Consider the following 71,453-nt stretch of genomic DNA (forward strand, 5'->3'; position numbering starts at 1 on the left):
GGCAGGAAGGAAAGAAAGAAGAAGAAAGAGAGGGAAGGAAGGGAGGCAGGGAGGGAGGAGTGACGGATGGGAAAAATAGGAGTGGGCAGTACCCTGAGAATTCCCTCTCTGCGAGTTTGAAAGTTTTTAAGTTAAAAACTTAATAATTTGGTAGACTCTGGAGATGTCTCGGTGAGTAAGAGCTCTTGCTGTGGAATCCTAAGGAGCTGAGTTCAAACCCAGCACCAAGCAAAAAAGCCAGCCGGGTTGTGCGCAGTTCCATAACCTCCGTGCGATGAAGAAGAGTGGAGACAGGAGAGTAGCTAGCTACCTGTTCTCTACCTGGGGTTCCAAACAGCTATTCAAAGACATCTGTCACCCAACTGTTGCTTCAGCTGATCTGAATGTCCCCAGATGTCCCCAGGATTATTTCCGCTGATCTGGCTGGTTCGGCCTCCCTCCCTCCCTCACTGCTCCATGTGTCCCTCCTAAAGCTGTGTGCTCCCTTCCCCAAACAGAGGAGGACCAACCGTCTGTCAAGGGCGAGCCAGTAAGTGCAGGGCCCTGCTAGGCTCTCCTGTGCGTTGTTACCAATCAGCATAGCTGACACGGTCACAGGAAAGATGTGAGAAGATGCACAACGTAAACAACCGCCATGGGAGAGCAGGCCAAGTGCTCACAACACGCACAAGTGCACACATGGACACGCACACCAAGAATCCCAAATACGGAAGACCTATGACCCCAGCACTCTGCAGTCTGCTAGGACCTCTCACCAGCCACCTCTCCTGAACCCTCCCACATTCGTTTGTTTATTTATTTATTTATTATCTGGTCAGTATCAGACTGCTCTCTCTTTCCAAGGACCCAAGTATGGTTCCTAGCACCAACTTCAGTTGGCTCACAGGAGTTTCTAAGTCCATCTCCAGGGATCTGACACTTCTGACCTCCCGAGAGCACCTATACATTCACACACACACACACACACACACACACACACACACACACACACACACACACACGGAATTAAAAGTAAAATAAATCGTTTAAAAAAAAATTCTGAAGAAAAGCTATTTTACCAGTCAAGTGCAGGAGTAAACCCTGGCCTTCAGGGCATCGCCATAACCCTTGATAGGCCAACACAAATGGCACTCCCTAAATACAACCATTTCCGCTGTAAATGACTTAATTAGGCTGTCAAACAGCCCCAGCCCCGTCTCATTCTACTAACTTCACTTCCGGGCAATACCAGGGCGATTTCCAGGATCTTGAGGTCAAAGCCAGCCCAGGTCAGACCTACGTGACTTGTGCACTTGGGACCTGCCAGCATCCTAAGTGCAAACTCAATCTCGTATTTCCCAAGCGCACTCCCTTCACTGCTCCCGCTGATCTACCAAGGCCTGTGGACGGTCTCTACGTCCTCTGGTTCCCTCTGATTTCCAAACTTTTGTTTTTCTTCCTCCTCTGAAGTTTCGTTGTTGTTTTTGTTTTTCTGTTTTGTTTTGTTTTGTTTTTTTAAACCATGCTTATAGGCGGCTAGGCTTTTACTTGTGCAGGGACATTTTTTCCTGCCCTTGATGAGACAGCTTGTCTTTCCCCTCAACCGTCTTTGTCGCAATCCCTGATAAACTGTTTATTTTTCCTAACAGCTTTCCTTTTTAGCCTGAAAAACAAACGCTAGCCAAAACCGGTCTCACGGCTCGGAATTGTAACCTGCGGTGAAATCTCTGGTGCTGGAGCGCCGCCTGCTGGGCAACTGAGAATTAGCAGGTAACGCGGCCTTTCTCCTTGGTACAGGAGGGAGGGTCTCCTGATGTAGCTCTCAGGGCTTGAGCTCTTGCCTCGGCCTCCACTGTGAAAAATTTGTTATTTAGACATTTTACAAATCCTCATCTTTGCTCCGCTGGATCCTTCACTGTTCGTGGTATGGACAAAGAAGACATCTGGGTTCCAAACAGCAGTCAGATTGATGGAGCTCTGAGCCTGTGCGTTCCGGAGCCCCCTTTTTCACTTGTCCTCACTGTAATAACGTTTGGAGGCTCTCAGCAAGTAATCAGAGGTATGCCTCACGCCATCCGCATGTGACTGTGATGGTAAAGTTGAGGGATTCGTGGTAACATCTGACTATTTAACCAATGGAATAACATTAAGACCTTCAAAAGCAGCTTCAATGTAACCGCTGAACTCACTCCTGACCTTTCCGATGAGGGAGGAAGGAAATGGTCCCTCTTCGTTCGCAGGTGTAGCTCTTCCCCGTCAGTGGGCTCCCACGAGGGCAGTATAACCCCATCCAAAGCCACTGAAAAAGTCTTTTTCAGAAAAGATAAAGGTGGTCGGAAACCGTAAGATTGCACTGATGGGAAAGGGCTGCATCTTATCAAGACTGAGAGAGCTTTGCTGTGGTACACCGTTGTCTTAGAAATCTGTGTGTGCACATGAAGAATTCCCAAGAGCTAGACAGGTCTGCCACCCTCATAGAGCTGACTTTAAAGACTAGCTTACTCGCCGTTAAGTTGCCTGGATTAGGGAATAATTTGAAAAAAAAATTTTTTTTAAAAATCAGTGTGTACATAAATGCCTGGTCAGCGACAGTGGAAAGCATCTGGAGTTGAGGTCTCTGTTTTCTCATTGGAGAAAAAGTCAAACAGTAGGAACACTCATTTCCGCTCACCTTAGAGAGAAATGTGATCCTGGAAGGCTAGTGTGGCAGTGTCCACCTTCGCAACCGTCATTTTTACTCTATTTTTACACTGACGTTCAGTGCTGGAACGTGAGTATATTTAATTTTCCCCTGGTTTTGGTGTGCACAAAGCTCTTGTTTGTAAGTACAACCATGCACTGCACACCTCAGAGTTCTTTCTCCTGCGAGCTCAAGGGAATGCATATGCACAGGGAAGTCTTGAGGGCACTTGCAAAGACTTGCCCTGCCATTGCACCTGTGCTGCTGATGGTTCTGCCGTGACCCCTGGGGTAGAGAGACTGTCTTGTGTGCTATATGGATGCATCACCTGTCAATTAAAAAAAGAAAACCTATGGCCTGTAGAGAAGGGTAGAATAGAAGGTGGGACATCTGGGAGGCACAAAGAATTCTGGGATAGAGCCAAGTGTGGGATTCACCTGACGTAATCTGACAAGATGGATGCCTGGCACCTGAGCACAGGTAAGCAGCCACAGGGCAGAATGTGAAATAGAGTAAATGGATTACAGTAAGTTAAGATTTAGTCAGAGAAGAGCCTAGCTATATGGCCACAGTATTTGTAAATCTATTTTGAGTCTGAGTCTTCTTTTCTGGGAGCATAGGGCTGAGAGGAGGAAGAACTAGGTTCAAACTTGTACACTGTAGCCATGTTGCTCTCCTCGAGCACTGTCTGCCCAGCCAGCTGGTCGCCCCATTCCTAGTGAGCTCTGTGAGGACTAGCACTGTATCATTCCCACACTTGGCCTTTTCAATTTCACAGCAACAGTGTAGTTAGCTACACCGTGCATCATACTCAACTTGTAATTAACCAGCCCCCTGCCATGTTTCACAACTTTCACTGAATTGCATTTGTAACATATGTCTTGAAAGCCTTTATTCTTTTTTTTAATATAGAATATTCTCAACTTGAAAGGCTCTTGGATGAAGTGTGAGAAAATGTAAACAGCAGAAAACGGCTTTGCTACTTTCAGAACTAAAGAGGTTAGTCCAGCAGGTATCTAGCATGGCCATGCAGGGGCTCAAGAGGCTCCTCTCTGAAGGGCTTCCAGCCTTGGAAAGTGAGGATAACTGGATGATTCTGACTGGGAAAGCACGAACATCCAGCCAGGAGGAGCACTTAACTATAACCTCGGTGATTCACACTGTGAGGCCACAAAATAAAACCTTCTTTCAAAGGCCTTCCTTCTTCATTTATTTCCTGCATGCTCATTTAAAGAAGTTGGTAGAAAGGGGAACAAGAATACCCCTGGGAGGGGATAGGGAGGCAAAGTTTAGATCAGAGACTGAAGGAACACCCATTCAGAGCCTGCCCCACATGTGGCCCATACATATACAGCTACCAAACTAGATAAGCAAAGAAGTGCAGGCCGACAGGAACCGGATGTAGATCTCTCCTGAGAGACACAGCCAGAATATGGCAAATACATAGGCGGATTCCAGCAGCAGAACCACGGAACTGAGAACGGACCCGTTGAAGGAATCAGAGAAAAGGGTGAAAAGAGCTTGAAGGTGCTGAGACCCCATATGAACAACAACCAAGTAACCAGAGCTTCCAGGGACTAAGCCACTACCCAAAGACTATACATGGACTGACCCTGGGCTCCAACCTCATAGGTAGCAATGAATAGCCTAGTAAGAGCACCAGGGGAAGGGGAAGCCCTTGGTCCTGCCAAGACTGAACCCCCAGTGAACGGGATTGTTGGGGGGAGGGCGGTAATGGGGGGAGGATGGGGAGGGGAACACCCATATAAAAGGGGACAGAGAGGGGTTAGGGGGATGTTGGCCTAGAAACTAGGAAAGGGAATAACAATTGAAATGTAAAGAAGAAATACCCAATTTAATAAAGATGGGGGAAAAAAGAAAATCCCATTTAACACTAAAAAAAGAAAAAAATAAAGAGGTTGGTAGGGCTGTTCCTAGAGTCCTGTCTCTTGAAAATGTGTTTTCATACGCGTAGTGAGGAATCTCTAACACGGGAAAGGAAAAAGGCCTGGCTTTCAAGACCCTGCTGCTCTGGACCCCTTCCAGGGGAAAGGATTAATTCAACACTTGCCAGCCTTTCTTTCCATAGGTTTCCAACACATCGATGAGCTCCCTAAAGCTTCCCAGAGTGTCTGTCCCTTTTGGCCTTGGCATAGTTCACCTTTGACCCACTCACTTCAGAACCAGACGAGGCTTTGGGGGTCAGGGCGTCACTGTATAACCCTTGGACTTGTGACACTCCTGCTAAGATTGCAGCCATGGCCTACCATGCCCTCTTCACGTCTGCATTTAATACCCTGCCCTCGTGGGCTGAGCCACTAACCTCAATCCCTGTGCCTGCAGCTGATCGTTCTGGGCAAAGTCCAGGGCTTGCAGCCAACAGGAGCTGCAAGTGTGGGCCGTGAGTGGGGAGTTGCCGATCACGAAAACGCCTTCAACTCCACCCAGTAGTGTTTCTGTGAAGGAGGACAGACGATGCTGTCTCTGTAGCGTAGCTCCAGCTGAACGTGGCTTTTCTTTCCATCAAGAGAAAGTGCAGTTTCCTCCTAGTCGCTTGGGATTCGTTTGTTCGGTTGGTTTTAATTATTTCTCTTATTTCTCGAGATTGTAATTTATATAGCCCTCCTTGCTCTCTTCCAAATTCATTAGCCTTTTTTTCCCCACACATACAACCTGATCAGTCTGTATAATGCTACGTGTATGTTCAGGGCCGATCATATGGTACTGGATAGCCAGTTGGTGATGTTTCCCTGGGGCAAACTATTTCTCCTGCTCCCAGCATTCCTCGGTTGCCTGTAGCTACTTGTGTAGGGTTGAAGCTCCTGGGCCTTCCCCATCCATTTCGACTTGTCTATTGTTGTCTTTGGTTTCTCGTTTTTTGGCCAATCATATTGGTAAGAGGTTATATGCTTAGCTTCTAACCTTCCTGGGAGACACTCTCACAGCAAACCCCCTGATCTCCTGCCTCTTAACAATCGTTCTGCCCCCCTTTTCCATAATGTCCTGTGAATCTCAGGTGGGGAGAATGGCTTTGTAGAACTGGGAATGGGCCGCACAACAGTACATTACATTTTGATTTCTGTAATCATCTTTATCTATGGCAAATATGAGTTTCCTTGAGAAGTGAGCACTACACCTACCTGTGGGTACGAGGGCAAATATTTAGATTGTACTTAGCAATTATACTGGTTTAATAAAAGTGGCAGTTGTAGGTTCTCCTCCAAGACCCATAACTTCACTAGGCTTGGGCAATGGCGAGTTTCAGCACTAGTCGTTATTCTTTTGTGTGTGTGTGTGTGTGTGTGTGTGTGTGTGTGTGTGTGTGTGTGTGTGTGTGTGTTTTTTTTAGGGTTCTTTTTTTTTTTTTAACTTGGAGTATTTCTTATATACATTTGAGTGTTATTCCTTTCCGGTGTCCAGCAAACATCCCCCTCCCCCCCCTTCTTTATGGGTGTTCCCTCACCCTCCCCCCATTGCGCCCTCCCCACAACAGTCTAGTTCACTGGGGGTTCAGTCTTAGCAGGACCCAGGGCTTCCCCTTCCACTGGTGCTCTTACTAGGATATTCATTGCTACCTATGAGGTTGGAGTCCAGGGTCAGTCCATGTATAGTCTTTAAGTAGTGGCTTAGTCCCTGGAAGCTCTGGTTGCTTGGCTTTGTTGTACATATGGGGTCTCGAGCCCCAAGGGTTCTTTTTTAATGTATAAAATTATTTATTGTCAATAAATTTTTATTTAAGTGGTTGGTTTGATTTCTTTGCTGTCCATCCAGGCACTCTGAAAATAGCCTTAAAAGAGACAAAATGAAATTAATGATAAATTGTGATTCAGGGAAATGCATGTTATCTTCTCAGAAAAACAGCACTATCACAAAGTGCATGATCTGCTCTGTGAAGAACATCAATCTTTGGTCACAGCGTTAAGAGCTTTTGGTTTTACAGCCATCAAGCCCTCTTTGAAATGACCTTTACTACCTGCTTCCCATATGCATACCTTTCTCAAGGGCATCCAGTTGTGCTTTTTAGCCTTGCATAATAAGAAAATGGGAGTAATGGGATGAGTAGTCAGTATTCTAGAACCATCTACATATAAAGTAACAACTGGATAAAGATTTGCTCAAAAACTCTTCCCACGTTATTCTCTTGTTAAACAGGTCCTAAGTCCAATTACAGAGTGCGTGGTTACCTCTAAAGTGTGCGTCCCGCTATTATGCCTTTAGGGTTATCCTGCCATTGTGCTTCACGGGCATCGCGAATGGCCACAGGTATCACGGATGGCCACAGGCATCGCAGACGGCCCCAGGCACCGCAGATGGTCCCAGGCATGGATAGTCACTGTTAGTTACTTCCCTCTGAACGTATGCATGGGACTTTCTGGGACCATGTAAGCTAGTCGACAAGGAGAAGGCTTTCAGGCCAGTTTTCCGAGCCTTGAGTCTGGCTTGAGTGGTGTCTTCAACAATAAGGACTTTTCTTTCAGGTCTGGAGAGCAGCCAAGGGCAAAGGCATTAGTCTCTAATGTTTTCAGAGTCTCTCGGACAGCCCTGACCACCTGACAGCCGGAAAGAGGACTTCTCATGCCTGGTGTCCGTTTTTGTTAAATAAACTTTGGCTCTTGTAGGGGACATTGTCAGGCCAGATGGGAAGTTTTTGTTTAAACATATATATGTATATGTATACTTACATGAATTGTAGGTATTTTAGGCTGATAGCCAATGAATGCTATGATTCCTTACGACCATTTCACACATTATTACTGTCTTTTCTTTCCTCCTTCTTCCTCCTTCCTTCCCCCCTTTCTAATTAGAGCCCTCTACCATCCCCCACACCCCCTAGCAGATGGCTTGTATCCTACTATTCCTCTCTCTCCCTTTTTACCTTCCTGGTCTCTGCAGTTGCTCCAGGATATATACTCACATGTGAAGATTTAAAGCTAGGAGCTCTCATGAGAGAGAACATGTGATGTTTGTCCTTCTGGGTCTGGGTTACCTCCTTCAATAGGATCTTTTCTAGTTCTATCCGCTCACATACAGATCTCAGAATTTCATTTTTCCCTTACAGCTGAATAATTTTCCATGGTGTTTATGTACTTCCAAATATAAGAAAGTCAAGGCAGGGGTTGGGGATTTAGCTCAGTGGTAGAGCGCTTACCTAGGAAAGCAAGGCCCTGGGTTCTCCCCAGCTCGAAAAAAGAACCAAAAAAAAAAAAAAAAAAAAAAAGTCAAGGCCAGATGACATCACTGAACAGACTGGCTGCACCAAGTAATACCGTAACCAATACGAAACACCAAGCCTTAAGGGTATCAGAAAGAAGCATAATATACAAAATTCTGAATATACCAAATGTATATAAATGACGAGACTAGATTTTTTTTTAGTGTGTATTATAAGATGAGAACTGTATCAAAAAACCTTCTAACTAGAAAAAAAATCTTCATTTCTTTGGAGAGAAACTTTAGAAGCTAAAATTAATAGATTGAATTAATCTATAATTTGGAAGAAATTTCCTTGAATACAGGACAGAGCAATTTAATTGACTTTTGTTCGAAAAAGTATAATTTTGTGCTTTGATATTTGTTCTTTCAATAAATTGTTTTCTGGGGGGGGAGAAAATGTCTCAATAAAACAACAAATGTACAATAATTTTAAAAGGCAAAAGATAAATGGTCCTTCTAAATAATTTAGAGCCCTCTAATTCTGGCCACGGAAATGTCAGAGTTTACCATTCCTCAGATCTCGGGCATAGGCAGGCCCAGTAAGCTGTATAGATGTCCCCCACCCAAAAGCCTTCTTAATGTTCAGAATAGGAGAGCAAGAATGGTGACAGAGCAGTACAGGAGACAGCCAGCGATGTGGTTGTTTTCCTCCATCACACGTGGACATCCTACCACTGAGGCCTGAGCATGGTGGTGCACGCCTTTAATCCCAACACACAGGAGGCAGAGGCAGGCAGGTCTCTGTGTTCAAGATCAGCCTGGTCTACAGAACCAGTTCCGGGGATCTGGGGCTACACAGAGAAACCTTGATTTGAAAAACCAAAAGAAGAAAAGTAAAAGGAAAGGAAAAGGAAAAAGCAAGGAAGGAAGGAAGGAAGGAAGGAAGGAAGGAAGGAAGGAAGGAAGGAAGGAAGGAAGGAAGGAAGGGAAGGAAGGAAGGAAGAAAGGAAAAGAAAGAAAGAAAGAAAGAAAGAAAGAAAGAAAAGAAAGAAAGAAAGATCCTATCACATAACCTCAGAGGATGACCTTCTTGGGAGATAGATCTTTAAGTGATTAAAGTGGGTCCTCGTTTAGTAGTTTAGTAGTGTCCCCATAGGAAGAGAAAGTTGGATCTAGATTTATGTAAATAGCGTGAAGACAGGAGAAGAAGAAGCCATGGAGAGAGACCTAGAATAAAGCTCCATTCAGCCTTGCATACACCTTGACACCAACAGCCAGCCTCCCAGATATAAGAACATTAACTTTGGTTGTTTTAAGCCTCCTAGTCTAGGGTCCTATTATAGATGCCTAGCTTCCCTTGGGAATGTGACAGTTGGCCCTAGAATCTGCACTTCTGACAAACTGAGTAAAACTGGGTAGCAGCTGGAAGACCACCTTTGAGAAGCAGTGCTCTGGGATGCCCAAATCAAGGCTGGAAGGGCACCTAGCGCTAACAGACTCTTGCCAGGAGCCCTCACACTCTCCAGGCCTGAGCCTCCAATGGTAAAGATCCCAACTCAGACTCCTATAATGTGTGCCCACGAACAGCGAGTGATCAATGCTAGAAAGCTATTCTGTCCACTCCTGAAATGTGACCTACGGATGAGTGGTCTAGATTCTGCCAAGTTAGGCCAGCAGCTCTTAACTGAAGCAAGGCAGAGGAGTGGGGGGAAAATGTTCTCTGCTATCCAGTCAAACCGTCCCAACAGTAAGTGGTAGTAAACAGAGCTCACAATAAGTCCAAATAACCAGTCGTACATGAAAAATATCAATCATCTTTCATCTTACCCCACTCAGAAGTGACAATCACCGACCCCCCAAAAATGACAAGTTCTACCATAGATGCAAGAAGGAAAAGGATTAAAGGTAGAACTACCCTAAAATGCAGTCTAAGGAACGACAGAACGCATCCAAAGGACACCTGCACAGCCATGGCAACTATCACAATGGCCAACTGAGTGAACTAGCCTAGGCGTTCAACCAGACACCACACACACACACACACACACACACACACACACACTGCTGGGACAGGCCTGGAACACACTGTGTTGAAAAGATGCACTTGAGCTCTCAGAGATCCGCCTATCTTTGCTTCCTGAGTGCTAGATTTAAAGGCAGGCACTGCCATACTAGGCCCACAGTGAAGTCTTCATGTAGTTATTATAAAGAATTAAATCGTGTCTGACGACCAATGAATACATGACAAAATAGTCAACATCTTTAGTTGTGAGTGAAACGCAAACTCAAACTGAGATGTCACCTCACCCCGATCAAATGGCCCTTAAGAAAACACACACACACACACACACACACACACACACACACACACACACACACACACACACACACACACACACTTTAAAAGCAAGAATCTTATGTTTTTTCTCATGGGAAAGATTGGGGGAGGAAAACCGAAGTAGGAGGCGGACTATCAGAGAAAGGAGGGGGACGGATGTGGCCAGAAGGTTAGCAGTGGAATTAACCTGACCAAAGCACATCAGATATATGCGTGATAATGTCCTAACGAAACCTGTCCTTTGTGCTATCAATATACACGCATAAAACCATGGAGAACGGGAAAAAGATGATGAAGGGATTGACAGCAGGTGCTTTCCACCTTGGAAGCTAGCCAACTTGCCTTTAACTGTAGAATCTAAACAGGAAATGGAATGGCAACTGGGGGTGAAAGGTACAGGCAAACAATGGGGGCAGGGACTGTGGAGTTTAAAGATGAGCGCTCGAAGAAAGAAAGGGGTACATCTTTTAGTTTGCTCTTGTCCCTGCGATAAAACACTGGCCAAACAAAGCTTGGGCAGTGGGGAGGGGGTTCACCTTACACTTCCAGGTCAGTCCATCACTGAAGGAAGGCAAAGTAAACTCGAGACAGGACAACGGAAGCAGGAACCATGGCAAAATGTTTCTTGCTGCCTGGCTGTGCACACACACACACACACACACACACACACACACACGCACAGACAGGTGGGGAGTGGACATGACAGAGACAGACAGACAGACATTGCTGAGTTCATTCACAGTCTGGGCACAGCCTCTGCAGAGACGCTAAGCTCGTGGAGGATCACCGTCTAGGTGGGTATGCCTACTCAGTGTTGCCATAACTGAACCTGACACTTTATTGTCTGAAAATCATCAGCATCGCAGTGTGATGGGCAAATCTGACATGGTCACGGGAACACATGCCATGGCTGCTGCCTCACTTAGAACTCGAGAGGAAGCAAAAGAAACAAGCTCTTTTTAAGTATTCTTTTCCACATGCGTGCCTGCATGTATGTGTACCATGTGCCCTTGGGGGCCAGAAGAGGTCACTGGATCCCCCGGAACTAATTACAGACAACTCTGAGTTGTCTGTGGGTGCTAAGAACAATATCTGGGTCCTCTGCAAAAGTATCAAGTGCTCTCAACTGCTAGACCATCTCTCCAGCCCCATAAAACAAATTTTAATAGGTTTGAAATGAGTGTGAAAACCCTAACGAGATTCATGAACTGAGGTTTTACTCGTTTACTTAGACGATAGCTCCAAAATCTAGAAATTCTATGCATCTTGTTCCCTGTCTATCACACATTTATTTTGGAGCACAGCGTTACTAAGCTTTGCCCATGCAAAGGAAAGAAATCGCAAATGTGTGCAGTAATGTACGGAATATGATCATACTGAGTGTAAGGTTAAAAGGGGATTAAATAGTGGATAAAGTTTAGGGGATAGGCAACCTATTAAGCCCTTCCTTAAAAGATGCATAACGCAGGCTAGGGAGTTGGCTCAGAGGTCAAGAGCAATGGCTGCTCTTTCATAGGTCCTGGGTTCAATTCCCAGCAACCACTTGGTGGCTCACAACCATCTATAGTGAGATCTGGTGCCCTCTTCTGGCCTGCATGCAGGCAAAATACTGTGCGCATAATAGGTAAGTAAATTCTCCTTAAAACTACTCGTTAGAGGGGCTGGAGAGATGGCTCAGCAGTTAAGAGCACTGGCTGCTCTTTCAGAGGTCCAGAGTTAATTCCCACCAATCACATGGTGGTTCATAACCATCTGTAATGGGATCTGATGCTCTCTTCTGGTGTGTCTGAAGGCAGCTAGAGTGTACTCATATAAAAGGAAGGAAGGAAGGAAGGAAGGAAGGAAGGAAGGAAGGAAGGAAGGAAGGAAGGAAGGAAGGAAGGAAGGAAATGCTAATTAGAGAACAGAACATGAAGCATTTCTAGCCAAGCCAAGCACATTGTTTTCTTAATCAAGGAATACTTCTCCAGTCTGCCGTCAGTGTCCTCACAGCTGCAAAGGCCACCTCATTCAGCCGCATTAGGGAGAAGTCTTGCTGAAGCACTTCACCCTTTTTCTTACCACCTCCGAAGATGAGCTCTGTAGACCAAGCAATGGCTACTGATTTAACATGATGAAACTAGCAACAGTACTTACAGAAGCCCCTCAGACAGTAAACTCTTCCGTTCAAAAAAAAAGATACCAGCTCAGAGGTTAAAATGGGCGATCCAGCCATGTTCAGGGAGAGGAGGACCTATGACACGGATGTATTCTGGCCAGGCATGGTAGCACGCACTTGTAATCCCAGAACAAGACAATCAGCAATTGAAGGGTAGCCTCAGATCTGTAACATAGTTAAGGCCAGGTTGGGGTGAGATACTGCTCTAAATAAATAACATACATACATACATACATACATACATAAATACATAAATACATACATACATAAATACATAAATGTAAAATAAAATAATAAATAGAGATGGCTTTACAAAAACATTATATAAGGAGACAACGAACCCCATTGTTGGTCAGATATAATATTAACCCTCCCCTCCCATGCACACATCAGTTCTCAGGAACATGAAGGTTTTATCCATGTGCTCTATCTTCTCTACAATCTTTCTGCCTTCATTTCTGCAGGGTTCCCTGAACTCCAAAGGAGGGACCTGGTGGAGACCGCCATTATTGACTCTCTACATGTAATGTCTGGTTGTGGGTGTGTTTCTGTTCCTATCTGCTGCTGGGTGAAGTCTCTCTGACGACAACTGAACAAAGCCCCAAATATCATTAAGAATCATTTCATTGAGTTGGGGAGGGCATTGTTTTGTTTTTTTCACCAATAAAATTTGGTTCTACCCCAAGTCTCTGGGATATCCAGTCTCCAGCTCTTGGCCATCTATGCAGTGGCCAGTATGGAGTTAAATCAGACATTTGGTTGTCCACTTCAGCAAGTTCTGCACCACCATTGCCCCAGCACATCTTCTTGGCTGGACCGACTGCAGTTCAATGGTCTTGTGTCTGGATTGGTGTCCACATTTCTCTTTTCACAGCCTGCAAAGCACCTTCCCACACCAAAGAGACTAAAGATTGAAGGCTCCATGCAGGCACTTGACTCCACCTTTCCATGTTCAATTAACTGTCTGGATATTCCTCAGCAAAGTCACACACTCCCCCACTCCCACTCTGCTGTTCTTGTGGAAAGTAACCCTCTGTCCTAGCATTATCCTGTGCTTTTTGAAGATCCTCCAGACCCTGTGAGCTATTGTGAGTAAAGCTGCAATTTGCATAGTTGAGCAAGTGTCATTATGGTAAGGTGGAGCATCCTTTCGGTATAGGACCAAGAGTGCTATAGCTGGGTCTTCAGGTAGATCGATTCCCAGTTTTCTGAGGAACCACCATATTGATTTTCACAGTAGCTGTACAAGTTTGCACTCCCACCAGCAATGGATGGGTGTCTCCTACTCCACAACCTCGCCTGCGTGAACTGTCACTTGTATTATTGATCTTAGCCATTCTAATAGGTGTAAGACAGAATCTAGAGGCTTTGGATTTGCATTTTCGTGGTGGCTAAGTATGTTGAGCATGTCTTTAAGTGTTTCTCAGCCATTTGAGATCCCTCTTTTAAGAATTCTCTGTTTGTATCCCATTTTAATTGGTTTGGTTTTTTTTTGTTTGTTTGTTTTTTGTTTTTTTTGTTTTTTGTTTTTTGTTTTTTGTTTTTTTTTGGTATCTAATTTCTTGAGTTCTTTATATATGTTGGATATTAGTCCTCTATCAGTTGCGGAGTTGGTAAAAATCTTTTCCAATTCGGTAGGCTGCCACCTCATCCAATTGAAGGTTCCCTTTGCCTTAAAGAAGATTCTCAGTTTCATGAGGTCCCATTTATTAATTGTTGATCTTAGAATCTACACTACTGATGTTCTGTTCAGAAAGAAGTATCTTGTGCAGTAAGTTCAAGGTTATTCCCTAATTTCTCTTCTAGAAATTTCAATGTATCTGGTTTTACTCTGAGGCCTTTGATCCATTTGTAGTTGAGTTTTATGTAGGGTGTTAAGTATGGATCTATCTGTAGTGGTCTACATTCAGACACCCAGTTTGACCAGCACTTTTTGTTGAAGATGCTATCTTTTTCTAATGTGTATTTCTGACTTCTTTATTAAAAAAGAATCAAGTGTCCATAGGTGTGTGGACTTTTGTCTGGGACTTCAATTCAATTCTGATTATCCAATTCAGATTAATCAATCTGTTTTTTATTACTGTAACTCTGTTTAGGATTACTTTAGCTGTCCTGGGTTTTTTGTTTTTCCATATCCTTTCAATGTCTGTAAAGAATTGTGATGTAATTTTGATGATGATTGCATTGGGTCTGTAAATTGCTATGGGTAGGATGGACATTTTTACTACGTTAATTCTACCAGTCAATGAGCATGAGAAGTCTTTCTATCTTCTGATATCTTCAATTTCTTCTTCCAAAGACTTGGCATTTTGGTTACACGAGTCTTTCATTTGCATGGCTAGAGTTATCCCAAGATATATTATTTGAGGCTATTGAGAAAGGTGTTTGTCTCCCTTATTTTTTTCTCAGTCCATTTGTCACTTGTATATAGGAGAGCCAGGGATTTTTTGAGTTAATCTTGTATTCATCCACTTCACTCAAAGTGTTTATTGGCTGTAGGAGTTTCCCAGTGACACTTTTAGGGTCACTTAAATATACTATCGTATTGTCTTAGTTAGGGTTTTACTGCTGTGAACAGATACCATGACCAAGGCAACTCTTATAAGGCCAACAATTTTTTTTAAAGATTTATTTATTTATTTTGTATATGAGTACACTGTAGCTGTCTTCAGACACACCAGAAGAGGGCATCGGATCCCATTACAGATGGCTGTCAGCCACCATGTGGTTGCTGGGATTTGAACTCAGGACCTCTGGAAGAGCAGTTGGTGCTCTTAACCACTGAGCCATCTCTCCAGCCCATAAGGCCAACATTTAATTGGAGCTGGCTTATAGGTTCAGAGATTCACCAAGGTAGGAGCATGGCAGCATCCAGGCAGGCATGTTGCAGGAGATGAGTTCTACATCTTCATCTGAAGGCTGCTAGCAGAATGCTGGCTTCCAGACAGCTAGGATGAAGATCTTAAAGCCCACACCCATAGTGACACACCTACTCCAATGAGGCCACAGCTATTCCAACAGGGCCACACCTTCTAATAGTGCCACTCCCTGGGCCAAGCATATACAAACCATAACATATCATCTGCAAATAAAGTAACTTTGACATCTTCCCTTCCAATTTGTATTCCCTTGATCTCCTTCAGTTGTTTTATTGCTCTAGCTAAGCCTTCAAGTACTATATTAAATAGGTATGAGAGAGTGGACAACCTTGTCTTGATCCTGATTTTAATATTGCTTTGAGTTCTTCTCCTTTAAGTTGATGTTTGTTGTGAGCTTGCTGTATACGGCCTTCATGACTTGGAGGTATGTCTCTTGTGTCCCTAATCTCTCCAGAACTTTTATGGTGAAGGGGTGATACATTTTGTCAAAGGCCTTTTCTGCATTTAACGAGTTGTGTGTTTTCTTTCTGTTTGTTTTTTCTTTTTTTAATGTTCGGCTTGCTTACATTAAGCAGAGCGGTAGCAGGAATGTTTCTGAAGGCCTTGATGATACCATTATCTTCATTATTGATGATGCAGGGTCCCCTGCACTGGATCCACCTGTTTTCTCATTTTGCCCTTGCCAGCTCTCATTCTCTGAGAGGCATAGACCTTTTTAATGTCATTCAATGCTTTAAGTTTCTCTTTTCTTTTTTTTTTTAATATTTACTTTATATATATGAGTACACTGTAGCTGTCTTCAGACACACCAGAAGAGAACATCAGATCCCACTACAGATGGTTGTGAGCCACCACGTGGGTGCTGGGGATTGAACTCAGGACCTCTGGAAGGGCTGTCAGTGCTCTAACCACTGAGCCGTCTCTCCAGCTTCTTTCCGTTTGTTTATATAGGGGATTACATTTACTGATTTTCAGATATTGAACCACCCCTGTATCTCTGGGATGAAGCCTACCTAGTCATTGGAAGATGAAGTTTTTGATGTGTTCCTGGATTTGATTTGTAGGTATTTTATTGAATACTTTTGCATCTATGTTCATATGGAAAATTGGTCTTAATTCTTTTTCTTTGTTGATTCTTTATGTGGTTTGGGTATCAGGGTGACTGTGGCCTCATAAAATAAAATGGGCAATGTTCTTTGTTTCCATTTTCTGAAATAATTTGAGGAGTATTACCATTAACTCTTCTTTAAAAGTCTAGAAGGATTCTGTGCTAAAACTATCTAGCCCTGGGTTTGTGGGTGGGTTTTGGGAGAAGGGTGTTGTTATGTTGTTGTTGTGAGAGATTTAATGACTGCTTCTGTTTCACTAAGGATTATAGGTCTATTTAAAATCTTTGTCTGAACTTGATTTAATTTCGGTAAGTGGTATCTAATAAGAAAATTTTCCATTTCTTTTAGACTTTTCAATTTTGTGAAGTGTAAAATTTTAAAGTATGTTCTTACAATCTCTGGGTTTCCTCATTGACTGTTGTTATGCTCTCCCCCCTTTTCTTTTCTCATTCTGTTAGTTGGATAGTCTCTCCCCCTCTTTTAGTTAGCTTGCATAAGGGTTTGTCTATCTTGTTGATTTTCGAAAAGAACCAACTCTTTGTTTCACTGATTCTTTGTGTAGTTCTGTTTCTATTTTATTTATTTTAACCCTTGGTTTATTTCTTGTGGTCTCCTACTCTTGAATGTACTTCTTTTTGTTCTACAGCTTTTTTTTTTTAAAGATTTATTTATTTTATGTATATGAATCACTGTAGCTGTCTTCAGACACACCAGAAGAGGGCATCGGATCCCATTACAGATGGTTGTGAGCCACCATGTGGTTGCTGGGAATTGAACTCAGGACCTCTGGAAGAGCAGTCAGTGCTCTTAATTGTTGAGCCATCTCTCCAGCCCCTTTTCTACAGCTTTTAAGCTGGGCTATTAAGTAGCTAGTATGAGATCTCTGGTTTGCTTTTTAAGTAGGCCCTTAGTGTTATGAACTTGCTACTTAGCAGCAATTTCATTGTGCCCTATAAGTATTGGTATGCTGTGTATTCATGTTCACTGAATTCTAGGAAGTCTTTATTTGTCTAGCCCCATTTTTCACTCAAGAAAAAGTCATTCAGTTTCCATGAGTTTGTAAGCTTTTTGGTTTTTGCTGTTGATGATATCCAGCTTTAACCTGTGGTGGTCTGACAGTTTGCAGGATGTTATTTCAATTTCCTTGTACCTGTTGAGACATGCTTTGTGTCCCAGTATGTTGACGATTTAGGAGAAAGCTCCATGAGGTGCTGAAAAGGTTATCTTTTTTGTGTCCATGGTAGAATGTTATGTAATGTTATGTATGTTAGGTCCATCTGGTTTATAACATATTATCTCCGTTATTTCTGTTTAGTTTTTGTCGGGATGACCTGTCCACGAGTGAGAGTGGAGTATTGAAGTCTTCCACTATCAGTGTGAAACACTCAAAGTGTGATTTTAGCTGTAGTAGTGTTTCTTTTACAAACGTGTGCGCCCTTACGTTTGAAGCATAAATGTTAAGAACTGAAATGTTAGACCTCTCCCCCAACCTGCCCACATAGCTTGCTCAAACTACCACCATCCACCACAACTCATCATGGGCAGGGTAGAAAATACCCAGAGGCCCCGGAAACACTAAGATGAGCAAGTAAGTGGTGAAGAGATTAAGAGAAAAAGAGAATCAGAATGGTGTATGCACAACAAAGAAGAAACTAGCAGGGGTAATGAAGAACCCTGCCACCTAGGCCATGGTGAGGTCATGGTTCATGCTGCCACAGAGGCCCTGCAGCAGTGGGGGGCCTATATCCATGTCCATGACCCATGTTACCACTAGAGGCCAAGCAGATGTCCCTGGTCTAGGCTACTGCCTAGGGCCATGTTGATGTCCAAGGACTCAGATACTCAATACTGGGAAGAATGGTCCATACACCTTACCCAGGCAGAACAGTAGAGTAGGTCCTGGAATATGAGTATGTATGTGGGGAGGACTGAGGAGGGGGGATCCGGGTGAGTTGCCCCAGAGGGCATGAGCACAGAATAGCTGGCTATGCCTCTTACTGGCTGTATGGTAGTATGGACACAGACCTGTGGCGGGTGGGAAAGCTGGCCCCATTCCTTGCTACAGCACTCAGCAGAACCCACATGTTGCTTGGACAGTGCAGTAGAGTGGGCCTTAGTTGGGGAGCGGGGTTAAGTGAGCCAGCCCTGAAGAGTAGGAGTGTGTACAGGAGAGCTATCCATGCCTCCCAAATTGAGCAGGGTGGGAGAGCTGGTCCTCCCCTCACAGGCTACTGCATTAGGGTAAGGTGATTGAGGGGCAGTACTAGAGAGCTGGCCCTGGTAGCACGAGTGCAGGAGAGCTGACAAGATATCTCATCTACCACCCTGCACCAAATCCAGGGCTTTGATTGGCCCACCACACATCTATTCCATTGGACTATTAACTATTGGAGCTCATGATAGGTCCGGTCCTGGAGATGGAAAGCTCTAGTATCTCCAGGACACAGGGCAACAACAGGATATTTTCCATTTCCAGAATTCTGTTTTCTTTATTGCTTCTAATTCCATTTGCGGATCTTAACAGTTTTATTTCTTTCAACTATTTTGCTTTCTCCTGGCTTTAAAGGATTTATTCATGCCATTCAATTATCTGTGCTTTCCTAGATTTAAGGGATTTATTCCTCTTTAAGGACCTGTATCATCTTCATATAGTGGTTTTAAGGTCTTTTTCTTGTGCTTCATCTATGTTAGAATATTCAGGGTCTGCTGTGGTATAGCTGGACTCTGGTGGAAACATTGTCCTCGCTGTTACCGTGTTTTTACACTGGTATCTAAACATCTGAGTTTAGGGGGATTACAGGTGAAAGTTTTGATTTTACAGAGGTCAGGAGGGGATGTTCTGTGAGAGCAACAGGAAGTGTGAACAGGGAAGGGAGGCTGTAGTTGGGATGAGCTTGAAGGACTGGGTGTTCTAGGGGAACACAGAGAGCAGAGCACCTGGTCTTCTAGCAGGAGTGGCCTGTAGTTGACTAAGGGGTGTCCATCCGAGCTGAGGGCTGGGACATGGTGACAGTTCAAGGGAGGGAGGCCAGAAGGGGATGTGCTGGGCATAGGTAGTGGGGAAGGAAGGCTGAAGTTGGTGTTCTATTACAGTGTTAGGGGCGAGCCTAAGGGATTGGGTCTGCTAGGGGAACAGAGAACAAAACAATAAACTCTTAGACATTCAGCAAACTTTATATTGCAAAAAGATAAAGAACAACTGAGACAGGTGTTTGCTTTCCTGCACAAGAATACATCTACCTGAGCTCCTCTCACAGCTTTGCTTTGCAATGTTCACATAACACGTATCAATTCTGACCCAATCACAATGGCAATTTCTTACAATGTAGATATGAAATCTATATACTAATCTACTGAAATAATCTTCAAAAATTTTTATCTGCGATTAACCATTACCATACTTCATCCCAAGATGTCTCTCCTTTTCCTCAGTGTTCACTCTCTGGAAGCTGGAATCCTTTCTCAGATCATGTAAAGACATACTAAAAGCACAGGAAAAAAATGGTTCATCTTGTTAATGTAATGCCCATAAGTCTGGTGAGATAATGCCCATATTTTAGCCTTGAAACATAAAGTCAGAGTTAAAGCATCACTTAATCCATACAGTACATTGTTAATTATCCACAGTGCCCCAGAAGTTCCCTATCTGGCTGATCATCTATTGTTAGACCATGACTCAATCAAGAATGTGCTTGTATGCGGCTGCTGGTTTCATTGTAGAATCAGAATGCTCATCTTTGGGCTACTTCCAAATACAGAAATACTACAGGTGGCATAGGAACTATGGATTTTGTTTCCCATTACTTCAGGAAGAATTTATTGAAATAAAATTTTACGAGACAAAATACAAATCTACATGCTTCTATCTAGGTGTGTACATGTATATACTGACCCTAACTCAAGCATCACAAGCAACACTAACAGCTCTGGTTACATATTTCCAAAGACGCAAACTGCTTTAAAGATACATGTTATAAAGACACTTATGAAAAAGGCAAAAATGAAGAATCAACATAACCTTTGAGGTTTTCAGTATTACTTCACAAAGCTCTCTATCCCCCATAGAAGTAAACTATGCATTGGTTTATCCTTGAAAAAAATATAAAATGATAATGCTATCATGTAAAGAATTCACAAACCCTAGCCGTGTATCCCACGAAAGCCATACCCACTGAATGTAAACAGCAGTTATGGTCCCTACTGCATAACAGACGCACCATCAGCTTTCTTCTTCGACAACAGGGGTTTATCTTTTTCAAGCTCTCTTAACTGTACCACAGAAGTTCAAATCCTGTAGCAACAAGTTAGAACTACAAAATAAGGCATTCTGCTTACATGTCATAAAAGTAATAGGCATGCTTTAAATAGTAAAGCATGTTCTTAATGTCTTTACAATTTCACATAATCTAGCATTACACAGAAAATAATTTTGCCCCCAAAATACAATGAATTACAGCTCTGGGGGGAACAGGGGTGTTGTTCACGAATCTTTAACTTTGGCTACCTCTCCTACCACGATCTCTAAGCCTGTAGGTAGGTCACTTATTAAAGGTTTTTCAATTATATTAAATCTAAATTGACAAAATCCCTGTAGTGTTATTTAGGGAAAGAAAGAAAAGTGGACTTGGCACAGACATGCCAATAGGTCACAAAGTTTTCCCAAACAAAACATCCTCCACACAGAATCCAAATCTGCCATCCACCTGCAGCAGGTAAGAGGCAGCAACACCACCTCTATTAATAGCGCAAGGTAGAAATCTGAAACACTGAAACATCTATTACCTTCAACTGCAGATTGTATCAAAGATGTATTCTAAAATCCATGTTTTTTCTGATCTGGATTTGACTGCTCATCACACTTTTACATTAAATGTTGCTTAAACAAAAAAATGAGAATTAACTTCAGTATTCTACCATCTAAACATCGTAAAGCAATGGTTATACATCAGCAGCAACAGGTAAAATGCACCTAATTTGGGTCCTTGACACCTCTTGTTTAAGTTTATTGTATGATAAAGTTCTTCACAGTTTAAAATATTGTGAAGTAAGATTTTATATATAATTATATTCACATACACACTATGTACACATACTATCTGAGGTGTCCATAAACCTGGAATATGTGTTTATCAGTAGGGAACCCCACTTGAGCAGGAACCCTGAATAAATTGGTGTGGACTGTCAAAGTTTCCCAGAAATGCTTAGAAATAAGACAAGAATATTATTATAAGCAATTATAATAAAAACTTCACCTTATTTACATAGTGCCTATCTCCCAAGAGGTAAAGACGCTTTATGGACATTTTTTCAGTATCTCTGTGAGGCAGGACATTGGGGACACTATCAATTATCATTTCCCACAACCCAGGGACTGCCAGGACCATGTACTTTGACAGTGGCAGAGCAAACCTCTTGGCTCTCAGTCTCCTTTACCACATTTCAGTCTTGTGGTACAATCGAATTCCTAGCACAAAGGGTTAATGTCTAAGTCCTCCTATATCTGCAATGTGCGCTAGATTTATACCACGGGGAGATCAAATGGTATTTTGGCTTTGGCAGATGAAAAAGTCTAACATTCAGTGTGATTATAATTCAGTGTAACTTCTCCAGTCTAAGTGCAACACAGCTGGTTGGTCTACAGGGAGGGTGGGCCAATGTCTAACAAGACAATGAGTTCTCATCTGAACAGCTACTGGTGACTGACTACAGACAGCCCAGGACCTGGCGCTAAGTCCTTTTCTATTTTCACAATATGGTATACACATATAAATAAACATCTCCGCATAAAATGTACATTAGCATCAGTTCATGTTCAAAGGCCTTAAGGATGAACTTTAAAGGCCAAGAGTTCCTCAGAGTGCATGTTGTTTAAAGATCGAAGATCTGGCAACTTTAGAAGTAATTTTGTAAAAATGGAGGCCTCATTTGGATGGTTTTTCATTATTAAGGTCCTTAGTGCACGGATGAGTGTTTCCTGCAGAGCCTCCACTGAGTTGACATTTTCAATTCCAGATCGATCTAATGGGAAGTAGAGAAAAGAGAAATATGAAGAGAAGACATGTTAGCAATAAACGATTCCTTACTCACTGACCACTACCAAATTTAAAATAGGGTTTTATACACTGCAACATACATAAACTGTAAACATTCTCAGCTAAAGTAACATCAATAACAATAAAAAACGAGCCAGGGATACACGCCTTTAATCCCAGCCCCTGAGGCAGAGGCATCGGGATCTCCTGAGGCCAGCCCAGTCTACAGAGCAAGTTCCAAGACTGCCAAGGCTACAAAGAGAAGCCTTGCCTTGGGGGAAAAAAAACCCCAGCCAGGCACTGTGCGCATCACGCCTTTAACCTTGGGAGGCAGAGGCAGGCAGATCTCAGAGTTCAAAGCTGGCCTGGCCTTCTGAGGTGCTTCCAGGGCAGCTACAGCTACAGGCAAACCCTGTGTCGAATCACAAAAAAGGAAAATTCTCAATGGGAGATTCTACATAAATCTCACACTTGGTAATTCTTTAGTGAGTTGGAATTTCATTCATGTAAGTTCAGAGGTTCTGATTTTCTTTTTTTCTAACATGTTTGGGTGTTTTGCTTACAAGTATGTCCCTGCACCACGTGCATGCCTGATGCCAAGTAGGATCCTCTGGGACTGGAGGATGGTTATGAGCCACTATGTGGCTGCTAGGAATCAAACCCTAGTTCTCTGGAAAACTCAGCCATTACTCTTAACTGTTGAGCCAGCTTCCCAACCCAGTTTCCCATTTCTTTAAATTTGATGCTAACTTCAACTGCTTCTAACTGGCAAGATAAAACAATATAGTGCAGAAATATATCTTTACCACATGCAAACTACGTTTCCACTCCATGCACAGTAGATTCCCTATTCACACCTCTTATTGTCCCCTCCTCTTGAAAGGGCTACTTACTGATTGCCATACAATGAATGTAACCACTGAGAGGAGAAACCTGCACCATGATGGCTACTATCTGAATGAGAGACCTTCAGAGAAAGTTGCTACAACCTAAATACAAGAAAGCGGGCTAAATACATCATGTGACTCAGGAGGAAACACCATGTATGGACTAAGACACTTACTCAAAGAGTAAGTAATCCCACACTAGGTTCATATGGGCCAGCCCCTTTCTCTAGCAGAATTTGGAATGTGAAGAACAGAAGGATGAAACGGTCAGTCGGCATGGCCAGGTTTAGGGCGGCCTGCTTGCTTACCTGCAGACACCAGAACAACAGCTGTGAACAAGCTCATTTCCTCGTCGCTGAGCTGGAGGCCATTCAGCTTCTCGCTGAACTCAAACATAGAGCTGAGCAGATCTCCTGCTCCCATGGAGTGCAGGTCATCCACACTGTACTTCTTACCACTCAGGAAGGTGACAGTCCGCTCCTTTGCATCAAATAACGAAGCAAATCGCACCATTAAAACCTGAGAGACAGAAAGTTTAGATGTATTAGAGGAAGTTCAATGAGAAAACTATGATGTAACTATTGAAGTCAGTTAAGAAACATCCTTCATACAAAAGTCATTTCATAGAAAACTGAATTTATATCTAGAACCACTTTAAGGCAGCAAATTCTCCACGAAAGCAAAATAAATCCCAACATCAAAAGACAATCTAATCTGCGATGCCAAGATGCTGAAGACTCTTAAATCCTATAAACAAAGATTCAGAAATTCAAGTATAAAATTAAAGTGAGCAATGACATCACTGAGTTTAAAAATGTGGCCTACAGAAAGATATGTATAGTATGCATTCACTTAGGAGTGGACATTAGCCATAGAGTGCAGGATAATGATGCTACAATGCACAGATCCAAAGAAACTAAGTAATACGGAAGGCTGAAGGGAGAACGCATGAATCTCAGTCCGAAGGGGAAACTGAATAGTCATCAGAGGTGGATGGAGAAGGAACTGAGGAGAAGGGGTGAGAAGGGGAATGGGGATAGCATTCAGGTGTGCAGAGAGGAGTGACAGGAGAGGGCTGGGAATGAGAATGGAAATCACTGGGGGGCATCTCTGATGACTAGCTGGATGCCTGGATGGGGAAGAAGGTTCAGAGAGTCTATGGGGGTGACCCTAGCTGAGACTCCTACCAGTGGGGAATACAGAGACTGAAGTGACCACCTCCTGTAGCCAGGCAAGACTTCCAGAGGAGGGAGGGGGACATGAATCTACCCATAAAACCTTCAACCCAAAATTTGTCTGCCACATAAAATGTACAATGGAGCAGAGACTGAAGGAACAGTTAACTTAATGACCACCCCAACTTGAGACTGATCCATTTGAAGGAGCCAACCCCTGACACTATTAATGAACTCTGCTACAGTCGCAGAGAAGAACCTAGCATAACTGTCTCCTGAGAGCCTTCGTCCAGCAGCAGATGGAGGCAAATGCAGAGACCACAGCAAACATAAGGCACGGTTCAGGGAGGCTGGTGGAAGAGTAGGGGGAAGGACAAGGGAGCTTGAGGGGTTAAGGGTACCACAAGAAAACCTACAGAGTCAACCTGGGTTCATGGAGGCTCACCGAGACTGAACCACCAACCAAAGAGCATGCTTGGACTGGACCGAGGCCCCTTACACACATGTAGTAGATGTGCACCTAACAAGTACAGTGGGGCTGTCTTGGTCTCTATTCCCTGCCATTGGATTCCCTTCCCCCTACCTGAACTGCCTGGTTGGGTTCACTGTGAGAGGATGTGCTTAGTTCTGCTGGAACTAGTTGTCTTAGGGGGTAATATGCAAGAGGGATTCCCCTTCCGGTCAATGGGGAGACAGATTTGTTAGGGAGGGGCTGGGAAGAGGGGGGATGCTGTGAGCAGGATATTAAGTGAATAAAAAAAATTATTAGGGGAAAAAATGAGGCTAGCCAAAGGCATTTATGAAACTGTCCAGGGTCTGAAGCATGCTTCGGGTGTCTGTGGTGTAAGACAAGTTCTATTTCCGCCATTGCAGCACGTGACTGCTGCTCAGGCCACATCAGTGTTGACTGATCGTATCACAGGACTGCACACGCATCCATATTTCTCTGTGACATCAATGCAGTCTGTATGCCTCTCTTACACTGAGCAAAACCATTCTTCTACAATGCCCAAGTAAAAGTGGACTGCCCAGACCACCCAAAGGGAAGCGAATCTCCTCTGCTAATGGTGCTAATTTGAAGTCGCTGTTCTCCTGCCACTGCTTTTTCACTCTCCACTCCAGCTTCTCTTGTAGACATGCTCTGTTTGTGCTTGGACAGCCATGGCTGCCCCTCCTGTAGGTGGGCTGGCCAACTGCTGCCTCCCCGTGGTGACTTAAGAGGTCGCTTACACAAAGCTCTGAAATCTGAGGGGACAGTAAGAGTTGAATAGTGGGCCAGACCTTTAAACTCTGAGCAGTGTGATAAGGGACCAAACATATGTTAGACCCTGATGAGTTGCACAAATTTCAACTATCAGGTACCCTTGGTGTTAAGTGCTGGCCTTCACAGACTGTGCCTGGCTGGAGCAACCTCTAGTCTTTGCTCACTCTCCTGGGTCTCATTTCCTCTTTCCTTACCCAACTTCCACAGAAGCCTTGTCTTAGCCTCTGCTGCCTGGACTATCTAGACTGGAACAGAAAAAGCACCATTTTGATAATAAACCATCCCTAGAGTAACCAGCAACACTGGGCCTTTCAGTTTAAAGGAACCCAATGAAGCAGGTTTTCAAGTCAGAGGGTTTCAAGTCAGTAGGTGATGCAGTCCACTTGTTTTGGAGAAGTAATTCTTGCCCAGAGGTGACTAGTATATCACACCTAGGATTCCAACACAAGTCCTGGACTTAAAGATTACATTCTTTCCACTCAGAGTTTAAAGGTCTGGCCCACTAGATGTTCAACTCTTATTGACCCCTCAAATTTCAGAGCTATGTGTAAGCGACCTCTAAGTCACCACTGGGAGGCAGCAGTTGGCCAGCCCACCTACAGGAGGGGCAGCTATGGCTGTCCAAGCACAGGAATGAAGCATGTCTACAAGAGAAGCTGGAGTGGAGAGTGAAAAGGCAGTGGCAGGAGAACCACACAGCGGCACATCCCGAACTCAGGAGGACACAGTGGCACACCTCAAACTCATCAACTGGGAGCGAGACAAGAGAGAGGGAATTTGAGGCAATCTGGACTACTCAAGACCCTATATCAAAAGCAGTGACTGAGGACAAGCAGCCAAGAATCCCAAGAAAGGGCAGCACACTCTACTGAGTCCTTAAATATTCTATATACTTGTAAAAGTAGAAACCATAAGGCAATCTCCTTTCTTGGGTTTTTGGGGTATCACTTTTGTTTCTCACTATGCAGCCCAGGCTTGCCTCGAACTCGGAGACTCACCTATCTCTACCTCATAAAGGCTGGGCCTAAAGGCATGCGCCACCATGCCACACACAACCCACTCTCCTTCTTTATTCTGTACTCAATAGAGAAAACAGTAGACTCAGCTTCTGAGTGTCTTAAGCAAAAAACCAGTATGTCTACACCTGAAACTACCAGCAGAACCTGTAACTCACTGGGGTCAGAGTTCAATACTCCAGTCCCACGTAGCTCAATGTACCTGTCCCTCCCTTCTTGGAACCCTGTGATAGTTACTGTTTTGTTAGTTTGAGACTCTGAACTATCAACATTTATTTAGAAAAGAAAGAAGAATTAAATGCATGGCTTTGCATCAACAGTCAGGATAAATGAAACTTACCTCAAAAGTCCCAGCTTTTAACAGGTTGACCTGATCATGCTGAGACAGATCTCGGAAACCAGGAATACGTTTTGCAAATTCCACCACCTCTTTTACTGCTGGGGTAAAACTCATTGAAAATTCTTCCCAGATTTCATGTCCAGATTTCTGAGGATCCACATATGGAGACTTGCTCATAGGACAAACCTAATTTACAGGAAATAGAAAAACTCTTAAATAGAATTCCAAGTTTCAGTTTAATCGTGAGAAACCACAACATGAAGTGACTTCTAACTCAATCAAGGTCTTCCATTAACCGTTTCTCTGAATGCATCTCTCCTCAACACAGGAATTCTCACCACAGTAAATACAGTTACACATCTTCAATGTACGTAAGAAAATGTGTGAGTTCTAGGCAATGAAAGGTGGGTAAATACTTTAAAATGGAGGCTTTACAAATCACATATTCAGGCTGGAGAGAGGGTCTAGCAGTAGTAAAGTGCTCTTGCGGCTCAGTTCCCAGCACACACAGCAGGGGCTCATCCTGGGGCCTCCTTGAGCACCGTCACACAGTGCACATACCCACACTACTCACACATACACGTAGTTAAAAGTAGAACAGCCAGATGTGATGGCACATGAGTTTACTCTCAGCACAAAGGAGGAAAAGGCATGAGGATCTCTGAGTTCAAGACCAACTGGTACACACATTTAGTTTAAGGCCAACCAGAAGTGTGTAATAAGAACCTCTCTCAAAACAAAAAGCAATAATAATAAAATTAAAAATAAATAGAAGTCACTTATCCTGTACACTTAAAAAGCCTTGTAAAGCTTTAATCCCAATACTAGGAGGCAGAGACAGGCAGATCTCTATGAGTTCCAGGCCAGGCATGACTACATGACCCTGTCTCAAATGTGCTTTTAAAAGCCTCATGGCAACCTAATTTAAACAGCTATGGACCCCACTGTAGGAGGTAACCCAGGAAAACACTGCATAAACAAGAGCGTGGAAAACCTCTTGCACGGGCAACAGCTGCCACCTCACACACATGTGCAGTGCCTTGAATTGTGAAGACAGATTTACTTCTCACCCTGGCTATTATGGTCAATTATACCCATATAATCCTTGCCTTTTCTGCTAGTAGATGAAATCCAGAGTCTTTTAGCACAAGTTAAGAAAGAGCTCCTCTACAAAAGTTACAGCGCAGTCCATAATTACCTTCTCTTAGTTGAGTACATGATCCTCTGGAAGACTCAGTGCCTTATCCAAACACAGTGAGGTTACAAACCTCTATTTACTTCTGATTTCAGAGCTTATTTATTCTCAGTAAACAAAAATACTTCAAGTTCAAGAAGAAAGGTAGTGTAAGGTACCTCGATTTAAGAGGCTCACTCCTGGGGTTGGGGATTTAGCTCAGTGGTAGAGCGCTTGCCTAGGAAGCGCAAGGCCCTGGGTTCGGTCCCCAGCTCCGAAAAAAAGAACCAAAAAAAAAGAGGCTCACTAGATGTCACAGGGTGGGGTGGTACCCAAGGTGGGCTCCCCTTCTCTGAAAAGGGGGAGGATGACAGGAGGAGGAGCTTGTAGGGGCAGAACTGGGAGGAGAGAAGGGAATGGAGCTGTGGTCAGGGTATAAAGTAAGTGAAAATAAATTACTGGGGGGGGGGGGTCCCTGATCCTTTCTCTTGTTAATAATGCTGAGACTTAGGGACCTCCAGCCGTGCAGCTAGGAAACTGACTGTGGATATGAGGCACACCTTCTAAACATGAGCGAGGAAGGCAGGGAAGCTGCAGGACTGCTATAAAGATATGGAACATGGTCTATCAGTAGAACTAGCCCTTAAACTTCCCTTAAACCCATAGGAACAGAGGACGGAGAGGAGCCCTAAGCCTGGAGACTGCTATGAAACCAGCGCCTAAAAAGCCTGAGGGAGGGAGAGTCCTTGCACCTGAAGCACCCGGAGGCCACCCTCAGACCTCAGACACTGGGAAGAGAACATGAAGACTGTAGTAGAATCAACTGTTTTTACGATTAAGGAAAAAGATAACTTTAATTACCTGGCAGCTGAAAGCAAGCACTACACCAAAAGACCTCATGGTTTAAACTGGAAATGACATGGACACTTTTGTTCTGATGAAATTCTGGCTGACCATACACACTGTATTTTTGTGTAGAATGTTGATCATGATGAAACGAATTTGATATGAATATTAACTGATCTCAGGATAAAATCTTAGAAATTAGTCTACTAAATTATTCCTTCCCAGAACTCTGGAGGCAGAAGCAGGCAGATTTCCAAGTTCAAGGCCAGCCTTGTCTAGACTGAGTTCCAGGACAGCAAGAGCTACACAAAGAAACCCTATCTGGAAAAAAAATTATTTATGTATTTATTTCTTCATTCTCAAATTATAAAATATCTATCACCAAAGCTCTTTCTATTCCACATGACTAGTAAAACCTCTCTGCTTAGCAGTGATGTACCCTGAAGTCCAATGATCCACAGGATCACTTAAACTCAGGAGCTCAAAGCCAGCCCGGGCAATATCCCAAGACTGTCCCCACAAAAGCAACAAAAAGAAATCAAAGAAGGTAAACCAACCCTTTGGAGAAAGATCCCATAGCTAATGAAATACTAAACTATCATAACACCTAAATTTCCAAAGACACTTCCAGGAATTATAGGATCAGTTCTGTGTCAATCATATTTTATACAAATCCTAACCCCACAGTAGCAATTAAAGCACAAGCTTGTACCTACTGTTGAGTGAAATTGAGTTACTCCTCATGTACTGCTTATTAACATTTCACTACAAACACTACACAAAGAGGCTTCTAGAAATCTCTTGGACTTTCTGACCCACCTCCCAACTCAGCAGCCCCCCAAAAGAAAACCTTCCAAGCTTTCCTTGATACAAGGTGAGCAAAGAATCGATTTCACTGTACCAGATGCATCCTCCCTCCAGTGCTGCACAGGTAGCTATTCCTGCTCTCAGTCTGAGAACATCCACCTACTGGAATCCTATCACAGACTCTTTGAGGGTAAGCACTGGAGAAGTTCACACAGTGTCCATTCGCAATACAAACGGTATGCCCGTTTGGGTAGTGCATCATGTTCCTCCCTTTGTACTGTCCACTGAGATGCTGCTGGCTCTCACTACAGGGGAAGTGGCTGTGAAGCCCACCGCCACGATGGTCATGATTTAAATTATATTGCTCCACGTTCCTGGGAATCCGTTCTCTATGGGGTGGCATGCTCTCAGATGAGTTTTCTCGATGTTCCTGATTATACAGAAAGGTATCCTTGTGGGCTCTGGTCACCATGCCAATCACTTCCTCCTTTGCAAAATCAGAAGGAGGAGGGGTGCTTCTGATGTTTTCCTGCTCCAGCTGGGGCTTGGGCCGCAGCTGCTCCTGAGCCGGTGGTACTGACTGCTCATGCGGCTCTGCTAAGGTGTCACTCTGCAGGTGACCGCCGAACTGGGTGCTCATCATGGTCTTCATCGCACTTTGCATCTCAATTAGCATTCTCTGTTTTTCACGCTTGGGAATCCGGCCAAATCGAACAGCTATGAAGAGAAAGCTGGTTAGCCTCTATATCCTAATAAATGACACAAAACTGCTCTGAGACCCACGGCTTCTTGTCATACAAGTACAGAGTATCTACATGTCCTCAGCCTAAGTTTTTCTAACTTTGCGTATAGATCCAGTAAAGGATATGGGAAAGAAGAGAAAACTTTCCAAAACAAAACTAAGAAAAACATGATTTTACTTAAGCAAAAATCTAAGCAACATGGAAATATAAGACCTGCAAGAGAAAGCATACCAGCACCGCACTAAAGCCGGGCAAGCCACACAGCACTCTGGACAATCTCTGTGAGCTCCAGGCCAACCAGGACTACCCAGGGAGACTCCACCTCAAAAAAAAATGTTTAAAAAAAACTAAGACCGATGAGAAGACAGCTCAGTAAGTAAAAGTACCTGACCCAAGGTGATGATAATACAGTACATAATAAATAATATATATATAATTTTTATGTGTATCGATGTTCTGCCTGCATGTGTGTATGCATATATATTGCACATACTGTGCCACAGATAACAGAAGAAAGCATCAGGATCCCCTGGTGGGATGGCTTGCATATGCTTGACCCAAGGAGTGTCACTCTTAGAAGGTGTGGCCTTGTTGGAGGAAGTGTGTCACTGTGGGGGTGGGACAGGTTGGAGACCCTCCGCCTAGCTGCCTGAGGACACTCAGTCTGTTCCTGGCTTCCTTTGGGTGAAGATGTAGAACTCAGCTCCTCCTGCACCATGCCTGCCTGGATGCTGCCATGCTCCCTAAAACTTTGCATTGATCATGGTCTGTTCACAGCACTAAAACCCTAACTAAGACACCTGGTATGGAGTTACAGGCACTTGTGAGCCACCCTGTAAATACTGGGAACTGAATCTGAATTCTCTTCGAGAGTAGTGTGTGCTTTTATTCACTGAGCTATCTTTCTGCAGCAAGTAAATCCTGCCATTCATCCCCAGAAAAAGAAAACTTAAAATCATTTAGGAGAAGCAGTAAATGGTGGCACACACCTTTTAATCCCAGCACTAGAAGACAGAAGCAGGCAGATCTCTAAGTTAGAGGCCAGCCTAGTCTACGAAGTTAGTTGCAGGACAGCCAGGGCTACACAGAAAAACCTTGTCTCGGAAAAAAAAAAATCATTTAGGAAAAAATGTGAGTCAATTTACAAAAAGCAACATAAAGGGCAACCATACCAATGGCTGCCTCTGAGATGACAGTGCTCATTCCGCCATAATGAGTTAAGTCCAGAGGAGGTCACAATGTGCTCTCTGAATCTGGACTAACCACCCTGAGGAGCCCTGGTACCTGCTGACGATCAGTGATCAACCTCGCTTTGCACACTCTCCCTGGCAGGCGCTTACCATCCCGCGACATTCCCACGGACAGACACTTCTTGAAGCGGCACTGCTGGCACCGGTTCCTGTTCATCCTCATGATGGAGCAGTTCTCGTTCTTCAGGCACTTCTTGTACTGGATGTTCTGCTGAATGCTCCTCCTGAAGAAGCCCTAGAGTAAAGGAAGATGGATCCGTCCACGTAAAACAGCCGCATCAAGTCCTGACCAGTACATTCCCATAGCACATACGCTAACATGTGGAGCTAGACCTACATCAAAGAAACAGAGTCCTGACCAAGAAGGCAACTGGATCCTCACTGGTCCCAATCAGTAGGTACTGCACTTAGCAAACAAACAAAACTCCTCTTCCAGCGGAAGGTTCTTTGTGCTGGTCCAAAGCACCGTTTATGTAAGCACTCCTGCTGCTAGACCTCAGCGGCAGCCTCAAGCTTTACCTTGAAAGCAAGGCTCAAAAAACTTCCTTTTTTTTTTTTTTTTTTTTGGGGGGGGGGGGTCCAGGGGGGCACGGGGAATGGATTTTAATTAATTAGCCCAAGGTGACCTTGAACTACTGATCCTCATACCTCTACCTCCCAAGTGCTGGGATGACAATCACATGCCACCATATCCAGCTTTCAAAACTTTTGAAACATAAAAGCTGACAGTTTGATAGCTGAATTCTATCACTAGAACCTTATGTTACAATAGCAGAGCTTGGTCATTTCTGGAACATTCTCTGCTGACACCAACAGAATCTAGACACACATACTAGACGTCCCTGGTCAAAAGTCAGCAGCATGTGTTATAGCACATGCCCACATCCAAGTAATGATCTAGGGAAAGAGGGTTCCCAGACTGATGACCATGAACAACTATCTTGACTTCATAAACCATTAGCACATGTTCTAAGCCAGGTCTTCATCTACTCCTAGCTCAATGTCCCCAAGAAAAACAGAAAACTCAATAAAAACAACTACAAAATCACTTTGAATTGCATATCCCCTTAATATTATAACTGACTACACATGATACATCTTAACTAAATATTGACCAGATATAACACTTTTGCATTTTACTACTTTGATACTATACACTTGGTTCGATTTATGCAAGAGCTAAGAAAAATGCATTTTTAAGAGTACTAAGGGCACGGTGATGGTGGGATATGCCTTGAATCCCAGCACTCTGGAGACAGACGAAGGTGAATCTCTGTGTGTTCTGCCAGCCTGGTCTATAGAACGAGCTCCAGGAGAGCCAGTGCTACCCAAAGAAACCCTGCCTCAAAAACAAACAAAACAAACTAATAAAAAGAAGGTACTGTAGTCTACGAAGTAGATCAGGGGTAAAGCATTTGCCTAGCCTGTGTTAGACCTTGGGTTTCACTCCCAGCAGGGCACTGCCCCAAAAAGTATGCATTTAGCATGATTTGATGATACACACCTGTATCACAGTAACTTGGGAATTTGAGGCAGATTTTGATCTAAGCCAGCCTGGAGTACATCACAAGACTCTGTCTCAAACATACACCACCAAGATACTGATCAATTATTTATATTCATCTGTACAAGATACTGATCAGTTATTTGTATTTATCTACAGCGGTGGGGAGGGCTCAGTGGCTAGACGCGCCAGCTGCTCTTCCGGCACCCACACAGCAGCTTACAACCATTGCAGCTCTTGTTCTAGCCTCCACGGGCACCAGGCACTCAAGTGGTGCACAGACATACATTCAGGTAAAACAGGAACACACATAAAAAAGTAAGATACTTTTTTAAAAGAGAATATATAATACATTTCATTCAAATTGTTTTATTTTCTAGCTGTAAACTGAACATGAATCTCACTTTGAAATACTTCACTTTAATATATAATATATACTATACAACTCATTCAGAACTGGCCCAGAAAAGACTTGCTCTTTCTTATCTTATTCACCCTGCCACATCCTGGCAAACTGGATTCCTACTCTAGCCTACAGCAAGAAAACAGCAAGAACACATGGTGATCTTGTTAAACTTTTTGGAAACAGGAAAAAGAGTTGGGCAAATTTAAGAGAGATTCCTGGAAGTAGGTGAGGAGGCAGGGCCACGTCAAAGAGGCTACCTAAGATTCCGGCTGCAGAACCAACTCTTTCCTGGCGTTCTATTTAACGACCTGACTCACTTGTGCTCTATGTTTGTTGCTGTTATTTGTTTGCTTGTGCTGTGTTTAAGATAAGATCTTGCTAAGTAGCTCAGGCTGGCCTACAATCCTCTTGCCTCAAGCACTATTTCTCAGCACAGTACATTTAAGTAAAAACTTAGCAGTTATTACCTGTCCACAGCACCTAACAGGATAAGATCTGATATGGTCTATGTTCCCCAAAGATCATGTTCTAGAAACCAACACCCAACATACAGTGTTGTATGGGTCATATGCTTTCTTGAATTGGCTAATGTTAATATGAAAATGAGTTTGTTATGACTACTACAGGAGCCAGGCATGGTGGTGCCTTTAATTCCAGAAGAGGCAGGTAGAGATCTCTGAGCTTGAAGCCAGCCTGGCTACATAGAAAAATCCTGCCTTACACAAAACAAAACAAAGTGAGCTATACACACTCAAACTCACATTCTTCCACATGAGCACGGTGTTTCTATTCAATGCCTTCCATATTCCAACAGAAAGGCTCCCAAGATGCAGCGCCTAGTCTCCAAACTTCTGAAGCAAATTAACTTTCAAACTACTCCACCTGTGGTATGCTCTGCTTAAACAAACAGACTAAAACCTAACTCAAATGTTGGTTTATATGTGCAGTGCCTCATACTCAGCAAGCAATAGGTCATCCTCCACTGCTGTACAAGCAAGTTCTGGGCCAGCCCTAGAATACCTCAGATTCTGCCTCAAAAGGAAAAAAAAAAAAAAAAGAACTGCTCCAGCAAGGCAGTACACTGCCCTATCTGTCCGGCTTGTCCCTGTTTCCTGCCCATCAAGGCCCGTACCTGACTGGAGAGTGAATGGGCCAGAACTGACTGCTCCATACTGAGTGACTAACCTGAGACAACAATTTACTTTTACGAGACTCTTAAAGCTGAAGAGGAACAGATTCCCACCCCCTCCCTTCTAAATAAACTGGACATTCGCAAACCTAACCCACTTTCTTTACTCCCAGAATCAGATTATTAGTAAGAAATAAAAGCTTTCTTTACCTTACAGCCTTCACAAGCATGAACTCCATAGTGGAATCCTGAGGCCACATCCCCACAGACTTTACATAGCAGAACCATGCCACTAAATTCTAGGGCACAAACAGACAGAAAATAAAAAGCTGGAGGAGTCGCTCAAACACTTTTTCCAACTGGATATTTTATCTCATTCGATTTGCAAGTGCTTTGAAACAATACCTTTGTAGGCTAGAAGAAAAGAATCTCTACTAAATTAACAAAGGAAAACCAGTCCTCCTTTCTCCCCCCGCCCCCACAGAGGCCCTTGCCCACATGAGGACAAGTGCACCAAACTGCAGCCCCAGCAAGAGCTGGCCTTTTCTTTTTTCACAATTTTAAGCATCTGTGGAAATTTTATCATTCTGTAGTTACCTTATGCCAGACACGCAACAAGAATTAAAAAACAATTTTAGATAAAGAAAATTAAGAATTAAACAGAGAAATGAACCAATAGAAAATGCAGGGGTGATGGTGGCTGAAGAGATGGCTCAATGACTAAGAATACTTTCAGAGTCCAGGGCTCCGCTCCCAGCACCCACGTGTTAGCTAACAACACAAAACTCAGTCCTGCATCATCAGGTCTCCAAGAACACAACACACATGGTGCACATATATTTCCAGGCTCACATACATACACATAAATTTAAAAAGCAAGTAAGTAAGTAAAATCTCTTCAAAAAAAGAAAATGTAAAGAAGACTGGGGACATAATTAGTAGAGTGCCCGCCTAGTGAGCATGAGGCCTGAGCTCGAACCCCAGCATCAGTAAGAAAAAAATTAAAGGTGCCAAGGTCTTGAGCTGCGCTCCTTCCAATCAGCAAGAGACAGGCAAGCTCCATGCCTCCGCTGCCTGACCTACTAGACCTGTTCCACCCGCATCGCTCAGGGAAGCTGCCTCACTTATCAGTGCAATCCCGCTTGGGTCTCCTAATCCCAAATGTTCCCAAGCCCAGCTACCCTAGTCCTAACGGCCCGGAAGTCGGTACTGTGCAGCAGCCTTCAGAAGAAGATGTAGAACTCTCAGTTCTTCCTGTACCATGCCTGCCTGGATGCTGCCATGTTCCGCCTTGATGATACCGGACTGAACCTCTGATCAGTAAGCCAGTCCCAATTAAATGTTTGTTTTTTTTTTTTTTTGGAGCTGGGGACCGAACCCAGGGCCTGTGCTTGCTAGGCAAGCGCTCTACCACTGAGCTAAATCCCCAACCCCTAAATGTTTTTTTTTAAGACTTGACTTGGTCATGGTGTCTGTTCACAGCATTAAAACCCTAGCTAAGACAAACCATAGGACCACATAACAGCCAGCACCCAACAGAAACTTCTAAAAGCATCACTGATATTTTGTCTCATCACTGACCGTGGTTACCAGAGAGGGAATAGAGTAGTGTGGCACCACGTAACAAGCCTGGGACATAAAGACTACCTGCATTAGTGACAACGGTGTAGTACTAAGGGACTTACTTGTCATTGCATTAGTGACAACGGTGTAGTACTAATGGACTTACTTGTCATTCCGCTGTGACTCTTGGTCATGCCAGGGACACCAGGTTTGCCTGTTTTCACAGGACAGTCTGTGCGGTCGCTCTTGAGAACACCGTCGATGCTAGAGACATCTGTGTTCTTGGGGTTGCCATTGGCATCACAGTTGGAGCTGTTTGGAGAAGACGGAACGGACGAGGACGAGGACTGGAAACTGTTCTCAGAGCCCTCGCTGTGACAGGAGGCAGGGCTGGAGGCAGAGCTGGAGGAACTGATGTAGGCAATCACACCTCCTAGAAAGCAGTGCGAGTAGACAGATACGGAATGATGCGCACATCTGACTTTCTCATGTAAATAGACTCCTTTACTGAATTGTTAGAGATGTCACTAATTTCAGAAACAAAAAGTGATTGACACTATTTTTGAGATTCTTCATGTGTCATATTATTCCTTCTACAAAGTTCAAACTTATGTTATGTCCCACTGATTTGACCATGAGGAAACCTTCAGTGCTTGTCTGTCACAAGCACACACAGACCTACGGCTTTCCGTTTTCTAACCTGAGTACCTTCCTGGTTCACACCAGCAAACTGCCACACACAAAGCCTTCACTGGCCGAGCCTCAGCCTGCCCATCATTCCAGAGCTGGCTTCCCTGGCACTCAGCTGAGACACAGGCTAATTGGGGACAGGGATTTCATTTGGAACAGCAGACAAGGTCTCTGAATCTTGCTGCTCTGACATGCACTGAAGACAGGACACCCCAGGGAGTCCGGGGCCCACTTCCTTTTTGGACCCGCGCACCATTACACTTGTACACTCATCTTTATGCAGACACACTATGTGCCCTCCTAACACATTTACAGGTCATGTTGAAGAGTGGCAGAAGACACACAACTGTGCAAGAACAACATTAAGGTAAAGACTAACCCTATTATTAGGCCCCAAACACACCACTGAAGTAACCTCCACAACCCCTATGCAAACTGGCCTGGCCTCTGCAAAACTGTAAACTTCTCAGAATGAGCAACAGTGTTTAAAGTCATTCTTAGGGTATAATTTTAAATTTTGTCCCTTAAAGAGATAAACTGCTACAAGAGTAACACCAAGGCCAAACATATAATTTTCCCAAATAAGTAATTATTTCCCAGACCAAATAAGTCCTCTTGTCTGCCAAGGTCCACTGTGTTTCTCCTGCCCCCATCATCAAATACTCAATGGTTCCTCAATGTACAGCAGAGACAAGAGACAATGGTCACCTTTCCCCTGCACTATATGCACCCAGCATCTGCCTGCGTCCACCTATGTTTCTGTTAGCCATAAGCACCTGGGCAATGCTGTAATTCTCGGCACACTTTACAGGGATGAAGCATGTCCCACCACATACTTTAACATCTACTTCTGAAGTCCACACTGACTAACAGATTCCAAGCACTAAAATGTAAGTGGGAAGCCAGGGGACCCCTGACAACCTAGATGATGGTATACATAAGGACCTGGAGAATTTCAAGTGCAGTGGGAGCATTAACTTGACAATAAAATGTAGGAGATAAGATATGGCTCAGAGAATTCCACTTTCCTAGAACGGATGAGACCCTGGGTTCAATCCTCAGTACTAATAAAAAAGAAAATAAATGTCCAAAAGATAATAGTTCTTTGGTCCAATTTTTGTAAAGATGTATCTGTGTTATCAGTTGTTTAAAAAAATTAAGTACGAGGTAGAAGGCGGCTCCGCAGACACAGACTTGTGCCACATGTGAGGACCAGACAGGATTCAGATTCCTAGAACCCAGGGAAGAAGACAGGTAGAAAAGGCTAAAGAGATACTTAGCCATCAAGAGCACTTTCCCTGCTCTTGCTGAGGACCTAAATTCAGTTCCTAGTGCACACATCGACTGCTCACGATCACCTTTAACTCCACTTCCAGGAAAGCCAACACCCGCTTCTGGGCTCCACAGGGAACCCTGCATACTGTAAGCACATAGGTACACACACACACACACACACACACACACACACACACACACACACACACACACCTTAAAACAAATGCCAGGTGGACATGTGGCCTGCCTGTAATCACTGTGCATGCATGGGAGGAGACAGTGAATCCCTGGAATCAGAACAGCCCACACAGTTCAGTAAGAAGACCTACCTGCCTTAACTATATAAGGTAGACAGCAATCAAGGGACACACCACACACCAGTCTCCAACCTCCACATACATGCATACCTGTGCACATGCCAACATGTATACACACAGAAACACATCTGCACCTATATGCACAATAAAATAGTAATAATACAATATAAACAAACTACACAACAAAAAGTTGAGGTTCAAACAACCTTTCATATCCAGATACTTTCATTTACAGACAAGAAAAAGAAGGCATAGGACCTGCAGCCACTTCGCTCTATTGTATATTCACACTAATCACCCACATGCACGTTGGAAACCTCTGAGGAGAAAGGCACAACCACAGCTCTCTGGGAGAGGAGACAAGTGTCTCCTTGGCTAGGGAACTTCTTAGTATGTTAAAATTGCACACATTTCACAAGATTCTTTTTTTCATTTATGTGCCTGAGTCTGTGTTCATGAATGTATGCCAAGTACGCATGGGTGCCCACAGAGTCCAGAAGAAGACACAGATCAGCTAGAGCTACTGGCAGTTATGAACAGCCCAATATGAGTGCTGGGAACAAAATCTGCTCGTCTAAGTAAAACAGGATATGCTCTTAATGACTGAGCCACCTCTCCAGCCTCTACACTTCACTTTTAAGACAAAAGCAATAATTTACTAGGCCAGGCATGATGACATATGCCTGTACTTCCATTTACGTGAGAAGTTAAGAGGATGAGGGGTTCAAGGTCATCCTCAGGCACATATCAAATTGAGGCCAGATGAGCTTCATGAGAACCTCTCTCAAACAAATCACATACATTATGTATTGCAAATGCATATATGCACACACATTAATGTAGGAAATTCCATCCCCATGCCACCCATTAAATCCATGTCTGACATCTGTAAAGGTTGGAGGTGTAAATCTGCTCTTCCTGGTCAGGCCCACTACCCACATGCTATTTGATGTGTGCTTCTCATCTACCCAAAGGGCAGTAGCACCCCACAACTTGTACTTTTCTTGTAATGTGGTCCCTAGTCAATCATTCTGGGCCAATAGCATCAGCATCTGTCTGCGAACTTGTTGGCAATGTACATTCTCAAGCCCACCCCAGTTCTACTGCATCAAAACCATGGAGAGGCTGAGGTGATCGCTGCAAACTCTTGGTCTGGAGGGCAGCAGCAAACGTGGCTCTTGCTATCCTGCCTTTAAGGCAGGTGACCCAGGTAAGAAACTGAAAAGATGCTCGATGGTCGAGAGCATAAACTACTCTTCCCAGTCCCTGCCCAAACTGGAGAATATGGCCTCAGAAATGGGCACTTTCACTAGCTCTTTGTCTACAGAAATTTAAAAACGGCTACAATCAGAAAATTCAAACACAAACTGGCAAGTTGAGCATGGTAGGGCATGCCCCTAAATCCCAGTACTCGAGAGGCAAGGCCAGAGGGATCCTGAGTTACACATGACAAGTGTGCCTCAAAACTAAAACAAAACAAGCAGGGGGCATTAACTGGCCAGTGACAAAGGCTGCAGTCTACTACACACAACTGTGCAGTCCACTGAAACTGCTACTGGGTTTACAGGTGTCTCTGCTCAGAGTAGGACACCAAGAAGAGTATGTTCCCAGTGGAGCATCTCACACTCTGCGTCTATAAGAAATATAGCCTTAGGCACTCAGTGCATACCCACAACCTGAGAAGATAAAAACTAGGCTCTTGAAAACCTTCCTAGGACCAACACTGGAAGTTCCCGAGGTCTTCTGAGTACCTCTGCTGAGAAATAAACATTTAGAGCATAATGCCAGAAGTCAGGAAGCTGAGGCAGGAAGATCCCAAGTCCAAGGCCAGTTCTTACTGGGGTCAGGGTAGGGCAGGCTAAGATGCCAAGCACCCACATAAAATGTCAGGTGTGGTTTTATGTAACTGTGACCTCAGGACTGGGAGGAAGGGTTCAAGACAGGAGGATGACTCAGGACGGTTGGCCAGCCAGCCAGGCAAATGAGGCGTGTGCAGGCAACAGCATGGCATGGAGTGACGGCACTTGTGTGAGGGACAGGCGGTCTGCAGCTCTATGTTCAGTAAAGACTGTCTCAAGGGAAGTAGGTGGACAGCAATGGGGGAAAGTCAGCATCTTCCTCTGACCTCCGCACAACTGCACACAGCACACACACTAAATAAATTTAGAAATCTGAGCTAATCCAGATTACTTAGAACTAGTCAAAAGTGCTGCTTGGGCCATGGTAAGTTTTAAAACTTGCTTCACAAAAGCTCCAAAATAAAACATAAGGAAATGTCCTGGACTGTTACCAATCCAGGTCACATCTATCTCCAGTCTCTAGCAGGTTCAAGTGCTTGTATTCAACACCTTGAAGTCTCTGGGACCCATCCAGAAGCAGCTGCCTCTTCTGGTAAGATCTTCAATACTGATTTTCCTGTCCTTTTCTCCTCTAGACACCTATCTACTAATCCGGTTAGCAAAGTGGGGGTTAAATGTAAACTTCCTAGAAGGTAAAGCTTACTGAGCAGCTCCTCTTGTGAAGAAAGAAAAGTGAAACTCTTAAGTCCTCAGGCAGTACTAAAGCCAACCATAAAATTACTCAATCTCCAGGTCACATCTCAGCCTTCCAAGTTCCATTAGCCCATTTGCAAATGAGGAAACTGGAGCTGAAAAACACTGAGTAAGGAGGCAGAATTCTAGCAAGCAGCAGAACCAGATACAAAAGTCACCCAGCCACCCAATGAATGAGTACACAAGATCACTCTTACAGAGAAGATCTGAACAAGCAAGTTTCTTTCCACCTCACCAACCCTGAGTCATCACCCATAAAACAGAAATATCTGCCAGTAATTGCAAGACTTAAAATGAAAGTGTACATAAAAGAGGTTATCATATTTTTTGTGCACACAGTCTCTGATGACAAAGCAAGAAATGTAAAATCCCTGATCCAGCAAATCCCAACACTTCCAGAAACAAGCAGAATGCACTTCGCAGAGCCTTGAGCTAAAATTAACTCGGGCAGCAGTCCTCTCTATTTTTAGCTGGAAGGGGAGTGGAGCTGGGCCAGGTTCCCAGTCAGGGCTTACCCAGGCATCGACTTCATGTAAGCCAGGAGTCAGTGCCCTCCTGAGGGCTGGGGTCCACTCTCTCCTCCTCTGGGATTATCTACCCTCCTGGAAAGGAGGCTCACTACCAAGTCACAACTATACTCTCCTGTTTTGTGCCTCATTTATTAGTAATTCCTCCTCACAGGTGTGCCTGCGGGTCCGTGGCTCTGGAGCAGTTTGGTCTCCCTCCTAAAAAGCTTTAACGATGAAGTGAAGAACTGTGAGCAGTGGTACCCAAGAAAGGGCAGAAGGCTGAGGCCCTCCACGAGCAGGGAGGGCAGAGGTCAAGAGGGGCAAAGAATGCATCCACTGCTAAATGATGTATCCTATGAGAGATTATACTTTTAAGTAGGATTACAAAAAGGAGGTCTTAATATGATAAACTAGCAGTATTTTGGTTTCTATGTAAAGCACTAGAGGAAGGGAGACAAGAGCTAATCTGGGTCTGCAAAGTAAGCCAGTTTCACTAACAACAGGGTTAAAAGAGAGGGAACCAGCAAAATGATGACATCAGGGACTCTGACAGGGGCACCTGACCCTTTTCTCAGCCACAAGCCTATTTCTTTATTGAGTGGATCTACACATTGTCTCCAACCTCATACAACAGATCCCTATACTTTAAAGATCCTCTAAGTCAGTGGCTTACAACCCTCCTAATGCTGTGACCCTTTAATATAGTTCTTCACATTGTGGTGACCCCCCCCAACCATAACATTATTTGTTGCTGCTACATAACTGTAATTTTGCTACTGTATGAATTGTAATGTAAATATCTAATATGCAGGATATCTGATATGCGACCCCTTGCAGAAGGGCCTGCCAACATTCCCTTACAGCACAGCAGTGACGTGGCCTTTGTAGATTCCATGTCTCACTAAACCGTTTGCCTGGGTAAGTTACCTAACTTCAATTTACATAGCCTTTCATTTTTAGGAAGCTGACAACAGTACCTTCTTTCATGACTTAACATGAGGGGCATATGGCCTGACCCAGGGAAATTACTAACAAGACACTGTGGTGACTACTCTGCCATCTCTGTGCTGGGAGCAAGCTATCAGAGTACTGGAAAGACACTACCCCTCTCCTCATTACCCACCTCTCTTCTGCCCAGTCCTTTGCTGTCCTTTAATACAGGCCCAGGGCTTTTCTCTGTAGATGTTATTTTCAAACTCTCTTCTGAGCCCACTCACCCCACTAACTGCTCCAACACTTTCTACTCCACCCATGACCAGGGCCACTGTCCTGCAAAGAGCAGCCTCTGTCTGTGTGTCCCTCTGATGTTCTGCCACCAAACTGAAACCTAAGAATACACCATACAGGAACATTTTCCTAATTTTCAAAATGTGAGCCAAAGCTGTGGTTGTGAAATGGCTGCAATGACATCTCTTTTATAATACTTGGAGAGTTTAGTATACACGATCTCGATCCTTCCGTGACAAAAATGCAGAGTGGATTTCTGTGAGTCAAGCACGGGAAGCAGAGACAGCATGCCATGAGTCATAGGGCAGTATGATAAATGACCTATGTTTCAAAGTGTCAACTGATACCACTGAATTTGGCAATAAGATAACGTTTACAACACTCAAAACAAAGGCAAAAGGAATGCTATCAGCTTCATCTGGAAGGCAGAAACTGTAACCTAAACTCATTGTCAAATGATCAAGAAGAAACTCACTAACTGCAAATTTATGTATTTCAGATCAGGTGACCATTTCTGAATAACGGACGAAAACTAATTTCATATACTTCCCATGAAAAGGTTCCTAGCTGCCCCCAAGTCAGCAGAGCAATATGCCAAAGTGTGTGTGGGGGAAGGGGGGAATGCAAAGAATTAATCTACAACAGGGTCCAAAGCAAAGAACCCAACTTGAACCATGGAAAATGCCCAACCACTTCCACAGTACTCACTTCCTACATCCCAGAGGGCAACAGGGACAGCAGGAGAAAGAAGCAGGCAACAGTCACCCAAGAAAATGTTCACATTTTGGAGCTCCCAAAATCAAGACTAAATATTAGCAATCTTGTCCTCCAAAGGCTCAAATCAGAGGAACCTAACCCACCTGACCCAATTACATTATCAAGTTACAAAGCTTGAAGAATCCATGTGGAGGGCAGGGTTAGAAGAGGCTGAATCTACCTCAATTTTGAGGGAAAAAAGGTTCACCCCCATTTATGGTGACTGAATATTTTATATGCAGCAATGATTAGGAAGAACTATAAGCAATCAAATCAATCATGAAACTATTTTGACCACTGGTCTAAAAATTCATAAAACATCTGTTAGAACAAGAATGATTTTTAAGAGTGCAAAGAACTCAAAAAATTCCAAATGAAAACTTCATTTGCTTCAGGTATAAAGGCCATCACTGGGATCGACTAAAGAGAAGCTGGGAAGGTGGTATGACCATGTTGCAAGAAATGTACTATCTTTCTTTGGAGTTCAGACAAAGTCGGTCCAGAACAAAAAAAAAAAAAAAAGTTGGGTTTTGTTGTTATTGTTCTTTTGGCATTTCTGCAACTTTCTGCGGCCATCTGCCTCAAACCCTTGGGTGCGAAGCTAAAAGATTTTTAACGTAAATAAAACTTCTATGTAACGTTCTTAAATCCTAAATCACCAGTGTTCTGATCACAGGGAGCTGCATGCAGAAAAGCCCCTCCCCTCCATGCTTGAAAGGACTTCTGGGCTAAGCCCCCCTGGAGGCGGATTGCTCTGTACACGCCGTCCATCCGGAGGGTGCTGCACGACTCCCTCAGGCCTCTGAGCGAGAACGACCCACGCACTCCCTGCCTAGCAAGGTCAGCCCTGCCGGGGTCACCCCGGGACGCGCCGGCTGCAGCGCGCACTGCGGCGGGACGGACTCCCGAACTTGGGGCGGGTGCGCATGCGCAGCCGGTCCCGCAGTGGACAGCAGCGGGAGACCCGGGACCACGGCCACGTCACGGCGGAGGCCCCGGGGGCGGGGACTCGCGCTGACTGTGGGCTCCCCAGCGGCGCCGCCCCCACGTGTCCCTCCAGCCCTGGGGAATGTGGGTCACCGCGCGGCCTCACGTGTCTCCGCCCGCCACCGCCCAGCGCGCATTATGTAATGCCGCGTCACACGCTCGCGCAGCCAACCGGCGCCCGCGCCGCCGAACGTAAACACACCGTGCACGTGGCCCGTGCGGCAAGGCCATGTGAGGGGGGCGGCCGGCGCGCGGGGAGCCCGAGCGCGGGATTCCAGCAGCCCCACGCGAGACGGACACACAGACACGCGATCCTGCGCCCCGAGCCTCCCTCCCGCTCTTACCCGCGTTCAGTTCCATGGCGCTCAGCAGGGTGCGGCCCTCACCGCGCCGCCCGGGGCTGCAGGCGGTGGGGCTCGCGGGCCCGCCTCATGAGCACCGGGTGCGGGCGGCTCCTGCGGGCCGCACGGCACAAGCGCGGCGCAGCGGCTTCCTGTGGCAGTGCTCGGCAGCGGGCACGGCAGCTGACGGGGAGGGCTCCTCAACCATGTGACCCGCGCACACCCCCTCCTCCGCCGCTGCCGCCGCCGCCGCCGCCGCCGGCAGTGCGGTGGCTCCGCCCGCTCCTCCTCCTCAGGCCTCCCGCTCCAACCTCCAGCTCCGCCCGCTCCTCTCTCCTCGACTCTCCCGCTCCTACTCTTGGCTCCGCCCGCTTCCTCTCTGCAGGTTCCGCCCACTATGCGCGTTCCTGACCTCTCCTTCCAATCCGTGAACTCACCAGCTCCTCCCTAGACCCGCCCTCTCCTTTTTCCTCCATTCCTCACACTCTTGCTCTGGACTTTCCCTTCGTCCGGCACCGCCCCCTCGGTTTGGTCACGCCCCCTCCCTCCCTGGACTTGGGCCCCGTCGGCCCCGCCCCCTCCGATGCTGCTGCTGGAGCCTCGCCCCCTCTGCCAGGTCTGGCCCGGCCTTCCTCCGGGCTCTGGCCCCGCCCACTTCGCCTCAACCCTCTTTCCCTCCCAGCTACTCTGTCAGCCCCTTGTGCCTCGCTGGTGGCTCTCTGGCTGCTAGCGGTTCTTTGCTCCCTCCCCGCTTCTCGCTCTTCCCCATCACAAGCCAATCTGGTCATCTCTGCGGTCCCACAAGGTTACTGCCGCCAAGCTTTCCAGGACTCTGAGCTTGGCTAGCTTCTCCTGCCCAAGGCTCTCAACGCCGAGCTTCCGGAGTCACCGACCCTTTCTTTTCCTGCTGTCCCCTAAGGTGTTTCCATCCAAGCTCATCGCTTAAATAAACCTGTGTTGTGGTGATCCTCACATTCACATTTCCTGAAAAAGACCTCAGCTCTGGATTCCTATATCCATAAATCGACTTAGCTATGCCTTTTGACCTCTCATTTTAGAATGTGGACAGGTACATGCATTTTTAGAACTCAGCAAGTGTATGCTACAGATTGGTGCATTTCACCTTGCGCGTAAATTTTCTAGCAAACTGAAAATGGAAACAAATATACGTGCTCAGGTGAATCCAGGAAGATGTGCTTTGAGGTATACATTTTAAATGCAGTACAGATGTCGGCGCCTACAGATGGACAGTAAGATGTAAAGTTTAGGCTTTGGGTATGACCGTGGCAAAATGCATCTCAGTTTGCGCTGAAATATTTCGGTATAGAATGTTGGAGCGTGTCGTAAAATAAACAAGTTTACATGTGAACGTTCCCCCACCTCCTGCCAATCTTTTATGTTGGCGAATCAACCTGAAGTCAGCAATTTAAAAGTTTCTAGCATGCTCTCTCTTTTTATACTTTTTTATACTCTTTTCCACCCTTAGCAAACTGAGCTAGTCTACCCTCTGCTGTTCTCCCCATACACACGCCGGGGGTGGGGGCATTGGCTGTGAGCCTAGATCCTGTCTATCCTGGGCTGCTACAATTCTGGAGTCGACTCCAGCAGTCTCTTCTCCCCAGCAGTTATTTTTAAAACAATAAACAGACCCTACGACTCTGCCTCAACACCGAAAAAGACTCCACGGTCTTCCCCTAATCTGCTCAGACACGTAAGGACTCTGCCTGAGTCTCAATTAGGTCTCTGACCTAGATGTCCTCTACTTCCTTGCCTCTGGGCTTTATCCTCCCCACGTGATGGCAGTACAAGTTTCCAGCTTCTGTTGCACCTTGCCTTTGCATATGAGGTATCAACTACTATCTACCTCAAGTTAAATGATGCAAACAGTCTAGAAAGAAAAATCACAAGTGGATGGTGCTCTTAAAGGGCTATCTAGTGTGAGATCACAGCTACATGGCATTGTGAATGGCAAAACTACAAGTAGGTGAAGAAAAAGATCACTGGTTGCTAGGCAGTGTATTAAACTCTGAGCACAAAGGAAGTAGAGGTCAGGGAAGCTCATTCTGTAAGACACTGTTGCACTGAATGCTTGTGAATGTGTCTGTCAAAATAACAGGGATGTCTGATATCAGGAGTTAAGGAGGGCTTTGGTGGTAACAATGTATTCATGTACCACTGTGGAGCAGGATGCTGACTGTGGGGTAAGTTGCATCTTTGAAGGTACATAGGAACTCTCGGCACTTTCCATCCACTTTTGCTCTGAAAACAGATACATACATAGATAGATAGATAGATAGATAGATAGATAGATAGATAGATAGATAGATAGATAGATAGATAGATAGATAGATAGAGATAGGACATTAATTCTCAAGCCCAGAACACATGAGGTGCCTTCCTACACACACAAACTTAAAAGTATATGAAGCCACACATTTAAATTTTAAAATAATCAAAATTGAAAATATTTCCCAGGAAAATAAGCCTGACCCATCAATAATAATATAGGTAAAACTAAAACCTGTGCCTACGCCTCCAGTGTTCTAAGACTGCAGACTTGCAGCACTCTGCCAGAAGACCTGGGTTTGAGTCCCAGTGCCCACACGGTAGCTTGACCCAGTTGCAGGGAGTCTAGCTCCCTCTTCTGGCCTCTGCGTGCATTGCAAGGCTGTGGCACACACATAAACTGGTAATACCCTACAATAAAAAAATAAATAAATGGAGAAGCCTGACTCTTTCCTCCAGAGGTCTGCAGTTACTATCAGAGACGGAGAACTCCAAGCACAGCCTATGATCACACGCTAATGGCCACGGGAATCTGTGGCTGCTTAATGCCACAGAATCAGCATCCGCACCAGGTTGTTCCCAGAGTGCCAGGCTGCAACAGGAATTGCTTTTGCCACTGTGCTGTCTTTGCACCAAGCCTCAGCTATTAACACCGTGGTGTCTGTGGCTCAGCCTCTAGATTCTCAGACTACTCAAGCAGGTGTGTGTTTATTCCATTCGCCATGCTGTCTTCTAACCACGACTCAGCTGAATGAAGTAACGCCGTCCTCAGGAGTTATCATCTGAGGCATGGTTGCACATACCTTTAATCACAGCACTCAATCCGATCTCTGTGAATTTGAAGCCAGCCTGATCTACAGAGTGAGTTCCAGCACAGCCAGACAGCCAGGGCTATTATATAAAGAAACCCTGTCTGGAAAAACCTAAAATATATAGATAGAGAACCCCTGTCTGGAAAAAAATAAAATGATGGATGGATGGATGGATGGATTGATGGATGGATGGATGGATGGATGGATGGATGGATGGAGGGATAGGTAGGTACCTAAGATAGATAGATAGATAGATAGATAGATAGATAGATAGATAGATAGACAGATAGATAGATAGACAGACAGACAGACAGACACCCACCCACAAACTGCAGCTGGGTATGTATCTCCCAACTCCTGAGACTGAGGCAAGAAACTCTAGGCATGTGATGCTAGCCTGAGAAACATGACAAGATCGGTTTTTTTGTTGTTGGTTTTTTGTTTTTTTTTGTTTTTGTTTTTTTCCTGAGACAGAATCTCATTTAGCCCAGGCTGGCCTCTAGATCATTATATAACTGAAAATGACTTTGCACTCCAGGTCCTCCTGCATGCACCTTCCAATGACTGGAATTAGGAACCACCATAAGCATCTGTAGTGAAGAACAGCAAGACCCAGCAGCTGGCAGATAAACGTGGACACGGATGAAGAACTGGGTGGTCAGGCCAGCCTATGCAGTTCTTCTAGTGGGGTTGCAATTGCCTTCCTCTCCTCCAGTCATTCAGCCAGCTCTCCCACTAGGTTCCCTGTCTGCATTGGATAGGTACTGGCTGGACTTCCTCAGGACCTGCCACACTAGGTTACTGTCAGCAAGCATCTCTTGACCATGGCAACAGTGTTGGGTTCAGTGTCTGCAGAAATTATGGATCTCCAGGTGGGACAGTCCCTGGTTGGCCTTTCCTTCAGTCTCTGTTTTCTTTGTTGTTGTTGTTTGTTTGTTTGTTTGTTTGTTTTGGTTTTTGTCCCTGTTCTTCCTTCGGACAGGAATGTGTCTGAGTTAAAAACTTTGAGATGGGCGGGTGTCCCTATCCCTTGACCTGGGGTGGCGCCTATCTACTGGAGGTGGTCTCTATAGGTTCTATCTCTCCCTTCTCTGCACATTTCATTAAAGTCATCCCAGTTGGGTCCTGGGAGCCTCACTTTCCCCTGGTGTCTGGGACCCTCCAGTGGCTATCCCAGTTCCTCATCCCCGCTGCTACATATTTTTGTTCAATTTCCTGACCCCCTGTTCCTCTCTCACATCTCCAGACCCTGATGCTGCCACCCTTATTTTGTCCCCTTTCTTTCCCCCTCCCCAGTCCTCCTTTCCCTCTACCTTCCACAATCGTCCTGTTCCCCTCTCATTGCAGGACTGAAGCATCCACACTCTGGTCTTCTTTCTCCATATGTTCTGTGGGTTGTATTATTAGCATTGTGGACTAATATCCACTTATCAGTGAGTGCATACTATGTGTGTCCTTTTGTGATTGGGTTACCTGACTCAGGATGATATTTTCTAGTTCCATCCATTTGCCTGCGAATTTCGTGAAGTCGTTTTTGATAGCTGAGTAGTACTCCATTGTGTAGATGTACCACATTTTCTGTATCCATTCCTCTGTTGAAGGGCATCTGGGTTCTTTCCACCTTATGGATTTTATAAATAAGGCTGCTATGAGTATAGCAGAACATGTGCCCTTGTTATATGTTGGAGGTAGTCCTCAGGTAGTACTATGTCCAATTATCTCAGGAACCTCCAGACTGATTTCCAGAGTGCTTGTACCAGTCTGCAATCCCACCAACAATGGAGGAGTGTTCCTCTTTCTCCACATCCTCGACATCTGCTGTTACCTGCATTTTTTATCTTAGCCATGGAATCTCAGGGTTCTTTTGATTTGCATTTTCCTGATGACTACGGATGTCGATCACTTCTTTAAGTGCTTCTCAGCCACTGGAAATTCTTCAGTTGCAAATTTTCTATTTAGCTCTGTACTCCATTTTTTAATAGGGTTATTTGGTTCTCTGGAGTCTTCTTGAGTTATTTGTATATTTTGCATATTAGCCCTCTAATGGATGTAGGGTTGGTAAATATGTAAACCCAATCCATTTTGTCCTACTGACAGTGTCCTCTGCTTTACAGAAGCGTTTCAATTTTATGAGGTCCCATTTGTCGATTGTTGCTCTTAAAACATAAGCCATTGGTGTTCTGTTTAGAATGTTTTCCCCTGTGCCCAAGTATTCAAGGCTCTGCCCCACTTTCTCTTCTATTAGATTTAACATATCTGGTGCTATGTTGAGGTCCTTAATGCACTTGGATTTGAGCTTTGTACAAGGAGATAAGAATGGATCGATTTGCATTCTTCTACATGCTGACCCCAGTTCAACCAGCACCAGCTGTTGAAACTGCCGTCTTTTTTCCACTCGATGGTTTTAGCTTCTTTGTCAAAGATCAAGTGACCATAGGTATGTGGGTTCATTTCTGAGTCTTCAATTCTATTCCATTGATCTACCTGCCTGCCTGTACCAATACCACACAGTTTTAAATCTCTATTGCTCTATAGTATGGCTTGAGGTCAGGGATGGTGATTCCTCCAGAAGTTCTTTTATTGTTGAAAATAGTTTTTGCTATCCTAGGTTTTTTGTAATTCCAAATAAATTTGCAAATTGCTCTTTCTAACTCTATGAAGAATTGAGTTGTAATTTTGATGGGGATTGCATCGAATCTGTAGATTGCTTTTGGCAAGATGGCCATTTTACTATATTAACATTGCCAATCCATGAACATGGGAGATCTTTTTTTATCTTCTGAGGTCTTCTTTGATTAGCACAGAAACAACAGGTTTCTTCCAAAAGCCACACATCGCTCCCTCTTATCTCATGAGGAGTAAGTCTAAGCCTTTCCAATTTTATAGGATAGCAAGGAAATATAACTGTTGTTTTAATTCAGAAACATAAACTTTTAATACCTGTAGGTCTTGATCAACCTGTCTTCTACTTGGTCTTATAAGTTTTTTTTGTCTCCCCTGATAAAGGCTGAAGTTTTATAGTTATTGAGCAGGTTATCCCTGCCTTGACCAGAAACAGGATGAAGACAAGAACAGCTCTTTTTTTCTTTACTGTTTGTAGTCCAAGGTCCATATTAAAGTGTATTTCCTCTTCTTTACCATTATATAGGTACACCTGGGGCAGAATGTGTACAAATATGCGTAAAAGGGGTTACTCAGTTTGGAAAGCATCAGAAAAGACACATTTAGTCAAAGCATAGTACATGCGTACCATGTAGTCTCAGGGTAATGTTGCTATTGTCCAAATGAATTAGCCAAATAAGGTAGAATAATAAGGTAGAATAAGAAAGGCAGGCATCAGAATAAGAAGAAATTCCTAGGGGTTGGGGATTTGGCTCAGTGGTAGAGTGCTTGCCTAGGAAGCGCAAGGCCCTGGGTTCGGTCCCCAGCTCCGAAAAAAAAGAATTAAAAAAAAAAAAAAAGAAGAAATTCCTAGGTTAAAGGTTTTGAATATTAGACAAGTTCCAGCCTCTTGTAAGTCCTCTACATTATTTTTTGCTGTCCCCAGTCACAATGAGTTTTGTTAGTCAATGAGCTGTCAGTCTGGTTAGTTTCTATCCCTTTGGAGTATGGGGACCAGAGGTCTAGTCATGGCTGCTCTCTGGCTAGGATGATTAACTGAGTGTGTCAAGAGTAGAAAATAGGGAATCTCTCAGACAGCTGGAGGTAGAACTCTGGCCCTGGGCATATCAAGTGTATTGGAGGAGAGAGTTAGTCAGAACCTTGGCATGGAGATCTTAGGACCCAAAGATCTGGGGACCTCAAGGGGCAGTTTAGATGTATTCCTACAGTCCTTCCTGTAACATAAAGAACTTTGATTCCCCCCTGTTCTTCCTGGTTTCTAAAGGCCAAATCTTGTTTAAGGAATGTTTCAAGGAGCCTCAGTTTCACAACCAAAACTTTTCTAATGGAAATTCTCTTGTTCCTGGCAAGAAACACAGGGCATGCATGGAATTGTACATTCTGCATTTCTATCCCAAGAAATAAACTTTCATCTTTTTCCTTTCTTCAATAAAACCAGACTTCGGAAGTGGTCACCCATAAGCAAAGGTCAGGATGGAATATGGATTGCTGGTACACAGCCATATAAGCCATCACCTCCCCTGTATCTGTCTTTCTTATTTTCCAGGTCCAAACTTGATGGTGTGGCAGGCATTGGACCTGACTCAGGAGGAGGTAGAGGAGTAGGGAATCAGCATTTAGTGTCTTGAGGAAATCTGGTCCAGCTGCGTTGTCCACTATCACCTCCCTCTGGGTCTGTGCACTTCAAAGGAAAGATGGGTTGACTGACCTCTGCCAATGGGAGGCTGAAAAACACATCTTTCAGGTTCAAGACAGTGGACACCTGTTTCTCTGGAGGGATCAGACTCATGAGAACCAGAGGTCCCAGGTTTATTCACAGCAGGAGAATTGTATTCCAGGGTGACTTCAGGGCTCCAGGAGGACTGTCTCACCAAGCCAGGCAATATGGACCACAATTCCAGTTTTGTTACCGAGGCCGTAGGGTGTTGTTGAATCCAGATGGGGTAGCTGAACTGGTTAGTTGAACCATTATGGTGCGCCTGGAACATCTCAGGTTTGCGCTCCATAGGAGCTCCCAGACCCCTGCACTCTTCCCTGCTCCGAGTGGCTCTCAGACCCCTGGTGTCTCTTGGGATCTTGCTGGGACCTCTAGAAATGTTGTGTATTATCCACCAGAAAAGCACTGCTCGGGCATTGGTTTAAGCCAATAAAAAGTCTTTATTATCTGGCTGGCAATTACACTGGGTATTTGGAATTCCAGTACAGCGCCAAGCCTTTCTGAGGATGAAACTTTTGTTGGTTTGGTTGGTTTTTGTTATCTGTCCTTTATTTCATCCAGACTTCAGTGTCCTCTTTTCCAGTTCCTCCTCCCACCTCTCCACTCTCCACCAAACATGGCATAACAAAAAGACTAGGCACAATCCCTCATATTAATGCTGGATGAGGTAACCCAGGAGGAGAAAAAGGGTTCCAAGTGCAGGCAATAGAGTCTGAGACCATCACTTTCTCTGTTGGGAGTCCCACAAGAACACCAAGCTACACAACCACAACCGTGTATGCAGAAGACCAGCTCAGACCTGTACAGGCTCCGTGGTTGCTGCTTCAGTCTCTGTGAGCCCCTACGAGCCCTGCTTAGTTGATTTTGTGGGCCATGTTCTCCTGGTGTCCTTGACCCCTCTAGCTCCTACAATCCTTCTTCCTCCTCTTCTCCATGGTTCTCCCTAGCGTTTGGCTGTGGATCTCAGCATCTACTCCTGTCAGTTGCAGGATGACACCTCTCTAATGACAACTGATCTAAGAACCAATCTATGAGTACAGCGGGATATTATTAGAAATCCTTATTTTTTCTCAGTCGTGTTTGGTTCAATCATGGGTCTCTGAACTGTCCCACCTCTAGTTCCTCAACATCCAGGAAGTGTCAGTTGTGTGTTCCCTCTTGTGGCATGGGCGTCAAGTTGGACCAGTCATTGGTTGAACGCAGGTTTTGTGCCACCTTTACCCCAGGACATCTTGCATACAAGACCAGCTGGGTTGGTAACACCATCGCTCCACTGAAAGTCTTGTCTGGTTAGGGGAAATGGCAGGTTAGGCTCTGTATCCCCCATTACTGGTTTTTTTCTGGGGTTAACCTCATAGATTCTTAGGAATTTCCATTGCACCAGGTTTCTACCTCATCCCTGAAGTATCCACAAACTCCAGTCATCTCTTACAGTACTCTCTCCCTCCATCCCTTCCCCGCTTCCCTCCTGCTCCTATCCCTACCTGCTCCCAGTTCACCCGCAGAATCTGTTTCATTTTCCCTTCCCAGGGAGACCTATGCATCCTTCCCTGGGCCTTTTTTTTTTCTTTTTTCTTTTTTTCAGCGCTGGGGACCGAACCCAGGGCCTTGTGCTTGCTAGGCAAGTGCTCTACCACTGAGCTAAATCCCCAACCCCCCTGAGCCTTTCTTGTTGTAAGTCTGTGGATTTAATATGATTACACTTTACTTAATAGCTAATGCCCACTCATAAGTCAGTATACACCATGTTCGTCTTTCTGGATCTGGGCTACCTAACTCAGAATGCATGTGCTTTTTAGTTCCATCCATTAGCTTGCAAATTTCGCAATGTCAGTGTTCTTAACAGCTGAATAATACAGTGTGTAAATGTACTACATTTCGTTTATCCATTGTTTAGTTGAGGGACATCCAGGCTGTTTCCTGTTTCTAGCTATTATGAATAAAGATACTGAAAACACAGTGGAATAAATGTCCTTGTGGTAGGGCAGAACATTCTTTGGGTATATCCCTAGGAGTGGGGTAGCTGGGTCTTAAGGTAGATTGATTCTCAATTTTCTGAGGAACTGCCATACTGATTCCAATAGTGGCTTTACAAGTTTGCACTCCCGACCCCAATAGAGGAGTGTTCCCCTTGTTCTACATCCTTGCCAGCAGAAGCACTCACGTGTGTGTGTGTGTGTGTGTGTGTGTGTGTGTGTGTGTGTGTGTTGTTTAATCTTGGTGACTCTGACAGCTGTTAAGATGGAATTCCAACATATTTTGATTTGCACTTTGCTGCTTGAGAGATCTTGCCATCTTCTGATATCTTCTTCAAATGCTTTCCTCAGAGGCTTGAAGTTTTTTTGTCATACAGGTCTTGGTTAGAGTTACCCCAAGATGTTCTATATTATTTGTGACTATCGTAAAGGGTACTATGTCTCTGATTTCTTTCTCAGCCTGTTTCTCATTTGTGTCTAGAAGGGATAACAATTTTTTTCCCCCAGTTAATCTTGGATCCAGCCTCTCCAATAAAAGGGGTTTATCAGCCGAAGGAGTTCCCTTGTAGAATTCTGGGGTCAATTAGGTCTATTATATCATCTGCAAATAAAGATACCTTGACTTCTCCCTTCCCAATCTGTATCCTGTGGGTGTCCTTTAGATGTCTTATTGCTCCGGCTAGAACAGCAATTACTGTATTGAGTAGACAGAGGGAGTAGGCAGCCTTATCTTGTTCCTGACTTTAGCGAGATTGCTTTGAGTTTCTTTCCATTTAATTTGAGGTCGGCTATTAGCTTGCTGTAAATTGCTTTTATTATGTCGAAGTATCTCCCTTTTATCCCTAATCTCTCCAAAACTTTTATCATGAAGGAACGTTGGGTTTTGCTGAAGATGTTTGTTTTGTTTGTTACCCTAATGAGATGAGGATGGTTTTTTGTTCTTTCAGCTTGTTTATATGGTGGACTACATTTACTAACTTTCATATTATGAGCCATTCCTGCATCTCTGGGATGAAGCCTGCTTGATCATGGTGGGTGATCTTGATGTATTTATTCTTGGATTCAGTTTTCGAGAATTCTATTGAGTATCTATGTTCATGAGGGAAATGGGTCTCTAATTCTTTCTTCGTTGAATCTTTGTGTGGTTTTGGTATCAGGGTGACCATGGCTTCGTACAATGAATTTAGTAATGCTATTTCTGTTTCTATTTTTGTGAAATAATTTCAGGAGTATTGGCGTTGTTCTTCTTTCAGTCTGATAGAATTCTGTGCTTGTTCTTGCCTTCTTCCTTCTTCCTTTTTCCTTTTTCCTTTTCCCTTTTTCCTTTTTTTTCTGGGGGGCTTGGGAAAGTTTTCACGACTGCAGCTATTTCCTCAAAGGGTATAGATGGATTTAAATTGTTTATCTGATCTTTATTTAATTTTGTTAAGTGGCATCTATCAAGAGAATTAACCACTTCTTTTAGATTTTCCAATTTTGTGAACTATAAGATTATGAAGTATGTCCTTACAATTCTCTGGTTTTCCTCGGTCCCCTTTTTGTTTCTGATTTTGTTGATTTGGATTTTCTCTCTCTCTCGCTCTCTCTCTCTCTCACACACACACACACACACACACTCTCTCTCTCTCTCTCACACACACACACACACACACACACACACACAATTAGTTTGGATACAGGTTTATCTATTTTGTTGTTGTTGCTTTCTAAATGAACCAACTCTTAGTTCCATTGATTCCAGCCCTCAGTTTGACTATTTCCTGCTGTCTACTCTTGGGTTATCTTACTTTTTTTTTTTTTTTTTTTTTTTAAATCCTAGAGCTCTTGGTTTTGCTAGTATGAGACCGCTCCAATTTATTTTCTTCTCTTCTTCTTCCTCTAATCCTCGTCCTCCCTCTTCTCTTCCTCCTCCTCCTCCTTCTCCCCCGACCCCCACTCCTGTGTAGCTCTGGCTATCCTGGATCTTGCTTTGTATTGCATGAAGAGCTCAAACTCATACAGGTCCACCAGCCTCTGCCTCCGGAATGCTGAGATTAAAGGTGTCCACCACTGCCCAGCTTCCAAATTCCCATCACATGGGCATTAGTGCTGTGCACTGCTTCCATCGAGTCCCATAAATTTGGGTATGTTATGCATTCATTTTTATTGAGTTCTAGGAAGTCTTTAATTCCTTCCTTTATTTCTGCCTTAACTTGGCAGTCGTTTGGTAGAATTGTTCAGTTTCCAGGAGTTTGTAGGCTCTAGGTCGTTTCTGATGTTGAAATCCAACTTTAACATTGTGATGGTCTGACAAGATGCAGGGGGTTCTTTTAACTTAATTGTATATTTTGACACTTGCTTTGCGACTGAGCGAATTTTGGAGAATGTTCTGTGAGGTGCTGAGAATATGTATTCTCTGTGTTGAGTGAAATGTCCTGTAAATGTCTGTTAAGTCCATTTGGTTCATAATGTCTCTTACCTCTAGTGTCTCTCTGTTTAGACCTGTCCGCTGGTGAGAGCAGAGCATTGAAGTCTCCCACTGTCAATGTGTGAGGGTCAATGTGTGACTTAAGCTTTAGTAATGTTTCCTTTATAAATGCGGGTGCCCTTGTATTTGTGGATAGATGTTAAGAATGGAAAGACCATCTTGGTGGATCTTTCTTTTGATGAGTATGAAGTGTCCCTTCCGGTCTCTTTTGATTAATTTTAGTTTGAAGTCTAATGTTTTAGATATTAAAAATGACCATGCCAGCTTGTTTCTTAGGTCTATTGCTTCAAAGATCTTTGCCCACCCTTTACTCTAAGGTAATGTGTACCTTGATGCAAAGTGTGTTTCTTGCATCCATCAAAAGGATGGAGCCTGTTTTCACATCCATTCTGTAAGTCTCTGTCTTTTTACTGAGGAATTGAGTCCATTGTTATTGACAAAATATCAATGACCAGTGACAGCTGATTCCTATGTTGTTGTTGTTCGTGGTGGTGGTGGTGATGTGTGTGTGTGTGTGTGTGTGTGTGTGTGTGCGCGCGTGTGCGTGTGTGTGTGTGTGTGCATGCTTTCCTTCCTTTCATTTGGTTTTGCTGGTGTGAGATTTTTTTTTTTTTTTTTTAGATTTATTTATTATATATAAGTACACTGTATCTGTCTTCAGATGCACCAGAAGAGGCATCAGATCCCATTACAGATGGTTGTGAGCCACCATGTGGTTGCTGGGATTTGAACTCAAGACCTCTGGAAGAGCAGTCGGTGCTCTTAACCGCTGAGCCATCTCTCCAGCCCTGGTGTGAGATTATTTATCTCCCTGTGTTTTCCTGGGTATAGTTAACCTCCTTTGATTGGAGTTTTCCTTCTAACACCTTTTGTAGGGCTGGATTTGTGAGTTGATATTGCTTAAATTTGACTTTATCATAGAGTATCTTGTTTCTTACATCTATGGTGATTGAAAGTTTTGCTGTGTATAGTAGTCTAGCCTGGCATCTGTGGTCTCTTCTCTGCAACACATCTGTCCAGGTCCCTCTGGCCTAGAGTCTCTGTTGAAAGGTCGGGTGTAATTCATAGGTCTTCCTTTATATGTTACTTGGCCTTTCCTTCTTGCAACTTTTAATATTCTTTCTTTGCTCGGTATGTTTAGTGTTTTGATTATTATATAGCCAGGGAACTTTCTTTTCTAGTTCAGTCTGTTTGGTGTTCTGTGAGCATCTTGAACATTTATAGGCATTTCCTCCTTTTGGTTAGAAAAGTTTTGTTCTATGACATTGTTATAAGTATTTTCTGGGCCTTTGAGCTAGTTTTCTTCTAGTCCTATTATTCTTAGGTTTGGTCTTTTCCTAGTGTCCCAGATTTCCTGGATGTTTTGTGTCAGGAATTTCTTAGAGTTAACATTTTTTGACCTATGTATCAATCATCTTCAGTGCCTAAGTTCTTTCATCTCTTGTATTCTGTTGGTGATGCTCGCATCCGTGGTTCCTGTTTACTTACCTGGATTTTCTCTTTCCAAAATTCCCTCAGTTCATGGTTTGTTTGTTTGTTTTTTTTCCCCTTCTATTTCCAATTTCCAGTCTTGAAGAGTTTTGTTTATCTCCTTCAACTGTTTGTTTGCTTTTTCTCGACTTTCTCTAAGGTTTTGAGTTCATACTCTATGGGGTTGAGAGTCAGTGAATATTTCAGATAGAAGCCCAATTCTTTGTATTCTGAGACATCCTCTTCTGGACACCTCAGGCACTTACATTCATGTGCACATACAGCGCGCGCGCGCGCGCGCACACACACACACACACACACACACTTAAAAGTAAAATCTGGAGAGATAGCTCAAAGCTTAAGAGCACTGGCTACGTTTCCAGAAGACCTGGGTTCAATTCCCAGTACCCAGATAGTGCTTAATAACCACCTGTATTTGAATATCAGACATCATCTGGTTTTCTCTGGTACTGCAGGCCTGTATTGCACAGACCTACTAGTAGGCAAAATATCCATCTATATAAAAACAGTAAATATATCTTTAAAAATTTGAAAATAAAGTATTTAAAGAATATTCTCACTACATAACTGTGGCTGACCTGGAGCTCACTGTGTAGACTAGGCTGGCCTCAACCTTACGGCTCCTCAGTACTCAGACTACAGGTATTGTAGATGACTGTTGTCAGGCCATTAAAGTTTTGGTAGTGAGCTAAAATATCAATAGCAAACAAGTAGAGACACCACAAAGTCCCAGAGGTCAAACAAGGAAAGGAGAAACCAGGCTCATGACCTGGTGTAAGGAAAGCTGACATCATCCAGGCCATTGCTTTGTATGTGCAAAGTACATTGTAGAGCCCACCCAACGAACTGGGAAATCTTTTAAGATTGCTTTAAAGGTACAAAGAGAAGATAGGTGAAATTGGATTGGAGGGGGTCCTACTGAATAACCTCATTAACCATCCCTCAAGCTATGGTCTATAGATTAAAGAAGAACCTGTTAGCTCAGTGTGGGGGCATCTCTGGGACAAACTGGAAACCTGGGATGGGGGAGGCTCCTGAGGGAATAGGGGAGGCTCCTGGGTGGGTAGGGGAGGCTTCTAGAATGATATGGGGGGTGATCCTAGCTGAGAATCCTAGCAGTGGGGACATAGAGAACTGAGTTGAGCACCTCCTGTAGCCAGGCAGGATTTCCAGTGGAGGGAGGGGGACGCTAATCCATCCACAAAACCTTGGACACAGAATGTGTTCTGCCCACAAGATATGCAGGGATAAAGATAGAGCAAAGATGGAGGGACTGGCCAACCAATGTCTGGCCCAACTTGAGACCCATCCCATGGGAGAGTCAACGCCAGGCACTATTAATGATAGTCTATGTTTGCTGACAGGAACCTAGCATAACTATCATCTGAGAGGCTTCATCCAGAAACTTATAGAAACAGATGCAGGGTCCAACATTCAAACATTAGGCAGAATTCAGGGAGTCTGGTGGAAGAGAGGGGAGAAAGATTGAGGAAGCTTGAGGCATCAACGATACCACAAGATCTACAGAGTCAACCTGGGTTCATGGAGGCTCACAGAGACTGAACCACCAACCAAAGAGCATGCTTGGACTAGACCTAGGCCCCTTACACATATGTAGTAGATGTGCATCTTGATCTTCATGTAGATCCCCTAACAATACGAATAGATGTCTCTGACTCAAGATTCTGTTGTCTGTCTCTGGACCCCTTTCCCATTGCTAGGCTGCCTTGTCTAGTCTCAGTGTGAGAGGATTTGTTTAGTTCTGAAGCAACTTGATGTGCCAGGGAGGGTTGGTACTTGAGTGTGTGTGGGGGTGGGGTGGGTCCTCTCCTCTATGGAGAAAGGGAGGGGAAGTGGGGGAAGGAGAGTGACAGGGTGGGCCTGGGAAGAGGGGAGCTTCAGTCATGATATATATTGAATAAATTAATTGATGAAAAAAAAAGTTAGTTAAAAAGTCTTCTAATATAATCTGAAAGAATTTTATTTTTACAAGACAGCAAGAATAGAAGTATTGGGCCAGCAAGGTGGCTCAGTGGGTAAAGGGTTCAGCTGGCCACCAAGGCTGACCACTTGACTTTGGTCCCCAGGACCCATGTGGTGGACAGCACCACAAGTTTTCTGAGCTTCTTGCAACCCATGGTACAACCTTCCCCCAGTAAACATTATTTAAAAAAATAAAATAAAATAACAGAATGCTTTTGTTGAAGGAGGAAAAACACTCTAAAGGTTTTATTTTTCTCAGGAACATAGGCAAACTCTGAATCATCATCATGACTAAAACTAAATCTTGGAATACTGTCCTTGTACACCACATCCCTTTCTTTCGCTTTATAAATTGAGCTGAAACTGTCCCTGCTGACCCTGACCCACAAATGCTGGCTGCCCGCCCAGAAGTGCCCCCCCTGTAAATGCTCAACACGTGCAAAGGGATGAACTCAGCACAAATGATGAAATGAGATGGAACTTAAATCGTTAAGACGTTTGCAGTAAAAACAAAACAGCCAAGGGAGTAACAATACACTGACGTCACTCAAGTAACCAGGCCATTCTTTTAATTCACAGCTGCATGAACTGCCATTGGCCTTCACCGTTAGAGCATCAGGGTTCAATCTGCTTCACGATGGGCTTCAGCTTGTTGGGGACGCTGTTCGAGGGGGAGGAAAATCAGTCTAGTTTTCAGTGTGAGAAAATAACACACATACATATGTAGCTGTTTCTACATACAGAGACAAAAGGTTCCCCACACAGTATTATTAGTATTTACTAGTATTAGGTGTGTGTGTTAAGATGTTTGCAACTTTTTCTTGTCATTATTAAACAGGATATCGTTATGTAGCCCAGCCTGGCCTGGAACTTGGGACCCTCCTGCTTCAGCCTCCTGATTTGCTAGGATTACAGGGCTGTACCACTGGGTCAGAAGCATTTCAGGGTGTTTTGACAGCTCCTACTCATTGGACTTTAGGAGCAAAACATCCATCCAGAGTGACAGACAAAAATATCTGCAAATATTGCCAAATGTCCGAGTGGCATATGCCAACTACTGGATTATACACACACACACCAGGAATTTTTGAAGGAAGCAGGGTTTCCTACTAACCCTCTATTTGCAGTGTACTGCTATGCAGAAATTGCACATGTCAGAGCTCACTGCAGACCAATAATTAAAGTCTTCTAATTGGCCAGCCTTCCCAACACTGGACTTCTAAAAATAAGCAAAAAATTTAGTATGTATAATACCCTACCATTTGAATACGAACAATACATTTTATTATCTCCTGAGTCAGTGTGATGACAGTATATGCATGTAATCCCACCACTCACAGGAGATCCTCAACTGCTGCTAATTTGAGGCCAGCAAAGGTTTGAGGTTTGGGACCTATAGGAAGGCGGTGTCAACAGCAAAGTGATTCTTAAAGGTGGTAGTTTGCCCAGCACACACAGGATTCCATCCCTAGGATCATGTATGCTTGGTAAGGTAGCACTTTACCAAGCAAAAACACTTCAGTTTTTATACTCAGTAGGTGGAATGAATGTCAATTTAAGGTCTGTTGCTATCTCAAAAATCTAAAACAAGAATCCAAGAAATTGATTACCCCAACTGCCTTCAGGACAATAATCTGGGAGGCACATTCCTTTCTGCGAGTTGTTAAGAGCACTGACTGCTCTTCCAGAGGTCCTGAGTTCAAATCCCAGCAACCATATGGTGGCTCACAACCACCTGTAATGGGATCAGATGACCTCTTCTGGTGTGTCTTAAGAGAGCGACAGTGTACTCACATAAAATAAATCTTAAACCAAAGATCCTTCTTCCTGTCAGTGTTGATGGATGCCTGCTATGATCCCTGAACCTACAAGGTGAAGGAAGAAGTTAAAATGACAGGCTCAGCTATATGAAACTGAAATAAACCCAGAAATTATTAGCAGTGGTCACAGAACATTTAACAGATTCCAGCTATCTGGGAAAAGATCTACAAGGGTTAAGGAACGGGGGCCAGCAGACACAGATCATTTGCTATTAACTTTCCAGAACAAAAAGGCCAGGATCAATTTAACAAGACCCCTCTAAGCTGCTGTGTAGACTGATCTGAAAGGTGGCAAGGACAAAAAGGCAAGCTTGTGTAACCACTGACCGGCTTTAGCAGAAAATCTTTCCAGTGCCAGTCCCAAGCAGTTTAATTCTTAGGATTCTATTATATATCCTCTCAAATTATGTTTGCCATTTCTACCATCAGCTATCTTTTACAAGTTCTTCATTTGCTTTAACATAAAAGATAACATAGGTCCACTTGTTTAACAGACATTTATTATTCTAGTTGAACAACCTCTACACATAGTGACTTGTTTTGCTGAGAATTTTAGGTCTCAAGACTTTTGAGTCTAGTATTTTCTGGAAATCAAATCTTCCTTAAAAAATCTCTAAGGAAAAATCAGTTTAATAAAAGCATCACTTAGACTTGGATACCAAACTAGCTGTTCAAAAGAGCAAACCCAGATGTATTAGGGACGATTTCTACTTTTTCCACTCAAATCACTTTGGGAAACTACAAGGCATGGCACAAACAGAAATAAAACATAGTGGCATGTGTGGCCTTTGTGAGTGTAGAATGTCCAGGCAGTACCAGGAGACAGCAACCTGAGCATCTACCCACGGGCAGTCTGTAAACAATGAAATCAAACTACCAATGGACGTTCCTTACCCAAGACGAATTGATTGAAAGCCCCCAATTTTTGGTTTTGCTCTATTGTGACGGGAATAGAGACATTTTCTCTATACTGTAGGCAGTCCTGGAATTGGAGATCCACCTGCCTCTTCATATACCAGCTGCTACTAAAGCTTAATGTTTGCAAGCCTGACACCACTTACTGTGTTTGCTTGGTTGACAGGAACTTGCAACCACATGGTTACTAGCTTATAAATCCTAATGGAAATAATCTGCCCTTCCCTATCCACTGTTCAATCTTCACTAGCTTCAAAATCCACACATGTCAAACCTATGCTCTAGATCCAACAGAAGTGAAACCTCTTCCAACAAATTTACCCAGTGTTCTGAAAATGGAACACGGATTCAATTCTCAAAATGTGAGCTATAGTTGATCTCCCTTCTACGAATAGTCACAAAACAGGTTTGAAGCCCTCTCTTCCTACATATTTCTAAGCAAAATCCAACTCCCTGTCTGTACTCATCCAGCTTCCAAGCAGCCAGCCACTTCAGTGAACCAGAGATCCCACTGTAAAGCTGTAGGTTCACTCTCATGCATCTAGGCTAGTTTCAGGACTTTAAGTCTTACACACAGGATACCACTTGGCACAAACACTATACACTTAATCTCCTAAGCAAAAATTGCAAACAGAGTACATCAGAAACAACACACGCCGCCACTCACCGCTTCCTACTACTGCACTTTAGCTCCCATCCCCCACAGAGCACTCACGACCCGCAGGCTAGTTCTAACAAACAACACACCTGTGAGCAGAGAGGACTGTCCTAAGTTGTTTATTGGATATGAATTTTACAAATATTACGTGGATTAGCGGTAACGGTGGAGCTGAAGAGTGTTGCGCCTTCTCCAGGCTGCACGGCGAGACCCACCAATGGTGTGGTGGAACTTGTGGCCCTTTCCAAGGCCACGGCTCTTGCGGCCAGCAGAAGTCAGCCCACGCATCTCCCTGTGCTTGTGGACTGGTTTGGTGATCCATTGGGTGTCGGGATTTCTTCTGATAGCTTTATGGAATGGATCAATGAGGATAACCTCAAAAAATTTATATGTGGAATCTTCACCAACCCAGTAGGAATTCAGGACTCTCAAAGCTCCACAATGGCGCCCAGCTCTCTCCTAAAATGGGGGAAGGGGGGGGGAATACCAGTCAGTTTCCGATGCTACTTACAGCAGTAAATTAGACAAAAACAAACAAACAAACAAAAAACCACAACAACAACAACAACAACAAAAAATCCTTCCCACTCTGGGCTGTCAGTTGAGACTAAAGCAGGTCAGGTCCCCACAGACCTTAAGAATTAAAGACTAGTCGGCATGTAGACAGAAGCACACCATTCCTTCTTATTCTCCCTAACATCCTAACACCAGGCATGAAATCGAGTGCTGTCCCAATCCCCTTCAGTAATGGGGATCAAGCCCACAACCCTATACATAAATTAATGGATGAAAAATGTAAAAAGTTCTAGCTCGTGGAGTCTCCTATAACAGAGCAGAGCTTAGCAACCTAAGAGTAACCACCACAGAACATTAGCAATGTAAATAAGTAGATAAAACAGGAGAGTGGCTCAGAATTCTGCTCCCCCAAATCAAAACCCGTCCAGTACATATTTAAGCACTAGAACGGTAGTAAAGAGTTGATAGTGATTGCTCTTTGCCAAGATTTAACTACAAAACCCCTCCAGCCCAACCTCATACCCAGTGTCCCCCCATTTCTTCTCGCCCACCATCCCTAATGGGTTGTCAAGACAACTGCTGCTTCAAAGTGCTTACCTCAGCAACAGACTGAAGGCTTCGGGCAAACTTCAGCTGGTTAACACCGTGGTGGACAGGCTTGCCGTAGGTTGCACCCTTAGGAACTGGGCGCTTGCGACCACCGCGGCGGACACGGATCCTGTAAATGACATAACCTACACAAACAAAAAAAAGCCCAGCCACCAACATGTTAGACTCAATCAAGACTTCCCAATGCTTCCCCTTAGTTACAAAGGTAGGTAGACTGTGCACACTAAAGTGTGTCTAACCCTTGTCACATTTGGCATGGCTAAATTAACCAGGTCTTTTTGGGTGTGTGTGGGGGGAGGCTCCAAACTGATGCTCACAGGCTTTTCCGGGATAGTGTCGTATCGATCACCCACAATGGGATCTCACCCACCTTGCTTAGCCTTGTATCCCAGCCTTCGCGCCTTATCAGGCCGGGTGGGGCGGGGAGCCCTGTGCAGCGCAGAGAGCTGGCGGTACTGCCAGCAGCGGACCCTTAGAAGGAAGCGCATCACGTCGGACTGCTTCTTCCTCCACAGCTCCTGAATGTATTTGTATGCACCCATCTTGGCTCACCTTTGAAAGGAAGAAGCAAATCGAAAGAGTGATCGTCGTGACAGTGACTAGGGCCGGTCCATGCGTCCTGACACCCCACCGTCCACCGGGAATGAGGGTTCTGTACTAGCAGCAGGGCGCAGGGCCGGCTAGGCGGGACTGACTGCCCCAGGCTCGGGGAAGCCGCCAGGATTGTAACCTCCACCGCGAGTAAGACCGGGAGAGCTTCGTCCCACCCGGGCGGCCTGAGCAGCGGCAGCTTCCACCCCACGCCTCCTTCAGTCCCGGGCCCAGCTCGGATCTTGCCGCCATGGCGTCTCTCAAGCCTCCCGGATGGCTGCGTATCCGCGCCCCCTCCACCCCGTATCCTGACTAGACGCTCGTGCGAGGCAGAAGCTCCAAGGCCGCAGGGTCGCCGGGGCCGGATGGCTGAAGAACAGCGCGATTCGCGACGGATAGAAATGCAAACACCACACAGCCTGCCTACCTGATGGCTGCCACTAGAGGAAAGGAAGAAGCCTTTCTCCCACAATCCCTTTTGTGGCTCCTCCCCCACCCCGGCGACCCTTCTTCCGGTGGGGCGGGGTAGCCGCACCGTGCCTCTTGGGACATGTAGTCCGGACATCTAACCTGGTGGGCGGAGTCAGGCTGGGACAGCCCGCCGCTTCCGGATGCTCTCCGCTAGCTGTCAGCAGCGCTCCTGAGCCGCCGAGGCTGCGGAAAGTGAGAGGCGGTGAGCTCGCGTGTGCCATCCGCGCGGGGCCCGAGGAAGCAGATCCGGGACGGGCTCCAGAGGGGCGTCTTCGGACCGCGCTGACCGGCGTGCCACTGTCTCACTACCCTGCAGTGTCAGGTTGGTGTCTCCGCCGGCGTCTCGCTCCGTGGTTCGGGAGCACCTTGACCTCAGGACGGCTGTGGCGTGGGTGTATGCGAAGTGGCTGTACGCGTGAACCTCATGCATGCACCTCACGCGTGTCCTTGAGGCCCGCCGGGGACTCGTGCGAGCCAGGCTAGTGGGTGGACTGTGGCGCCGGTCCCCCTCCTGCTTTTCCTGCGGTGGATGGGAACCCCGAGGTGCTAATGTCAGAGCCCGGGGGCGTTATTTTATAGACGTTTTTAAGAATAGCAACTTGTTCATTTGCCAAGACCTGTTCCAGGGGTAAATGCTCAGATTTCTGGCATTCTGCATTGCGTTCTTTGTTGGGAAATAATGGTGTTTTGTTGGAGTTTTTTCAGCTCCAGGGTTTTCTTTTTTCAGTCATGCGGTTTTAATAAAGTATGCTTTTTTGTGGCCAAGGTTTGGGAATCATATTTACCATTTACATCAATCTGTGGCACTGCTCATCTTTTAGAATAAATGGCAGCTTCAGCATTTTAAGTTCTCACCTGTCCTACTTAAAAATTCATATGTCGCTTAATATGTGCGGAGCTCAGTCTCAGCTGTTGGTGATGCAGCACAAACAGCGCACAAGGCTTATGTATTGCGTTTGATGCCAAGTGTAAAGGACACACACACACTGAGGGAGTGGAGGGGTATTGACAGTTGTCCCAGCGTCCTGTCCTGTCGGGGGGAGGATGTAGCCAGTGGGGCCTGGGGGCGGGGGGGGGGGAGGCCTGGACCAGAGGGGGGGGCGGGACTTGCAAGTTAGGATGGAGTGTAGGATATTTCTCTTTCAGGACAGTTTAGAAAAAAATTGTAAGATTTATTTTTAGTTTGTGTGTTTATGTGTTTACTTGGATGTATGGATATACACCGCCTGTATACCTGGGGCCCACTGAGGTAGGTGGGCATGGTTGAAAACTTCCATGTATGTGCTGGGAACTGAACGGGGTGGGGGTGGGGCGGTGTTGGGCAAGAGCAGCAAGTATTCTAACTGCTGAGCCCAGGATACATTTTCTTGAGAAGGTAACGCAGAAGAATAAACTACAGGTCTGAGTGTAGTTCAGTGGCAGAACATGTGTGTCTTAGGGTTTCAATGATGTGAAGAGACATCATGACCAGGGCAACTTTTTTTTTTTTTTTTCCGGAGCTGGGGACTAAACCCAGGGCCTTGCGCTTCCTAGGCAAGAGCTCTACCACTGAGCTAAATCCCCAACCCCCCAGGACAACTTTTTATAAAGGAAAACATTTCATTTGTGGTAGGCTTACAATTTTATCATCATAGCAGGAAGCATGGCAGCCTGCAGGCAGACGGGGGTGGTGCTGGAGAAGGAGCTGAGAGCTCTACATCTTGATCTGTGAGCAGCAGAGAGAGATGTGTGGCATAGGAGATCTCAGAGCCCACCCCCACCCCACTGTGACACATTTCCGGAATCCAACAAGGCCGTACCTCCTAATAGTACCACTCTCTTTGGGTAAAGGATTGAAACACATGAGTCAGTGGGGGCCATACCTATTTAAACAACCATGATGTACTTAGCATTTAGGAATCAGAAACCAAGTTGGGATAGGATAGCTGAGACTAAGGGTTAAGTGACAAGACAGAAGAATACCAGGACTGAAGGGACTCTGGTCAGCTTGAATGTGACAATGGAAGAATGGCTTACCCGTCTCCCTCATTCCCTCTGCCTTTCTAAGAACTATTAGATCACCCTCCTAAAGCTAGCCACCAAGGTCTATTCTCTTCTTTGGCCACTTCCTCCTCCTGAGGCTGACTACTAAGGCCTAGCTATCAAAGTATGGAAGTCAAAAGCCCACTTTGGCTCACCTGATTAAGATCAAACACCTTATCCTAATGCTGGCTTACTCTTGTACCTTGAGAACCACCGTTTGCCAAAGAGGTCTGCTGTCTCCTCTCTATCCAGAGGCAGTCCTTTGCCCCTCAGGACAAATACCCAGCCTCCCTCTCCTTTGTTCCCTCCTCTCTCATCCTGTCTCTGTCTCATTCCCTATCCTCTGTCCCCCTGGGGCAAATGAAGCTCCTTTGTGTGAAAGCATTGTTTTAGTGATCCTGAGCAATACTTTTTATTTCAAGGACCAACAGACAAAAAAAGAGAAAAAAAAAACAAAAACAAAAACAAAAAACAAAAAACAAAACCAAACCTAGCAAGCAGTGTTCTGGAATGAAATCCAAGGAGCTAGGAAACCACTGAATGATTCTGAGAATGAAAGTTAGATTTTAAAAACTTAGATGGTTTGAGGCTAAAAGGAAAGAGAAAAGTGGAATAGAGATCAATGAGCTTCTGTTAGTTTCCCCAACAGCAATTACATATTTTTAAATGTGCATTGATGTTTTGCCTTCATGTATGTCTGACTGAGAGTGCCCGATCCCCTGGAACTGAAGCTACAGGTATTGTGTGTCCTCCGAAAGAGCAGCTGGTGCTCTAACTGCTGAGCCATCTTTCCAGCCCTAGCAATGACATTAAAATTTATTTTTCAGAGATAAAGTTTTCTTTCTCTTTCATTTTTGCTATGTAGCTTTAACTGTCCAGGAAACATCATGTGTAGACCAGGCTAGCCTCAAACCTGCAGAGAACCTCTGAGTTTCTTCAAGTGTCGGATGTTATGTTCACCCCACCTGGCCCCCATTACAGTACATTTAGTGGCTCAAATAAAACACTTACCATGTTATAGTTTGTAGAGCAGAAGCATCACTAGGTTAAAAGTCATGGTGGTAGGAAGAAGGCTCCCCCATGTTTTAGTCAGTCAGTCCCTCTCCTCTAAAACTTGTCTCAATCCGTGTGCTCAGATCCCCGCCCCAGCCTCGAGCTCTGTGTCTCAAGGTTAACTCAGCACACATCCTGTCATGACATTACCAGTTATCAGCTTGACTATACATGATTTAACTACAGCCCAGAAATGGAGGACACAGCTATGATCCAGATTTTAAGACTGGAAGACACAGGCTTTTTGATCTGGATCTTGGGGCAGAGTGGCCATGAAAAGCTTAGGCCAAAGCAAGGTGTATACACCTTTAATTCCAAGAGACTGAGGCAAGCAGATCTCTGAGTTCAAGTCCAGCCTGGGATAGAGCAAGTTCCAAACAAAGAACAGTTTAGGTCCAGGCGTGGTGGTGGCCCTTTAACCTGGGCCATACATACCTTCTGTTGGAGACCTACATAGGGACATTGGAAGAAGGAAGACTCACTCCTCTTCACCTGCCTGCACTTGCTTACCAGCTCATCTGTTGGAGTCCACTTCTTCAGGATTCCAGCTCATACAGAAGGCCAGGTGAAACACCCCCCCTCGTGGAACTAATTAACTACTGGATTCTTGCCCATTGTTGGGTTAGTTGGACTGCAGACTGTAAGTCATTCCTGTAATTTCCTTTAACACATAGAGACCGTCCGTAAGTTCTGACTCTAAGAGAACACTGACTAATATACATGCAAAACTCCTTTGAAAGTGAGTTCTCAAAGACGTCTCCAGGGTTACGATGAGAGTATCTTTGAAAGACCATTTCTATGAGAGTAGAGGTGGGGAACTGGAGAGGTGGACCATTGGTTTAGAGCACTGGCTACTCTTCCAGAGGACCCTGCTTCCAGTATCCATATAGCAGTTCACAACTCTCTGTAACTCCAGTTCCAGGGGCACCAGTGTAGGTGCTGGGAATCGAACTCAGGTCCTCTGCAAGAGCAGCCAGTGCTCTTAACCATGGAGCTGTTTCTATGTTTTGTGTCTCAAGTGCTGGAATTAAAGGCTGTGCTATCAGGCCTGTTTCCATTTTCCTCTGTTGTGTGTGTGTGTGTGTGTGTGTGTGTGTGTGTGTGTGTGTGTGTGTGTGTGTGTGTGTATGCGCATGCGTGCACGCCCTTGTATATATTAGCATTTGCCTGTATATCTGTGTAAGGGTATTGGTAACCCTGGAACAGACAGTTGTCACCCACCATGTGGGTGCTAGGAATTGAATCTGGGTCCTCTATCAGCGTTCTTAACCCCTGAGCCATCTCTCCAGACCCACCATTTGACACTCTTCCACACAGGCTTTCTTTTTGTATCAGCCCTAGGTGTCCTTTGTAGACCAGGCTGGCCTCAAATTTACAGAGATCTTTCTGCCTCTGCCCCCTTGAGTGCTGGATTAAAGGCATTTTAACGTTTTTGTTGTCTTTAATGAACCATTTTTCTTTTTACCTTAGCTGTTGATATCTTGTCTTCTGGAAAAACAAAAGCCTTGAGGAAAATTTTTGTTACCTTATTCATGGTAATCCTCCTGTCTCAGCACTTTGCTATTGTAGAGTGCTGGGATGTAGGTGGGAGCAAGCCATGCTTAGAGATGAACATCCAAGCTAGTCTCTAACCCACTGTGCACGGAGCTGAGGCAGATCCTTCTCTGCATCCCGAGTACTGTGGTTACACACACCTTGAGGTATTTGGGTGTTTTACAGTCCATCCAGATATCTCTGTGGCAATATATAAGAAACCTGACAGTGACCTCTCTAAGGGAGCAAGTAGCTTGGGGGAGCTGACTGTGGTCTGACAACCTTATTCTGTATCTGGAGTTCCCTCTGTATTACTGGTTCAACATAAACTTTGGGAAAGGACTTACTTTAAAGCCACACCTTCTCCCCACAGTGCTGTCCCAGGAGAAGATGGGAAAAGGTTGCAAGGTTGTCGTTTGTGGGCTGTTGTCCGTTGGGAAAACTGCAATTTTGGAGCAACTCCTTTATGGGAATCACACTATTGGTAAGATTCTCTTTCTGAGTTTCTAGAGTCTGACACTGGTGGGAGATGCTTGTTGCTGGTGCTAATCGGTGTAGAGTAAGGAGAAGGAAGTTGGGTTCTGTTGACATTCAGCAGTCCTCGCTACATGTCCTATAGTAGGTCAGAAATAAAGGGTAAGAAACGTGTCATACAAAAATGGGGTCCTGTGCACCTGCGTCAAACCAGGGTCTAGGAATCATAGGATCTCTGCGTAGGCTTAAAAATGAAGAAATGGCTGTTTGCTACAGTATGACGTAGTTTGTAAATTGGGATCATCTCATTCCCTTATTCCTTCAATGAGTAAGCTATCTCATCTTCTCGG

General features: G+C 44.5%; 3 protein-coding genes and 1 non-coding gene across 4 annotated transcripts in view; 1 reads left to right on the forward strand and 3 right to left on the reverse strand.

Annotated features, from left to right (window-relative positions):
• Positions 1 to 6,496: 6,496 nt before the first annotated feature.
• Positions 6,497 to 6,625, reverse strand: LOC116914105. The gene has a single exon (XR_004389672.1). It is a non-coding gene; the product is annotated as a small nucleolar RNA SNORA25 (small nucleolar RNA).
• A 12,831-nt stretch (positions 6,626 to 19,456) lies between these two features.
• On the reverse strand, positions 19,457 to 45,424 carry Nr1d2 (nuclear receptor subfamily 1 group D member 2). The gene is made up of 8 exons (XM_032917463.1): positions 45,091 to 45,424; positions 36,600 to 36,866; positions 35,081 to 35,169; positions 31,922 to 32,066; positions 29,933 to 30,555; positions 27,012 to 27,197; positions 23,525 to 23,735; positions 19,457 to 22,315 (listed from the first exon to the last, which is right to left on the reverse strand). Exons 1-8 carry the CDS (start codon positions 45,104 to 45,106, stop codon positions 22,119 to 22,121), a joined length of 1,734 nt encoding a protein of 577 aa, XP_032773354.1. The 5' UTR covers positions 45,107 to 45,424; the 3' UTR covers positions 19,457 to 22,118.
• Positions 45,425 to 63,937: 18,513 nt separating this feature from the next.
• On the reverse strand, positions 63,938 to 66,061 carry Rpl15 (ribosomal protein L15). Its single transcript, XM_032918270.1, has 4 exons — positions 65,978 to 66,061; positions 65,330 to 65,511; positions 64,948 to 65,084; positions 63,938 to 64,293 (listed from the first exon to the last, which is right to left on the reverse strand). The coding sequence occupies exons 2-4, from the start codon at positions 65,499 to 65,501 to the stop codon at positions 63,988 to 63,990; spliced, it is 615 nt and encodes a 204-aa protein (XP_032774161.1). The 5' UTR covers positions 65,502 to 65,511; positions 65,978 to 66,061; the 3' UTR covers positions 63,938 to 63,987.
• A 3,553-nt stretch (positions 66,062 to 69,614) lies between these two features.
• The window catches only part of Nkiras1 (NFKB inhibitor interacting Ras like 1), a 5,778-nt gene continuing 3,939 nt past the window's right edge, over positions 69,615 to 71,453 (forward strand). Inside the window, exons 1-2 of the mRNA XM_032918271.1 lie at positions 69,615 to 69,736; positions 71,003 to 71,113. Of these exons, the coding sequence (XP_032774162.1) occupies positions 71,020 to 71,113 (94 nt within the window). The 5' untranslated portion in view covers positions 69,615 to 69,736; positions 71,003 to 71,019. The remainder of the gene's footprint in view (positions 69,737 to 71,002; positions 71,114 to 71,453) is intronic.

This window comes from Rattus rattus, chromosome 12 (genome assembly GCF_011064425.1).
Source record: "Rattus rattus isolate New Zealand chromosome 12, Rrattus_CSIRO_v1, whole genome shotgun sequence".
Lineage (NCBI taxonomy): Eukaryota > Metazoa > Chordata > Mammalia > Rodentia > Muridae > Rattus > Rattus rattus.

Coding starts and splice junctions, on each gene's coding strand:
- Nr1d2 (XM_032917463.1), bottom strand. Junction 23,736..27,011: donor TAAAAGCTGGGACTTTTGAG/GTAAGTTTCATT, acceptor TCTGTCTCTCAG/GTTTTAATGGTGCGATTTGC. Junction 22,316..23,524: donor TGTTGTTCTGGTGTCTGCAG/GTAAGCAAGCAG, acceptor ACTTCCCATTAG/ATCGATCTGGAATTGAAAAT.
- Rpl15 (XM_032918270.1), bottom strand. CDS start 65,501: ATGGGTGCATACAAATACATTCAGGAGCTGTGGAGGAAGAAGCAGTCC. Junction 65,085..65,329: donor GGGATACAAGGCTAAGCAAG/GTGGGTGAGATC, acceptor TTGTTTGTGTAG/GTTATGTCATTTACAGGATC. Junction 64,294..64,947: donor GCCTTCAGTCTGTTGCTGAG/GTAAGCACTTTG, acceptor CCCCCATTTTAG/GAGAGAGCTGGGCGCCATTG.